Source organism: Vigna unguiculata, chromosome 5 (genome assembly GCF_037176805.1).
Source record: "Vigna unguiculata cultivar grain cowpea cultivar isolate G323 ecotype 2 chromosome 5, ASM3717680v1, whole genome shotgun sequence".
Classification (NCBI taxonomy): Eukaryota; Viridiplantae; Streptophyta; class Magnoliopsida; order Fabales; family Fabaceae; genus Vigna; species Vigna unguiculata.
In genome coordinates, this window is record NC_140796.1 from 5,671,272 (window position 1) to 5,729,744 (window position 58,473).

The 58,473-nt window shown below is 31.7% G+C and overlaps 4 protein-coding genes and 1 long non-coding RNA gene across 10 annotated transcripts; 3 read left to right on the forward strand and 2 right to left on the reverse strand.

Annotated features, from left to right (window-relative positions):
• The first annotated feature begins 4,196 nt into the window (after positions 1 to 4,196).
• LOC146886005 (uncharacterized) lies at positions 4,197 to 4,703 on the forward strand. Its single transcript, XM_085672865.1, has 2 exons — positions 4,197 to 4,289; positions 4,464 to 4,703. The coding sequence occupies exons 1-2, from the start codon at positions 4,197 to 4,199 to the stop codon at positions 4,701 to 4,703; spliced, it is 333 nt and encodes a 110-aa protein (XP_085528991.1).
• A 1,841-nt stretch (positions 4,704 to 6,544) lies between these two features.
• Positions 6,545 to 14,136, forward strand: SK20 (SKP1-like 20). 5 transcript variants are annotated; one of them, XR_003604899.2, is made up of 11 exons: positions 6,545 to 6,709; positions 7,824 to 8,117; positions 9,048 to 9,284; positions 9,415 to 9,606; positions 9,693 to 9,803; positions 9,997 to 10,075; positions 10,503 to 10,609; positions 10,704 to 10,861; positions 13,176 to 13,309; positions 13,626 to 13,693; positions 13,880 to 14,136. XR_003604899.2 is itself a non-coding variant. In XM_028073718.2 (10 exons), coding segments are annotated over exons 2-10 (1,056 nt in total). In that variant the 5' UTR covers positions 6,545 to 6,709; positions 7,824 to 8,081; the 3' UTR covers positions 13,882 to 14,136. The 5 variants fall into 5 exon arrangements, 1 of the variants encoding a protein (XP_027929519.1); XR_003604900.2 differs by lacking the exon at positions 6,545 to 6,709 and adding an exon at positions 6,719 to 6,874; XM_028073718.2 differs by lacking the exon at positions 13,626 to 13,693.
• A 222-nt stretch (positions 14,137 to 14,358) lies between these two features.
• Positions 14,359 to 21,162, reverse strand: LOC114185798 (signal peptide peptidase-like 4). The gene is made up of 14 exons (XM_028073717.2): positions 20,866 to 21,162; positions 19,610 to 19,768; positions 19,363 to 19,474; positions 19,011 to 19,130; positions 18,723 to 18,874; positions 18,229 to 18,411; positions 17,115 to 17,149; positions 16,570 to 16,732; positions 16,063 to 16,116; positions 15,830 to 15,922; positions 15,569 to 15,711; positions 15,372 to 15,442; positions 15,172 to 15,255; positions 14,359 to 14,988 (listed from the first exon to the last, which is right to left on the reverse strand). The coding sequence occupies exons 1-14, from the start codon at positions 21,001 to 21,003 to the stop codon at positions 14,876 to 14,878; spliced, it is 1,620 nt and encodes a 539-aa protein (XP_027929518.1). The 5' UTR covers positions 21,004 to 21,162; the 3' UTR covers positions 14,359 to 14,875.
• Positions 21,163 to 37,250: 16,088 nt separating this feature from the next.
• On the reverse strand, positions 37,251 to 43,452 carry LOC114184359 (U-box domain-containing protein kinase family protein). 2 transcript variants are annotated; one of them, XM_028071672.2, is made up of 9 exons: positions 42,444 to 43,452; positions 42,137 to 42,258; positions 41,941 to 42,062; positions 41,174 to 41,278; positions 40,089 to 40,533; positions 39,765 to 39,902; positions 38,786 to 39,313; positions 37,787 to 38,551; positions 37,251 to 37,659 (listed from the first exon to the last, which is right to left on the reverse strand). In XM_028071672.2, the coding sequence occupies exons 1-9, from the start codon at positions 42,685 to 42,687 to the stop codon at positions 37,477 to 37,479; spliced, it is 2,652 nt and encodes an 883-aa protein (XP_027927473.1). In that variant the 5' UTR covers positions 42,688 to 43,452; the 3' UTR covers positions 37,251 to 37,476. The 2 variants fall into 2 exon arrangements, with proteins under 2 accessions (XP_027927473.1, XP_027927472.1); XM_028071671.2 differs by having other exon boundaries at positions 39,765 to 39,905.
• A 3,788-nt stretch (positions 43,453 to 47,240) lies between these two features.
• On the forward strand, positions 47,241 to 49,169 carry LOC114183370 (uncharacterized). The gene is made up of 3 exons (XR_003604348.2): positions 47,241 to 47,374; positions 47,482 to 47,553; positions 48,918 to 49,169. It is a non-coding gene; the product is annotated as an uncharacterized LOC114183370 (long non-coding RNA).
• The last annotated feature ends 9,304 nt before the right edge of the window (positions 49,170 to 58,473 follow it).

Below are 58,473 nucleotides of genomic sequence, written 5' to 3' on the forward strand. Positions count from 1 at the left end.
ATATATATATATATATATATATATATATATATATATATATATATATATAGATAGATGAAGGGGAAGTTACGGTGGTGAGAAAGTGAGAAAGAGAGAAAGAAAGAAAGAAAGAAAGAAGAGAGAGAAAGAAAGAAGAAAGGAGAGAGAGAAAGAGAAAGAGAAATAAGAGAGATAAAGAGAAAACAGGGAAAGAAAGTTTAGAGCAAAGATTCAAAGAGATCCTAGTCTTCTACAACTATTATTAGTGTGCTCTTCAATCAATAAGGTAAGGGGGAGTGAGGTTAAGCTTTTATATATTATTCTTGATAAGCTCATGGATTTTATATTAATCCTTTATTTATTTTGACTCATATATTATTCTATTTACTTTCATTTAACTTATTTTCATTTATTATCCTATTATATTTATTTTATTTCATCTCCAATTATATACTGATCCTGTTTATTTATTTATTTTATTTTATCTCCAAATATGTATTGATCCTGTTTATTTATTTTATTTAATCTTTAGTTACGCACTGATCCTATTTATTTATTTTATTTTATTTATCTCCAGTTACGCACTGGTCCTATTTATTTATTTTATTTTATTTATCTTCAGTTACGCACTGGTCCTATTTATTTATTTTATTTTATTTTATTTATCTCCAGTTACGCACTGGTCCTATTTATTTATTTATTTTATTTTATTTATCTCCAGTTACGCACTGGTCCTATTTATTTATTTTATTTTATTTTTATCTCCAGTTATGCACTGGTCCTATTTAATTATTATATTTATTTATAACGTTCTAATCCTTGTCTAATTATTTATTTAAAGTTCTTGCTTTGATTCTTATTTTATTCTTATTTTATAATTAAAAATAAATAAATGTGAAGTGAAAGTAAATATTATTTTATTCGGTGAGCTTGGATAGAAGAAAATTGCATGTACATTTTATCGTTGTTTTATATTCTTTATGTATAGTTTATACAATGACATGAATTGATAGTCATCACATTTTATGAACTTCGAAAATATCCAAGAGTATGTCAGTTAAGTAAGAGTTAAGTCTGGTTTCAATAAGTTGAGATTAAACCAGTGTCAGAGTGGTTGTATTTGGGAAGTTACAGTTTGGTACACTGCGGGATGAAAGGCAGGGACCATGGTGGGGTCTAAGGAAGTTTTACCAAGTAGGTGAATATCTGGATAGTTCAGAATAGCGCACTGGACTAGGATATTCATAGGCCAAACTTGGGACTATCCGATACCTGCTCGGCATCGCCAAGGTTAGGTAGTGAGTATATATCTCTTTTGTGAGCCGATGAATGGCTAATATTCTCGAGAAAGAAATAATTATGATTGTACCAATATTTTATGAGAAATACTCAACTACCTAATCACTTCCCAAAGTAACTTTTGATGTTCATATTGGATCATCGGAAGTGGAATATGGATTCATATGTCTGGTAAAACAAGATCAAGTTTGGTGGTTATAGGTCCAAATCTAGGCCCCCGGTGTCTGCATTATTTGTTGAGTTTATTAAGATTGATATTTAAGGCTTATAAAGACCTCACTCCTTTTATATTTTTCTTTCATATGTACCTGTTGCATGAAGAGAAGATGAACCTGCTCAGTGAGAGTTATTCGGGATATTGTTGGTGGATCTTCTGAAGATTGACTCATGGATAATTTCTATTAATATCTTTAGGAGATGTTAAAAATATAGAAAATCTTCTATTCTGATGTAGGACTCTTAATATTTAACAAATATATATTTTTGTAATATTTCATGAACAATTACATATATGCAAACTACATATATGAATATGAAGTTATGTTATCATTAATGTTCTCTCAAGGATAATCTCTAAAAAAAAATTGATTCCATATCTTTTTATCAAATAATAATTATTTAGTATAGTAGTTGGGGCGTCACAGAGTTCTCCATTGATCTGGTACCGGGATCGGGTCCAGTGTCGATAGCTCCCTACCGATGGCTCCAACGGAGTTGGTGGACTTGAAGAAACAAATATAAGAGTTGTTAGAGAAATAGTTTATACGGCCTAATGCTTCATCATGGAGAACTCCCATGTTGTTGGTCAAGAAGAAAGATGGTGGTTCAAGACTATGTGTGGACTACCATCAGTTGAACAAGTTGACCATCAAGAAAAAGTACCCATTGTCGATAATCGATGATCTGATGGATCAGCTGCATGGGGCGTCAGTGTTCTCCAAGATTGATCTATAGTCGGGTATCACCAATTCTTAGTGAAGGCGGAGGATGTCCAGAAAACGGCCTTTAGATCCAAATACGGGCATTATGAGTATGTGGTTATGCCTTTCGGGGTAGTCAATGCTCCAACCTTGTTCATAGACTACATGAACAAGATCTTCAGGTCGTTTTTGGATAAGTTTGTTGTGGTCTTCATAGACGACATACTCATCTATTCCAAGACTCATGAGGAGCATGCCGAACATGTGAGGATAGTGCTTGGGATTTTGAGGGAGAAATAGTCATATGCCAAGCTGCGAAATGTGATTTCTGGATGAAGGAAGTACAATTTCTGGAGCATGTGATATCGGCTCAGGGCATAGCAATGGATCCATCTAAGGTGAAAGCTGTGATAGAATGGGAATGTCCTAAGTCAGTGATGGAGGTCAGAAGATTCGTGGGTTTGGCTGGCTACTATAGGAGATTCATAGAGGGATTCTCCAAGATAGTGGCGCCTCTAACCCAACTTGCCAAGAAGGATCAACCTTTCGCTTGGACTGACAGGTGTGAGGAAAGCTTTTAAGAGCTTAAGCGGAGGTTGACTAATGCCCCAGTTTTGGTCATTTTCGATGTTAGTAAGTCTCTCACAAAGGCTTGAGTTGTGTGTTCATGCAAGAGAGGAAGGTAGTAGCATATGCTTCAAGACAACTGAAAGTCCATGAGAAGAACTACCTCTCCCATGATGTAAAGCTGTCAGCAGTGGTGTTTACTTAAAAATCTGGAGGCATTATCTATGGTGCACAGTTATGTGTGTTCAATGACCATAAGAGCTTCAAGTATTTTTTTTACCAAAAGAAGCTGAAGATGAGACAAAGGAGATGGATTGACTTCTTGAAGGACTATGATTTCGAGCTTCTATACCACCCGAGAAAAGTAAATGTGGTAGCAGACTTTGAGTAGGAAGACAGTCCATGTGGCTCATCTTATGATTAAAGAATTGAATTTGATTGAAAGTTTCAGGGATATGAAGCTTCAAGTTGAGTTGGAACCAAAGTTCATTAGATGTAGTACCTTAATTATATCTAGTGACTTCCTGATCTTGATTAAGGAGAGGCAAGCAGAAGATGATAGTTTGTAGAAGGTGAAAGAGCTGCTTGGATCGGATCAGGCTAAGGAGTTTGCCTTGGGTGATGATGGCGTGTTGAGGTTCAAAGGCATAATTTGTGTGCCTAGTGATGCTGAGGTAAGAAGGTTGATTCTTAAGGAATGGCACAAAAGTCGTCTTAGTCTATATCCTGACATGACTAAGATGTACCAAGACCTCAAGAAATCCTTCTGGTGGCAAGGTATAAAGAAGGATGTTGCACAGTTCGTGTCCGCATGCTTGACTCTCCAAAAGGCGAAGGTAGAGCATCAGAGACCCGATGGAACGTTCCAACCGTTGGATATACCGGTATGGAAATGAGATAGCATAGCTATGAATTGTGTTACCCATTTACCATGAATCGAGATGGGTTGTGGTAGGCTGGTTGACCAAGAGTGCTCACTTCTTAGCAGTAAATCTAAGGTTGTCTATGGTCAAGTTGGCTCAGTTGTACGTCAAGGAGATTGTAAGGTTGCATGGAGTGTCTAGTAGCATATTGTTTGACAAAGACCCACGGTTTACTTCTAGGTTCTGGCAAATGCTACAAGAGGCTTTAGGGAGCAGGTTGAGGATGAATTATGCCTATCATCCTCAAACAGATGGGCAGTCAGAGCGAGTGATCCAGTCCTTGGAGGACTTGTTGAGAACGTGCATCTTGGATCATCTCGGCAGTTGGGATGAAGTGTTACCGCTAGTGGAGTTCACCTACAATAACAACTACCAGGCGAGTATAGGGATGACGCCTTATGAGGCTTTGTATGAAAGGAGATGTAGAACTCTCTTGTGTGGGTACTAGGATGGTGAGTCGATTTTAGTTGGGCCAGAATTGTTGAAACAAACCACAGAGAAAGTCTAGATGGTAAGGGATAGGATGCAGGCATCGCAGAGTAGGCAAAAAGCATATGCAGACCGAAGAAGGAGGCCCTTGGAGTGTGCGGCTGGGGATCATGTATTCTTGAGAGTGACCCGAACCACTAGTGTAGGAAGGGCTATCCGCCCAAGGAAGCTTTCTTCTAAGTTTTTGGGTCCGTATAAGATCTTGAGAAGGATAGGGCCTATGGCTTACGAGATTGTTTTACCTCCGTAGTTGGCTAATCTTCATCAAGTGTTTCACGTTTCCTAGTTGCGGAAGTACGTGTTTGACCCATCTGACATATTGGAGGCTCAAAATGTGCAAGTTAGGGAGGATCTAACAATGGAGGTTCAACTAGTTGGCTTGGAGGATCGCCGAGTCGAGGAACATAGGGAAAAGACCATCAGTCTTGTCAAAGTCACTTGGGATAAGAGGATGGGTGACTCTACGTGGGAGTTAGAGGAGGATATGAGGAAGGCATATCCGCATCTATTTTCTGGTAAGTCCTAATTTTCGTGGTTGAAATTTTTTGTTGTTGGGGAGATTGTGAGACCCTTTTAATTAATTTCTATTTTAAGAGGGGGTTTGGGCCTGGTCTATTCGAGGGCCCAGAGTCAGCCCACTTTGGAGACCCCCAAGACCCCCATTTCCAGTCCTAATGCCTTCACTTGTCTCATTTTCAAAAAAGTAGTTTCTCCCCCTCCTTTGTAGCATTTGAGAGCTTTGCTAGGGCACATAAAACCTTCCATTTTCGAGCTAGCTAAGTCCGTTCTTCCTCAAAGTAAGTGAACCTTAGGACTTTCTTGTCCTTTCTTCTCCTTTTCATGTTCGGGTACATAGGTTTGGGTTAGGGTTCATCCTCATGCCCTTTTTTTTTTTTTTGTATACACGTTTCAACTCATTGTTTGATTTCTGGAGTTGCGGTGTTCCTCGATTAAGTGTTTACCTTCGTTTTCTAGCGTTTTCTAGGTAAGGGAAGCTAGGGTTTATGTTTTTAATGTTAGTTTGCCGATTTTTGGTCTGTTTGTGTGGCTGTGATGGTTGAATGAAGTTGTGGGTCGAATAAAAATGTATGGTGTGTGTGTGTATGTTTGGTTGAATGAGAAGTTGCATGTGCGAACATGTGAGAACCTGTTGATCTTGCCCAAGCGGGTGACCCTCACCTAAGTAACAGTAGCAAGAACTCATGTCATGTGCTCGTTTATATTATAACTATGTGATGCTTAATTTTAGTAGATTTAGTTTATATAAATGGGATGTCACAAGTCTCCCATCAAATAAGCCTACAACACAAAAAACTCCGAAAAATCTTCTGGATCAGGCCTAGCCTATGAGTTTTTTTCTTAAACATGAAAAATATATTACTTTTTAAAATATATTATTAAAGTTTTCGTCCTCGACTTAGCACCGACACGTCTAGGAAGCTTACCTTTAGTTGGGACTGACTTGTGTCACCCTCCCCTGGGATCGCCTTTGTCGAGGTCAACTTAGACCGACCTTCAAGACTGACTCAACTCGACCTTTGATTGAAATCAACTTGAGTCAATTTTTGATCGAGACTAATTGAAATCAACTTGAGTTTGCCTTAGGCCAAGACTAACTTTGGGTAAGGGCCAACCTCTGATTGGACCCAACGGGCTGGTACAACTTAAAAATAGCTTTTGAGATATACAACTTAAAAAATAAATTATTAAGAAAAGTTATAGATTACTAAATAATTTTTAAAGTACGTAATTTAAGAGTTATTATTTTTTAATTCTTTTCGATTTAAAAAAAATATTTTTAACTTTCAAATTACATAATTAAAGAAAAATAATTTTTGTTTTCATAATGTACAATTCTAAGACTATTTTTTAAAAAAAATATTTTTTATTAACTTTCGAATGGAACAACTCAAAAGATAAAACAAATAGTATTTTATACAGTGATGAAAAGCAAAAACATAGGAGGGAATTACTTTTTACACCCTATCAAATTTCTTGTAGTACTCCATTATTCTGAATTTTATTTTCCCAAACATATTAAAACAAATCAGGATATTTTTTTTTGGTAAGACAATCAACTCTCTCCTATTACGGAAACAAAATTTCAGAAACTTTTGATGGGGTGGAGTGAGAAATTTGATAAGGTGCAGAAGCTTTTGCCGACTTATGAATTATGAAGGTGCAAAAAGAAGTGGTCAGCCATAATCTTTAGGTTAAAAACTACAAGGCCCACAACCCACTTCGAAACGAGGCGAAAAGGTTCTCAGCTTCAATACGGCGTCGTTCACTACTCTTTTTCATTCCACGATTTTTCTATCTTGACAATAACAATAAAATAAAAATAAAAACTCTTCATTTCCAATTACCCATGTCAAACCAAAATTTCTTTCTTATTTTTATTCATCCAAATCAAAATCTCTTTCTCTCTCTTGTTTCTCTCTCTTCCATTCTATCTATCCATTTCTGTCCATCGCCGACAACCGCCAATTCCCTCCATTTCAAAGCAAACCCCTTTCTTATCTCTCTTCTCAGGTACTCAATCCCCTCTTCCTCCACCTCTTCGTCTTCTTCTTCCTCCCTCGCTCTTTCTTGCTCTCTCTCTCTAACACATGGATTGCCTAGCTCTATTTGAATGCAAGAAAACTTTTCCCATTTTATCTTTGTCACATCTTAGTGCCTTTTCGACATTAGCACGTGGTAAATAATCGTGGGTCATCTTCAAAATGTGTTTTTTTTTTGTGACCCCACGTAACCTGTATATGTTTGCTGTTTTTGCTGTTGTTGTTGTTGGGTTATTTTTTGTTTTGCTAGCTGGGGATGATGTTGTAACAAAAGATGGTGTTAGTGATTTTGTTTTGCAATGGTAAAGTTTAGGTTATTGTTTTTTTTTTTCAGTCTTTAATGACTTCTACTGGAGAGGGGTGATTGTAGTGTTGTGGGAATGGGAATTCTTGATGAGATGGGGAAGTGCTTTTGGTTTACTGCTTGAGTGGTTGTTTTTATATGAGAATTAATGTAATATAATTGGTGCTTGTGAGGTTTTATGTGCTTTAAGTTCTTTCAAGGAAGTTCTAACTTGTGACTGTAAGTTTATGTAGAATTTTTAAAGAAGAACAAAATTTTGGTTAGATGAATTTAAGGGTAGCTTGCTAGGGTATTCTGCAATTCTTACATACGAGGTTTTTTTTTTTTTTTTTTGAGAATTGGTGCAAGAAGGTACATTAGGTGTTATTAATTTCTGGAAATGAATATCTGAAGAGGTTGTTTGACATGTGAAAGTACTATTAACTATTTTTAGCTATAAAACTAAGAAATTTACAAGGATATCTTATACACAAATATCACACAGCTTATAATGCAATGTTTGATCACTATTCAAAAAACCTATATGAAAATAGGACTGTTGTTTGATAAAATCATTATAAGTATTTGCATGTACATATTCGTGCAGCAAAAGCTATGGGTTTAAACTCTTTATGTAGATACATATTTGAATAGCAATAAATTCATTTTTAAAGAATTTAACATTTTGGCACTTTGTTACTGTCAACATATGTATGGTTGAATTTTAAGTAGTATATATTTGCTTACATTTCATTAATGGTATTTTCTGCTCGTAGTGACTTCTTGTTCTGGTTCTTTACAGTTGTAGCTCAAACTCTTGCTAAATTATTCTCCATTCTTCACTTTCTCAAGTTTACATCTGTTTTGCAAATACTTTTACGGACCACGCATATGAGTGATGTTGCTGGAGCTTCTTAATCCTTATTGCTGAATAACTATGACAACTGGATGATGCATTATCTGACTGTCTGGATTTGAAGTTTACATTTGTGATTCAGCTAATATTGTTTGCATCACAGAAACTTTCACCAATAGATTTTACTTTTCAAATTGGTTTAATATGTCAGAAATTGACATGACGGTTATTAAACCAGAGGTATGCTACGTTTCAATTTTTATTTAAAGTTGTATCACTTTGAGTTTTTTATCTTGTTTGTCTCATTTAGATTTGGTAGTCATGCATGCTGATTTTTTCTTTTAATCTTTATTCATAAAGAGTACATTCCGTTGTATACGTTTCAAAACCTTATTAGTATTAATCTTTTCCACTCTTAGAAATTGGAGTTTAACCTAATTCAAGTACACAAAATTGGCTTGAAATATAATGTTTGCACCAATATATGTATTATAATTTGGTTATATATCTAATTGATGTGGAATTTTTAACACACTCTCTCATATTGATGATTAAACCTCTTGAGTGTGGGAATGGATGAGGCCCAATTGTACGTGGCATAATAGGTCCAACAACTCTCAATAAGATAGATTTTTAGTGAATGTGAGCTCTCTAACTGTTACTATATTTTAAATTCTTAGTTTAAAAATATTTAGATAAGTTAAATCTTGTTGTGAGTCTTATCATCCTCTTACAATGTTTATTGTTTTTCCTCTCTGGAGTTGTTGAGATTTTAGAAACTGTAGATATTTAAGTGGTGTTACATGGGCTGAGGTTTTAGACAGGAATATGAATTATCTTTAGTTTTGGCTCTTAAATGGATGGGTTTAGAGAAATTGCTATTACTCTGGATTAGTTTTCCTGTATGTTAATCAGTCCTAGTATGGTTTAAAGTTCGCTTGTTAATTATTATAAAAAAAATTAAGTATCATTAAAATTAATGATTAATGAGTTGGTACTCCACTAGATTAGTTTCAGTTTGCTATAATTTATCAGCCATAACAAACTAAAAACATACAGATGATAAAATGAGTTATTCACTCTCTCGAGTATTTGGTTCTGCCAGAGAAGCAAAAAGCTTGTCTTTTTTTTTTTTCAGTCCCAGTTCCTGATAAATCCTTAGTTTCACAGAAAAAATTTCAGATGATGAAGCCTTATATCTGGCTTGAGACATCAGATGGTTCAATCCAGCAAGTGGAACAAGAAATTGCAATGTATTGCCCTTTGATTTGTAAAGAAATAATACAAAAAGGGATGGGATCTTCCAAGAATTGTGCAATATGTCTTCCTCAACGAGTCAGTCCTGCAACATTGAGCTTAATACTTGATTATTGTCGTTTTCATCAAGTACCAGGTCGCTCAAACAAGGTTCTAGTACCTGCTCTACCTCTCTCTTTAATGCTTGTATGTACATTGTTATTATCTTTGTAAAAAGATAATGTAGTGCTGAAGAACTATATGTGAAGATGATCTTACCTGGGGGTTGTTCTTTGTATAGGAAAGGAAGTCTTATGATGAAAAGTTTGTTAGGATGGACACAAAGCGGCTGTGTGAGTTGACATCTGCTGCAGACAGCCTTCAGTTGAAGCCATTGGTTGATCTTACAAGTCGTGCACTTGCCCGGATAATTGAAGGAAAATCTCCAGAGGAGATACGTGAAATATTTCATCTGCCTGATGATCTAACTGAGGTGTCTGGTGCTTGTGAGAACTCTGTATGCCAATTATGTCTTCTTTCATCTTTAATTCTCTCTTTTCACACGTGCTTTTGATCCAGGAAGAGAAGTTGGAGCCCTTGAAGAACACAACTGATGACCCAAGGATCAGGCTTTTGAACAGATTGTATGCGAAGAAGAGGAAAGAACTAAAAGAGCGTGAGAGGTTGAAGGTACACGTGTTGTTTCTTTATTTATCAAATTACCTACAGTATATGTTACATTGTATGATGTAGTCCTTATTCCTTAATTAGATTTTCCCAATTAAATTGAACTTTGCTGCAAAGATATGTTGTCTTGTATCTCTTCTCTATCCTAAATTTTAAATTGTTGAATTTAATGAGAATAATCTTTTGCATGTTTCAGAGTGTTGAAGTTGAAGAAGAGCATATAGATAAACGTTCCGTTGATGATCTCTTGTCTTTTATTAATGGAAATGATGAAGGTAAAACATTTTGTATCCCTGTTTTTTTCTTGCGTTTACTTCCTGTTCATCCCTAATTGAATTCTTTCTATTTTATATTATATTTGGGCCTCATGAAATTATTTTTGTGAAACCTTCATGATGGACATAGTGATTGGTGTGATGATTGAAATAAGAGGGAAGATATTAATGACAATGACCAATGAGAACTGTATAATGACTGTTGGTCCTACCATGACAATTGTATGGGATCGCTGAACCTACTATGCAATTATGTCTATATGTAGCATGGTTTTTGTTACTCATGTCTCTTGTCTTTTACTTGTTTTTATTTAGAATAGTTTCATAACTCTTTGGGTGGAATGTTCTGAGAGCTGTATCTTTTTTAATTTATTTTCTGGTTTAATTCCTTTGAAAGCCTAATTAATGATGAAGAATTTCGTCACAGATCCAAAGGGCATTAAAACTTCTAAGAATAAAAAGAAAAATAGAAGGAAAAAAGAGCAACATCAGAAGAACTCTTGTCTGAAGGAAGCTTCTGGAGTGAATAAGAAGGTTGTTACAAATATTCTGTTCTATTTTTTTTAATGAAAAAATTCAACTATTTATCATGTAAATTTAAGTGCTGCCTTCTTTTATCTCATGATAGGAAGTAAATGGTCAAAACATCAGACATACAAATTCTGAAGCTGATATAATTGCCGAGACTTCAATTTCACATACAGAAGATGTTTTCGCTCATAAGGAGTTTGATGATGGAGATATAGATGATGGGATTGATCCTGCACTTAAGGAAAAAATTGACAGGTGGGGCTACATTCGTAGTGCATGTTTGGAAATGCTTTTTTGGGAGAAATAATTTTTTTAAAGCTCTCCCAGGAAGTTGTGATTAGAAAAGAACAATTATTTCTTCAAATAGGCATGAACCAAATACACACTAATTATAATGTTTGCACTAAGTTGTTTCTAAAGTCTTTAGCATAGTTGCAGTAGCAGATCACAAGCTTTTCTCCTCATTAGTGATCTATAGCATTTCGGATTTTTTTTTTTTTGTGGAGTATAGCATATGCAGAGGACAAGGCATCAGAATGATTGAACTCTATCCATCATTCTACAAATTGTACTTTTTGAGTCATCTATTACTGGTTGAATATGGCATGAAGTGTTTGTGTTTATCAGAGGAAGATATGGCAATGCCAATTTGTTGGACTTTACAACTTTTTATTTATTTATTTCATCTTTTTTGTTGTTTTCTGTAGGAGAATGATAAATTTAGAAATATTTTGTATCCTATATCAACTAGCCTTTAATTTTTCATGACCATGAATATTGTAAAGCTATTAGATGGCTAATGCCATTGGATGTGCTAACTTGCTTAGGATGGCAAGTAATATTTCCCCCTTTTCTTAGCTAGTCTTTGGCAATATTATGATGATAGTTGAATGGCCACTTCAGTTCTGCTTCTACTGTTTCCTAAGTTTATTGCAAATTTTCTTATTGGTTTACAAGGAATCAAGCCTGTGGCTTCTGAATATCTTACTCTTACGAACTTCAGCTAACACTTAGTGCAGTGTTTCACATTTATTAATTTTTAGAAGAGAGAGAATTTCAGCGATGAATGCAAAGTTTTATAAAGTCTGAGAAGAGGGAAACAAGCACACCGAAAGACTCTTGGAATGAATATTGAGTATTCTGGCATTTGGTTGAACAATGGTGTATAAGGAAGCAAAGTAAACTGATGCAATGGGGAGGTTTATTGAGGAAGAAAACTGAGACAATAAATGCCTGATCCCATAATTTTAAGGGCAAAGAGGCATGAATGAAGGGGAAGACCCAATTTGACAATGTTCTTTCGTTTATTTATACTACACCATTTTGGTATTGTGTACAAGGGAAGAAGATAAGCCTATTTATAATGCCTGAGTCATTCAAAAGCTTGGTGAGTGGGCAAAACTCCTCTCGCCAATTAGTTTGAAGAGGTTTAGTTTGCAGTTAAATAATTTTTCAGCTATGAAATTAAATTGTTGAAAAGTGATGAAGCTTTCTGACTTGCTTTGAGTAGAAAGGAAGCATCTACAAAAGTAATGCAGTACAGAACATTGTTGGAGGATATTAGAGGAGCAGGTTGTAGAAAGGAAGGTAGTCGATGTCTTTTTTCAACATAGCAGGCTGAACAAAATTTGAGTGCTTTTATTGATGAGTGGAGTATTCCATTGCGGTTGTATAGGTATAGTTCTCATGACGTTGAGATTGGGACACCCAAATGTTACATTCCACATATAAAGAGAATGGATAGTTATAGCATAGTCAGCATTATTATTTACAACAAGAACAGAAATAGTTTTCGAAACTGTAATGGGAGGAACAGAAACTGAGGAGAGAAATTCTCGGAGAAGAGTGTGAAGTTTTATTTCAAAATGTGCTGATTATTGCTGAAGTGAATTCAGTTTCAGATATATATATATATATATATATATATATATATATAAATATATATACTGGTGACAACATCTTGAATTAGTTACAACTGGATTACTACCTTCACGAACTATAACTAACATTCATAGTCACACACAGCTGTTAAAATCTGCCTGCTCTTGTAAAATTAGTGAACATGTATAGGGTAGAACCCAATGGCTACCATTCTTGCGTTAGTTGTCTTCTATTGTTGTTTTAGGTATAAAAGGTAACATTTTGATGTAAAGAATGTTTATAAATGTGCTTTTAAGACAATGTCGTGCAAATCTTATGTGTTTGGTAACCATATATATATATATATATATGTGTATATATATATATATATATATATATATATATATACATATACATATATATATATATACTGGTGACAACATCTTGAATTAGTTACAAGTGGATTACTACCTTCACGAACTATAACTAACATTCATAGTCACACACAGCTGTTAAAATCTGCCTGCTCTTATAAAATTAGTGAACATGTATAGGGTAGAACCCAATGGCTACCATTCTTGCGTTAGTTGTCTTCTATTGTTGTTTTAGGTATAAAAGGTAACATTTTGATGTAAAGAATGTTATATAAACGTGCTTTTAAGACCATGTCGTGCAAATCTTATGTGTTTGGTAACCATTTTGAACACAGGGAAGTGGAAGATTTCGCCCGACGATTGAATTCTGACTGGCCAGAGAGGATGCAAGAACTTTTATCATCTGGACAAGAAAGGAAGACGATGCTTTTTAGTCCCAATGGAAATAGTTTTCTACGGCGAAATGCTTGTATGTTTTTTCACTGTTTATAAGTGATTGTACCTATCCATTCATTCTATGCTTGGTTGCTGATGTTAATTTTTTTCTAAAATGTTTCTCTCACTGAAAAACCTTATTTGTATACTAAATTTTCCTGCATTCATTCTCTTTTAAAATTAGCTTCTACAGTTTATCTGCTAAAGTTGCTTACATGTATTTGGTGTTCTACTTTTATTGTTTATACACATTTGTTTCTTTTTTGTTACGTATTTTATATAAGTTATCTGTTAGAATGCCTATTATGCAAAGTAAAAATTACATCTTACCATGTCCTATCAACTTGTAGAACCATGGTGCCCTATCATTGCCAAAGAAACTTCTAACCTTACAACAGAACTTGGCCAGATTAACTTGGTAATCTTTCAGTCTGTTGTTATCTTTGAGTAGTGTTGAATTTATTAAGTACGCAATATTAGTAATCAAGCACTTTCTTCACTTCGGTATTTTTGGTACTGCCTGTTCAAAATGACAATTTTCCATTTCATTTCACTCACTTTCACTGTTCAAAATGCAACTCAATAAAAATATTTCTATATACAGGATTGCGACTTGGATGCGTTGGAAATGAGTGCGTAAAAGATTGCAAGCCCACCCAGATGACTAATGGCTTTAACAATTTTGAGAGATACTGACACATGCTAGAAAATTGTTGCATGTCAGTTATTTTTATTTTACTGTTTAAATTGATTCTTTGTTGTTCATTATTGGTGTTCAGCTCTGGTGCTATTAGCTGCTGGGGGCGTTCTCTTGTAAACTTATAGGAAAGAAATAAAAAAAGGTTGAGGTTGTGTGGATTATATTCGCCGTGTTCATTTGGTTTTCGTCGGTTTCTTTTATCTAGTTCTTAATTAATGGCTCCTTTCTACCTTATGAATTTTTTAGTTTTAGCTGGAACAGAACATTTGTTACTTGTATCCCTCGATCTTGCATTAACAAGCCATTCAATAGTTTTCCTTTTGAACATGTTATCATAATCCTCTTCGGATGATGTATCAGTTGCTGGTGAAAACTGAGACTGATTCAGCACAGCAAGCATATTTTGATACATTATTAATTTCATACATGAAATAACAGAAACTAAGTTGTATTCTTCACAGTTCATAAGTTCCAAATTCATCATTTTCCAATCTTCTCTCCATTGGCTGAAGGTTGTCCATGCCTGTCATTTGGCTTGCCACTTAAATACATAATTTTAGCCAGATCCTAGTGGAAGTATAAATATAAAAAGGTCTACCAAAAAAAAAAGGACCCTAAGGAGGGCCAGAATCAGGAAACGAATCTCTTGAATCTCCTCATCCCAGTCCATCTTCTATTTCAGAAAAAGATCTATTCTTACAGTAGACAGTTTTGCACGGGGTCCTCCATCATCTAACAGTTGTGCAGGTATCTCCAGTCTCGAGGGCTGATTTTAAGTACATGCTATAATATATCATTGGCTGAAATTTGGTTATGACAAAGTTACAGATGTTACAGTCTTCTAAGATTTGCTATAAGTCTCCTGTAATCTAACACCTAGGATGCTAACTGTGCTGGCGATTACTGGTTTGTTGATTGATCCTCTTGGATGTGAGGGCAAGGTATTTTTGGTTCCCCCCTTGTCCATAAAACCTTGAGTTCACCTCTCTTCTTTCCTAAGGACAAAAAGGTTCCTGCAAATAAAGAAAAGGTTTCAAAAACTGATGTTAGTGTTCATGGATAAATCTCTATGGACAACATTTTGTGTAACTTGAGTATTTCAACAGCCAGTGGAATAGGTCCAGAAATTACTGTTTGCACAATAATCAGTGTTTTTAATTCAATGTCACTTTAGTTTGTCTAATAATTTTACTAACCAAGTGTAAACGGGACTATATAAAGCAAAGCAGGTTGACCATGTCCATCCATCAAGTTCAGAGCCATGTATGTGATAAGGAGACCTGCAGATACAAATTCAACGAAAATGGTGTGAAGACCAAACATATACTTGCATATTTTCAGTCCAAGAATTGTTCTATCTAATGAAAAAGTACCCCCAGATCAAACATGGCAATACCTAAACCATAAGCAGTCATTGCCCACAAGAAGTATCCATCTCGAAGGTTCTTCTTTGCTAACCAATCATACCTGTATACTCGATCATTAGAAAAATTAGGTTCATGAAGTAGGCACAAAACATTCTCTTCCTCCTTCCAAAACGGCTGTAAGGAACAAGATGAACAGAATTATTTAATGAATGAGTTCTTATTCAACCTTAGAGAAAATGCAACTAGAAGCCCTGGTAAGATGATATCCCCAAAACCAATGATGCTGTAGCCACCCCAAGGATCAAACAAACGTGGTATCTTGAGCAGCATGGGGATACCATCTTCTCCACTCTTATCACCTCGAGCTACCTGCAGAGAGGAGAAAACGTTGCATTAATTTAATGAGAAGAAAAGCATCATGTTTAATGAGATAAAGAAAAGCTTTATGGAGAAAGGTCCAAAGAAGATCTTGCATGAAAACACTCACCACTATCATGACACTCTCATGGAACCACCATTTAGAGACAAACACCCAGAAGATGTCATACAGGAAGGCGCAACTGAGAAGAACAGTTCCAACCTTACAAAGAAAAATGAATACATTAGTGTCTGAAATGGAGGCCCTTTTATCCATCCCCAAGCTTAATTTTCAAGATTTTAGAAAAGCAACCCAAGTAGGAGATTGTGCAAAACACAAGTGGAACGGAAGTAAATAATCACCTTGAGATTTGGTATCCGCACAATCTGAAGAACTGTAATAATCAATGTGATACCCTGAAAATTTAATGGAAGTTTGCAAGCTAGCCACTCAGAAAACTAAGTTCAGATTATTATAAACATAAATGGAAAAACTTGAACTGGAGCAAGAGAGAAATTGAAAGAGCGTGTACCCTACCCGAAAAAGAAAAATAATAGGAAAAATCTTTACAATAACAATTGGCCAAGAACAATATACAATCATTTGGCACTAACAATTGACATCCTAGTTTCTTGCATAGAAAGCAAAGGTTATGAATCTGATAATTTTATTTTTTTTGTTTTTCAGTTACCCAACACCGAATAATTTTCCCGAGAACTTTACTGATTAATAACTTAAGTCCAATGATGTTACATCGCACATTTCTATATTGGTCAAAACTACAAGTAGGAAAAATAATGAGCAGAAAAAAAGTATAAAAGAAGATTCCACCAAAAAGAACACATTAAAGGTATCAGAACTATTCTTACAAGAATATCTTGACCAATCCAAGCAAATGGTTCATGGCGATAAACACCCCAAAGCACAGCAAACACTATGCAGAAGGGAGTAACAGCAACTGTCAGATATGACACAGCACCAAAGAAGGGTACTTTCACAAATGTTTGTGCAGCATGTTGGAACCATCTGAAACTGTACACAATGTGATGTCAAATCGATATAATTACAGGGGAATCTAGTAGAATAAACAATCTAACTAACAGTATGAATATTGATTCCTGTAAAGCTGACAGTAAGGAGAAAAACCTTGACCATGCTGAAGTAATGTAAAATTTATTTTTCAGCAATATAACAGTCAGTTGCCAAATTTGGTGCATAGAGAATTCAGAGTTCAATGCTATATATATGACAGGCTTGCCACTGGCCACTTAGTCAAATATTCAACCCCCTAATTTGCTAACCTCCGACGATTTACAATAACAATCAAATTAGTTAATCATTCTTTAACTCATAAAATGTTAACCAATGAACACCAAAAATTCAAACAATAAGGAAACAAGGAAGAAACACATACCATGATAACAGAGCCACCAAGCAAGTTTGTAGTCCCTGAAAGCACAGAATAAAGATTCATTCAGCTGCTATATATCAACAACAACATCACGTTGCAAATTGCAATCCTATGACCTAGGAAGACAGATTATGATGCAAGATTCGAATATGATAAAATATGCACATGTGAATCCAGCAATTGAAAAATCGAAGAGCCAACATGGCTATAATATAATATAATATAATGTATAAACTTAATCTTAAGTGACCACTAAAATTTAATCATGAGAAAATCCATCTCTAAGAGTGAGCACAAGTAATTATAAACATGATCAAGTATAAAAAATTGTCTAAATATTGTGGTATACTGACCAATACTGGCATATAAGTTAATGAGTACAAAAATTATAAAAATGCAATTAAAAGTATTCAAAGTGTCCGCATAAAATTATAGAAGATAATCTTGAGATTGTGCCTTTGGATGTTGCATATTTTAGGAAGCTTTCAGATTTTTTTTCAGTTTGAACTAGTAAAACTTATTCTGTTTCATTAGCTGGTAGTGGATTAGCTATTTCCTATTGTTTAGCTAAGCTATCAGTGCAGTCACCAGAATCATGAAACGCAATCTTATGTTATATCTGAATGCATTTAAATTAAGTTGCATTAAGATAATAAAATACTGAAGTTAGCATTCTACGTTCCACTTTATTCTTTTATTAAGTTTTGCATCTTCTCTGTTTTCTTCTGTATTAGGTACTGCCTTTTCCCCTTAAAATCAACAGATAACAATCTCTGGATTAATGGAAAGGGATGAAATGGGGCAGAAGCAGAACAGAATTGAATGGGGTGTAGGAGACGGAACCATCTTCTTTTCTTTTTTCCCATATCCAACATTGGCATATCAACTTCTCTTCAAGTCAATAAAGAAACATCTTTAAAGAGGATAGGAGCAGAATACCACACAGAAGACTTTAAAATATGGACAAGGAATTGGGTTAGATGTGAAGGAAGCAAAATGTTGCTAAGTACACACAGGTGAAGATAACCACCCAAGATATGGCGCGAATCATACAGAAGATGAGAAAAATCAAGAGTCATAACCAATAAGAATTGAACTTTGAAAAATGATAACTGACCTCAACCCCACCAATGCAAAACAGAACCACCAGAACTTCAACAAACCATGATGCCATGAATTTGTAAAGCATAACCAAGAAACAAGAAGCAATCACAACAAATGATATTGCTGCTGCAGTACTGATTTCCACATAAGCACTATAACCAGCACTCTCTGTACTTATATATTCATCTGAAGCATCCTGCAATTTAAACATACTATATATATGTTAGTAATTGATTTAATGAATCTTTGTTTTACTTTGAGAAGGCTTCCTTTACAAAAAAATAAGTTAGTTTATTTTAAAAAGAGAATAAACTTTTGTTAAGGAAACCTCCATGCCAAGTCTGCAAGGAGCACAAGCGCTTCTTTGTTTTAATGAGCTAGTTTCCTTTCAGAACTTCGTTTGTGTGTCTTTGTTAATTTTTGTATTCCTTCTTTGGAACACCAAAATAATATTATCCTTGTATAAGGAAAAGTGAATAAAATTGGCATGAAAAGAAACTAGGTAACCTTTAGTAGCTTCTCCTGCTCAATGGCAGACTCTCTCGCAGTCCAGGCAGACCAGTAAGAAGCACAGAGAATACTACCAACAGCCATAAGCCACAAAAACACTTCTGCAACATCAACCATTGGACGATATGGAGAGTACAACTGCACAGACACTAAAGAATGGAGAATTGCAAAGACTAATCAGATCAAGAATCATACTATAAAGTAGTTAATTAAAACTTTTGTCTGGTAAAGGAAGACTATAACTCATTACAAAAGAATAGGCACATAAAAAAAATAGAAACATACCCACTGAGTTGTTTAGTAAGTGATTTTCCAAGTTTTCCCCAGCATCTTGTGGAAGCATGACAGTAGGTATTCCAATATCCACATCAGTTTCATTTGCTTCGCAAACCATCTTGAAAAGTTCTGCACAATAAGGACATAAATAGTTGCTTACAAAAGCAAGAGACACAGCATTGCAAAATGGTTGTTTATTCTAATAAGTAAAGACAAATAAACAAATAAGAAACAAAATTTTAGTATCGTCTGTGAAACTACGAACCACATGATCACATCACTTTTAATTGTAAATTAGGCATGAAGAAGAGAGAAGTGAAACAAACTATAAGTTCCAAACAGAAAAATTGCATGCAAACACCTGTACGGTAATTTATAATCAGCATGGCTGAAGCACCAGCCTGTTCAGCTATATTTGCCTTGGTTGTGAAACTACACTGTCCTCGGTGCACCAAAATGATCTCGCCAGTGAGCTAACAAATAGCAAGACACTTCGGATTACTAACTTACAAATATCTAAAAAAGTTAAAGCTTTATTATGTGAACATCTATGCTTCACAAGCATAGGAGTTGCATTTGGTTAGTTATAAAGCACGAAGTTAGAATACCTTATTCTTAGGTAGGCTACAACAATCAGGAGGGTCAGCAATTGCAATTCTAGTATGGTTAGCACGTTTTTCTTTTGATTCCAGTGTAGGGCCAAACCTTGCACCAACGCCAACATACTCACAGCTTTCCACACCATCGATCCAAGTTGGAACTTTAACCTAAGAAAAGAGCAATGGGTCAAAATTTTTATAGAAAATACTCATTCATACTTTGTGCCTACCTATCTTTGTAAGAAAATTGCAACATGCCACATGGTAGTTTGCTGAAACACAGAAAGACACAGGCCAAAGGTTTACAATTTTGCTTATGAGATTTTACAAAAGTCTTTATCATGGCTCTGGTCACCATCATCTTGCTCAAATTCCAATTTAGAAAGCATTCAGGAACTTGGCATTTCCTTCTTTTCACTAAAAAACAACCCCTCAATGGAAGAAGGCAGATCAAGGAGAAAAGAGATTCACGACTACAAAATTTCACGAGACAGATGTTTGTTACAAACTTCTGAAGAAGAATTGAACAAGAATTACTAGTCTTTTAGTGGTGTCCAGAACACAAGTTGAGCTGAGTCAACCTCAAGTGAGAAAGTTGAGAGAATTGGCACGATTGTTCACTTAGAAAGGGAAAAAATTGATGAAATCAAATATATAATATCAACTATGGCAAATAAAAATACCAAACTTCAATCAGAGAACAGATCTCTGCATTGCAATTGCCAGAAAAACATCACTGCAAATTAAATAAGGCAATTCTTTTTTTTTAAAACTAATGTAAATTAAACCGGTGACTAATGCATAGAACAAAAAAGAGAAAAAAGTATACTTTTACTTCCAGAACTTGATGCCACAAACAATCTAAAACATGATTAAACATCTTAAGTTTAATTTAAGAACAGAAGAAGAGAGTACTTTAACTGAGTATGCTCCACAGAGTGATTCACGTGGAGGAGAGGGGGAGGTGAAAGTATAAAAGAGAATGAAAAAATCTCATCTTTCCAGAATTAAGAAACTAAAATTTCAATTTTAATCAAATCCAACTCCCCCAATTTTGTTGTAAATGACTTAAGAAAACTAGAAAGAAGAGAATAATAACAATGTTCCTCTCCTTGTTCCACCACCTCTCCAGCACCCTAACAAACAGCAAAGCCAATTTTTCTTCAAAAAAAGAAAGACTGGCATTTTTACAATCAAATATGCATCAAATTCACATCAGACATAAACAAAAAAACTTCAAAATTTGTATTCATTATTTCAGCTACCAGGACAAAGTTGTTCTCACAGCCAGGTCTCTTGGGAGCAATATTATCATGGTGCACTATGTCCCCAGCAAAACTGAAAGTGACAAACATCATGAACACAGAACAACACAGAGCACGTGAAGCTCCAAGTGAAGCCATGGTGGTGTGAAGTACTGAGAAGCCAGATTCCAGATGCAAATTTGAGGGAAGAAATCAAAAGGGGTTTGGGTGTGAAGGGTAAAGATTTTATCTTTGGAAAGAAAGAAAGAAAGAGGAAGAAGGTACAATGGGAATTGGGGGTGGAGGCAGAGAGAGAAGAAAGACACAATTTTTTAACTTTTTTATTTATTTAATTTGATTAATTTAATTCATTAAGTTAAATTTTATTTAGTTATTGGGTGTTTGTGTCTGTCGAATGCAAGATGGGACATGAGGAAAACACCGCGTGGTAACCGTTGAACTAGAATTTCCACTACTTTACGTTTGTTGTTAGGTGGGTTGGCCACGAGCTTCTTCTGTGCGTGATGTGCACGCTGCATTCAGCTTTTTTATCATTTTTATTTTAAAATAAAACTCTTATTTAAAGAAAATAGAGAATGAATGAAAAAAAATCAGTTATTATTTAATAAAAGGTAAAATTATGTAAATTTTAGAATTTTATTAATTTTTTGTTATACTGAAAAGGATATCGTACATAATTTGACGAAAAGGGACAAACATTATTAATCAAAGTAAACTCTGTCTATATTATAAAAGTAAAGGAAAAATAATGTGAGGTTATCTATATCTTAAAGTCAATTATATGTGTTATTGTCAGCATTAAAAATTGATCATACGTACATGTTGGTACAAATGAGTAAACTACATTATCTGTTTATATATTTTTTATTATATTATCCTTAAATTTAAAAACTCTTTTAGAATATAATTTTTCGGATACATCATTCTTCAAAGTGAAAAAAAAAAATCAAGTTTTTAAAAGATTTTATTTCCTTTTATTTGGATGAAAGCATATTTATTTTATGTATAAAATAAGATGTTATTCCATAGTTATGTAAAAAGTGAAAGAAAAAAATGTTACTTTTATAATTGTTTCAGGGAGAGGGTTGAACCTTGATTTAAATAATTTTCAAGTCTTTTAAGTTTATTGTTTATGTTTCTTGTTGGTGTTCTTATCTGGCAATCGATCAATGAATACTTGTTAAAGGTGTTCCGATGTTAAAATCAGCTTATATCGGTGAAAGCAATAAAAGTTGTAATTAATGCGAGATAAAAGTCTCAACAACTATATTTTTTTATTTGTATTTATAGTTTTGTTATGAGCCTTTGATTAAGGTTGATCTAATCACGATTCAATCATCTTTAATCTGGATTATTGACCTATTTGTGCTTAATTGGGAGATCAATTGACTTCTAGGTAGATTGATCGGTTGAGCATAACCGATCAAACCAAGTTGCACTTATTTAGGTGAACGATACAAAGAGGATTAACATGTCTTCTACGTCAAGGACGTGTCTGTTCGATGGAGTCGAGCGGTCCAAATTGTAATTCTAAATCAAGCTAACAATGACTGAGAAACTGAATAAGGTGCAAATGGGCACATAATTTCCCATAATCAATTTGATGTCCTAGAACCAACAAGTTGATAACATCTATAGAAACCTTTTTCAAAGTATTCTCCTCCATCAGTTCTTGGTGACTTGGCCGATCGGCCATGGGCAATAGAGACTGATCATGTAACGATCGAGCCATACAATATAATAATTAATATGGTATTAAATTTGTGAGAGGGGAAAGTCGGCTAATACAAAGTTGTTTATATAGACTTCTATTAAGGATTTTGATTTTATATGTGCTCAACATTGTGGAACACAATACTAACATGGATGCTTCATAATTTGACTGGATCCTATCGCTCATCATATTTTTAACATAAAATTTTGAGTTATCAATCTTTTTGTGTTTTGATTTTCTTTAATAAGTGAAATACTACAATTATAAAAAATTTTAAGTACAAAAATTTTCTAAGAATATGTTTTAGGAAAATTTCTCTTAGCTAAGTGTTAGTTGTAAAGATATAGAAAATAGTATTTTAAAAATTATAGTGGATTAAAAATAATGAGACTTAATTATTTTAATATTAAAAGTTTTAGTATAAATAGTTTTGCTATAAATTTGTTTCTTTATTTTAAAACATATTATCTCTAGAAATCATTTTTTAGAGTTCTTCGACTTTTCTCTGGGTTATCTCTGTCTGTTCACTTGATAGAAAATCTGAGACCGCTATAGTGATCCTTGCGATGAGCTTTTCAAGTTGGATCAATTAGTTTCTTTGTTCACGTAAATTAGTTTTTTGTCCCTTTCTTCTTAGTCCAATATGTTTTGTTATTGCATTTAGTCCTTCTTTTGGTTGCATGTGTCGTGTAAGTAATCAATGAGTCTTTGTTGATCAGTGATCATAACGGTATGTTCTAATCATTCTTGTGATCTTTCTTTCTATGTGTAGATAGAATATCATTAGAGCCGTTTTGGTTTTTAGAGTTGTTTATGTTGATAACAGGTAAGGAAAGCTAATTACAATACTTTAAGTTATAGACATGTTGGAATTACTAATTGTATGATTGTACTATAGTTTGCCCGAATGATTGAACTGTGTGATGAGTTTTACTTGTTGAATTGGGGGTAAATCCTCAAATTGCATGATTTGGGTTGTATGATAAAATTTGGGAATATTGTATGTATGGTATTACAAATGTGATTATTTAAGCCTATGAGTGTGGTGTGATTTGTATCTGTATGTGGTATTGGCTGAAGTGGCAAAGTTGGAATAGCATAAATCTGCAAAATTATATTCTGCATAATTATGCAAACTTGTTAAACAAGGAATTGTGTCGGTGGGCGAGGCTAACGCTAGAGAGCCACTGACTTGGTAGTTATTGGACGAGGATATTCTCATTAAGCGACTACAAATTCAGAGAGTTCACTAACTTGGTTATTACTGGGTGCGACAACTCTTCATTGCCCAAATTATGAGTGATTTAATCTTTGTGAGTTCTAGTGCTTGTGCTGCTAAGTGAGAATCTAGTCATTGGACGAGTGGACTTTCAGACACTACTCACTATTTTGTATGTTTAATGTGATCTTATAAGTTGTTAAGAAAATTATTTATATATGTGATTTGTATGAAGATGGATTTGGTTTTATTAGTGTACGCATTGATGTGGGAGTCTAGATGTTGGAGGTTATTTGATGCTCTAATAACCATTATGGTTTAGGTAGAGTAAAATGAGGTATGTGATAAGAGGTGTAGGAAGTCATAGTCTATAAGTTTTACCTTCGCCAAAGATATTAATGGATTAATCTTGTATGTGGTAGGGTGAAACTCATTAGTAATGACTTTGCAAATTAGTAGAGGCCAACACAAGTGAAAGACTCCCCAAGATTCAACAAAAGACTCCCCAAGATTCAACATCAATGCTTGTATTTGGATAATCAAGTCTTGTTTAAGTCCTTATTTGTGATATGATTAATTGCACGAACGACTCGTATGAATTGTTAACTATATTACTGTTACATGAAGATCTCTTTTGCATATTAGCTTACCCTCTCTGGTGTTTGTGTTTTTTTTTTATGTTTATTTTCTTCTTTTGCAGTGACCACCTGACTGATGTGAGCAAATAAAGATACAAATATAGAAACACATCTACAATGTGAGAAGCCAACTATTATAGTTTTGGGATGATTTGGGAGCATAAGGGGTTAGATTTTGGTACAGGGTTTTGTTGGTTTAATATGGTTGTATAAATGTTATGATTTTCCAATTCTATCTTTTGGAGGAATGTATCAATATATTTTATATATTGAATTATCTATTTTGAATATTATTATAAAATGTCTTATTTTATTACTTTTAAGCTAATGTTATATTTATGAAAAATTTGAGCTCACAATCTCTTTTATCTTCTTTTAAAATTTACCATTAAGTCAACTTCACAATTTTTTTTTCAATATTGAAAATAACAATGAGATATTAATTATGTAAATTTCTTTAGTTAATATAAGAATATACCATTTTATCACACGTAAAAAAAATCTAAAAATGATACAATTGTCTAATATATTTGAGAATTTCAAAATAGTATGGCTTTTTTATGTAAAAAGATAACTGAAAACTTCATAATATTTTATTTAGATTGAAGGGTTATGATAAAATAAAAGGATAAAGAAAATAAGAAATAAAATTATTTAGATTGAAAGAAATACATTGAATATAAAAGAAATGGATGAAAAGTTTTCAGATAACTTTATTAATATAATTTATTAACATTTTGAATCTTAATATATTTATAAAAAAAATGAAAATAATTTGATTTAAAAGTTAATTTTAAATAAATTAGAATTAAAATAAATTTTAAATTAAAATAATTCATTGCTATAAAATTTTACAAATAAAAAATATATTTCAAAATAAAAATATATTAATTATCGTACTGTATATATTAAAAAAATATAAGTAATTATTATCTTTACTATATTCTATTATATACAAAGAATTGATAATATTTTTAATGAGTAGGAACATATCATAAAACTACAACTTAACCATACTCCAAGGAAATATATTTTTAAGTATATTATCATGTGATATTAGCTCACACTATAAAATTTATAGCTCAGCTTCTTAATTAAATGTTAACTTGTTAATGAAATCAATAATTGTATAACTGAAGCCCTTAATTTTATGATAGTTTAAACTTACTTATAAATTAATTCAGCTTTATGGAATAAAGTAGCACTTATTTTTTTTAACTTTCACAAAACAAATATGTTATCCAGGATAAAAAAATATTTTTTTTTTTAACTTGCACCTAATTATGTAATTATGATGTTTATGTTATTGTATACATATTTTTCTATCTTTAGTTCGCTCTTCAACCTTTTCTTTCTTAAACAAGATGCATTGTTAATTTGGTAAAAATATTATAATTTATTTAGTAGGAAGAGTAAAAAACATATATGATAAAAATAAGTTGGCACAGTAGAAATAAATGATTAATAAATATAGTAACAATTAAAGGTATTTAATTGAATAGAAAAAAAAAATTAAAAGTAAAATAGGTGTGGTGGGTGATGCGCGTGTACCAAAGTTGTAAGCAAAGTACATATGTTACCGGCTACCTTCTAAACAGGTTCCTTTGTTTCCGTATGAACCGTACAGATAAGAGTGTTGTACGATCCATGAAGTTTGTGACTATATCCACTGCATAATCTACCATCTTTACCCTTACTCCTGTCTCTCTCTCATTAGTCATAACTTTTATTTATTTGGATACAATAAAAATAAAACAAAAGAGAGAGACAAATTCATTTCTAAAAGAAAATTTAAATTTTATTCCTTCCATTTTGTATTCAGATTAAATTTCAATTTTGTTTATTTTTTCATTATTCTACTTCTATCCAAACAAACAGCAATGTATTGTGTATTTGAAAATATAGTTGTATAATTAGGTATAATTGTATATTTATTTTGTCTTCAGAATGTTTTAATATTTTCTCCAATATCATCTTGAAATCTGGAATAATAAGTTCTTATTAGTTAATGTTTCCTCAACATGTTTAGTCATAATAGATAAAAATGTTGAAAAATAAGTTATCACTTTTTGCTGTTTAAAAATATATGTTAATGATATTTTATATTTTAAAAATAGATGTTGAAAAATAAGCTAAGCACTATGGTCAATTTTGTGCATTTTGCATTTGCAATAAGTATAAAATTATTTTTTTTCCTGGTTAGCACTTTTGGTTTGGTTGAAAAGTGTTGTATTTTAGCTTTCAATATGTTGTTATGTGTCGTTGGTTACGTATATATTGTTTGAGAAAAACTTTCCCATTCAATATTTAAGTTAGAAATTTGAATGAAAGAAATGACTATTTCTTTCTCTTTTTGATGTTTTTTTTAAGTGGTGTGTTGAGTTGAATTAGAATCCTAGAGCAATTGAAGTTTTTAATTTTTTTAGTAAAACGTTTTCAAAATGAGTAAAATATTGTAACTTGAGCAATGAGATTTGGGTAACATATCTTACAACTCCTTATGTATTTGTTTAAGGATGAATCTTTACTTAAGCTATGTTCTTTTTAAATTCTAAATCATGTTTAGTTTAAAATTTAATGTAAAAGATCCGTGTGCTTTGAATTGTATTATTATGGAAATATGATATTATATATAAAAAACAACAATAAATAAAGTTGATTAATGTAATAATTATTGAAATATTGTTATAAGCTTCAACAAATAAAGTTGATTATTATATAAATAAATAAATATTGAAATCCTTATTTTATTATATTTAAGAAACTATTGTAACACACAAAAATTGTAAAACTTCAAATTAGCAAGATCACATTCCTGATCAATGTATTACATAAGCAACAATTACATAAATGTATATTTACGATCTTGATGAAACTTTTTAATAAAAATTTGTGAATATATAAAACTCGAAGGGAAGGATCTATACAATATAAAGACTATAATATACCTATGTAACAACTATTCGCTAACAAATTATGAACTTTCACATCCTCTGAACTATATCATCCTCTATTCACGTATAGTATATGATTATCATAAACGAATAAACAATCACCAAACACAAAAAATAAGATAAATTAGTGTAATTATAATAGATTTTACGTCAACCTTAAGCAAAATCAATAAAGAATATAATCTAGGTGTCTAGTTATATTTTCGCTTGAGAAAAATATAAAGAATCTACCCCCTTACAACAACATCAACCCAATCCCAAATTCCAACACCAATTCAAAATTTCATATTCATCAACACATTAATTTAAAATGCAAAACCAACTAATTAATATCCAAATACTCTTATTTAAAAACTCAAAATATCATAAATAATAGTCATCTCAAACATAACAAATAATTTATTAGAGTTTTTTCCACTTCAACTTATATTATTATACACACCAAAAAATATTTAAATATATTTTATTAACATAAATATGTGCATAAATATTTTGTGTAAATTTATACATGAAATACAGTAAAATATTAATTATTTTAGTTTTGAAAAAATGACCATTCTTATACTTATATTATAGGGAAAAACATAAAAAAAATGTAATTAAAATTAATTGTTTTTTAAGAAATTCGGCTGGTAGATTTACTCAGAAAAAGAATACTCACATATATACAAAATGGTGGATGAAAAAGAGACATATATAAAGGATTTAGACGTGAGCACAGGCTAAAATTTGAAGGTTCCCTTCGGCATAAGACACCACCCCAACAATGTAGGGTCCTCACATGACCTTACCTCATGTTATGCCAAACCATGTCCATTCACACATCTCACACGTATCAAACTTATTCATCGTACTCGTCACACGTGTGCACATTCACACCTGTGGGACCCATTCTGCATTTTGGCCCAATTAAGCATCACTCATGACTCACCAGAGATAGATACCAGCCCATTTACTTTCTGCTTTTAAAAAAAAAAAATGAAAATGAAAACATTCACAGTTGTTTTTCATTTTACTAATTTCATTTAATTTATAAAATTGTTAAACTGTGTTAATTAGTTACTTGTATATGTAATCTCTATAAAGACCTCTTTCATAAATCATTTACTTTCATACTATTCTCAAGATACAACTAACATGAAAAACTATGATTTAATGAATGTATTCCATAGGAAAATTTAATTAGTCAGTTTTTTTCGTAAAATTTTATTTTTTTATTATTTTTTTGGTAAACATATAGTTTTTAATAAAAAAATTGAGTTTCATATCATTCATACGAACTACTTTCGGTAGATACTTTAATTATAAAATTTGAAACTTTATAAATTTTTTTGTTTATCTTTTGAAGTTCTAAAGTTGTTTTTTTTTTTCAACAGAAAGGTCTAAAGTTGATAATGGAATTTAAAATTAACTATCAAATATGCCAACCACTATAGAGACTCATTCATATCAAAATTGACTATACTTAATCATGGTACCTCCACAATTAATTATAAGTGTATTTTATTATTACAACAGTTAATTAAAAAATAAAATATGAAAAATGAAAATGTTAATAACTAGTATTTGTTATTCATTTCTTTTATTTTTCCTTCTATACCAACCGAATGATAAACATATATGCTAAAGGTAAAAGACAATTTAAGATTCACTAACATAGATCGCTCAATATTAAAAAATATTCATATTTTATGCTTTTTTTGTTTTGAAATATTTTTGTAAAAAATATTTACAAATTTTATTGTGAAAAAAGTTTGTAAGAAATTGTTACTATTTTTTTTTTTTTATAAAATACTTTGTATAAAACATTTTTCGTAATAAATTTTATAAAAAATACTTGTAAATTTTATAATTTTGTAGAAAATAATTATTTACGAAAAAATTACCTGTCAATTAAAATTCTTAGAGAAATAATAAAAAAAAGTTTTTTTTGCAAATTTTTTAACAAATTTAAAAAATAAATAATGTAATATAAAAAATTTTAGTACCGACTCTCTCACGTGGTTGTAAAATATGAATAAAATATTTAATTATAATTCTTACGATTTTTTTGTGGAAATATTAAACTTTTACAGTGGAAACTGATTTTAAGTTATTTGCATATTATCAGGAGACAAGGTTTATCGTAAAGTGGATTCTGCAACATAACTACTGGTTCCCTTCTTCAGTGTTGGATGTCATCATTGTACATTGTACATTGTTCTTTTCTCTTATTTTTTCACTTGATCAATAATATTCAATTCCTATCAATAACACAAAATATATATGTAATTACATTTTTAATTTACTTCTAAAATTCAAACTTTAAATCCACCACATTAAGCTGTCATTATCACTATCTGCATAATTCGATATATATATTCACTCCAATCATTCTTCTATCAACAAAAACATAATTGCATGATTCAAGTTGGGGAGATATTTTCTTAATCATTAAGTTCAAAAAGATAAAATTATCAACACAAGAATATGCCACTCTTTCTTAACTATTTATCACTGTTTTTGTCTCTAGTGTTTTTAATGAGTTTTCATAATATTGTGGAATCCTTGAATTTCTCCAAAGATAAAAACTTTACAGTATTATTTTATAGATTTTCTGTCTGAAACCCACTGATTAAATTAATGCAGACTGGAGCCTATAATGGGTATTAAAAGTGTTTTGTGTGGGAACACTTTTATTGATTAAATTTTATTTTGTATCATTTCATTTGTACTTTAGGTGTAAAGTCTATTTTTAAGGATTTCCTAATGCTTGAATAAATTATGTTTAGTGGAACTGAAAGATTAAATTAAGGTAGGTAAGTAAGCAAATTAAGCACCATCCATAAAAAAAAAAATAGAATAAGTAGTTCATGTGTAACACTCCTCCGCAACTATATAACTAAAATATGAATACAAGTATACATTATTAGGAGAGACAATACATATCATTTTAAAACTTCTAATATTATAAACATTATATATTCTCAAAAATATTTTCTCAAAGTAACTAAGAACTTAATAAATGTTTTCTCAAAATTCTTCCAATATGTACATGAATTACTCTATTATCAAATTCGTCGATGAACTTATTCTTAAGCTTATATCAAGAAATATATCATAGCAAATTTACTATTTCAATCAATCCTCATATGATTTTTATTCCATTCAATTTCATGTATTCCATACAACCAAACAACCATTACATTGATTGTAGAAAGAATAATAATAATAATACTACACACTTAAATTGAAGCTTGTGTCTATCCAATATTTCCTTGAAAATCACTTCCAACAATCCAAATAAGTTTTAGAAACTCAACCTCATATAACGTCTTCTCTTAGTCCATTATCTTATAATAAAAGAAGAAAAGAATTTAAAAGTATCCACAAAGTTGAATTTATCAAAACTACAATCTAAAATAATCTACACTTCACTGACTTTTTAAAACTTTAACATGATAAATATTTGATGGTCAAATATTAAAAAAAAAATACAAAAGGAGAAATGTTTTCTAGATCTACATCTAATTTCATTTTCTTTTCATTTCAAAATTTATTATTGAAATATTCCAAGCCTTTTATCATATGTATTGAGGATATAAAAGTTTTTATATTAGGGTTAATTTTTTTATAGTATTAATATATCACAATTGTCATTAATTATCTTAAAAAATATGTTGTTTTCATCTTTAGTAGGGATGGCAACGAGGTCATCTCTAATAAGCGACGGGACATGTTTTGATATCTCATACCCATCTTTAGATAAAAAATATATTCTTATATTCAAATTTAACGGGTATCAAATTTTTGTTTCATCCTCATCCTCATTAGGTAACGGGCACATACCCATACCCGTAATAACTTTCTTATTGTTTCAATCTCAATTAATTGATTTTTATAAAATAATAAAAAATTATGGTAAGAAAAGCATGATATTTTAAAATATTCAATATTAAAATGAGGGTTGTTTCTTTAATATCAAATATTTTAAAAAAAATTATAATTGTATACATTTCAAATTAGAATACCCAATAAAATTTCATGAAAACCAAAACATTTATTAACGTTTGCAAATTTAATATAAAAGAAAAACAAATATTCAAATTAAAATTTATTTTAAATGTTAGTTTATTTCAATTTTTTAAATTCTAATGAAATATAATTTTTTTACACTAATAATTATAATTATAATGCATCACTTGATCAAAATCACACAAAGAACAAAGATTAAACAAATAATAATAGAATTTTAACATAGATATGCCGAATAGAACCAAATTTAAAATGGGGTCAACTCATCTGAACACAGCCAAATTTCTTCTGGGAATGAATTGGACGAATACGATCAAATTTCGTTCATGACTGACTCGGCCGAATATGACCAAATTTGGGTTAGGGACGACTCGGCCGAAATACAACCAATTTTGGACTAGGGTCGACTCAGCCAAATTTAGGTAGGGATTGACTCGACTGAATTCCATCGAATTTAGGCGGGACCAACTCAACCAAATACAGCCAAATTTCATCGGAAGCTGACTCTACCAAATTTAGGCCGACTCATCTCAACCTTCAGTTTGGACTAGTCCATCCCGTCCTTCAGTCCAACCTAACTAAAAAAATTAGAATGAAAATTGGGATTAAATATTTTGGATTTTCCATATTTGAAATTCTAGATTCAAATAATGAATATTGAATCCAAAAAATATATAAAATGTAGATCATATTGAATCTAGATTGGAAAAAAAAGATTTTAAATGGATTTGATATTTTTTAAAATGGATTTTAAATTGATTAAATTGGAGCAAAAGTGGATCGGGTCAAGAATATTGGATTTTTGCCCACCCTTCAAATGTTTGTCTTAGAAATCATTTGAGATACCACTAAATAAAATTGCACAAAAGAAAACAAATGTATAATTAATGGTATGAAAATAAATGCAAAATTAATTGTACAATAAGTGAAAAATATCTTAGAGATCTGAGAAAATTTTCAAATATCAACTGAGTTCATGGTTGAGAAATAACAAAAATTGTTTGAGTGAAATAAAATAGCGTTTCAAATGAAACAATAATAGAATAAAGAAGATAAATCTTTTATATTGCCTAGTAAATAAATTTTTGTTATTGAACACTTAAATTGATAGTGTTAAACATTCTTAACTAAAAAAAGTATATAATAAATAAAAATATTAAAAAAAATATTACAAATATTTAAATTGAGACAAAAAATATTTAATTGAGATACATAATTTAAACATGTTGCATAATAATTTAAATGGGGACGAGGATATAATGAAAATGAGTATTATGGTGGGTATAAGGATGAAGATGGACGAATGTGTACATCTTCATCCCCATAACCAATTAAAAAATAGGTTATTTTTCATACCCATATTCAATCAATGCTTGAATTCCTCCTCAAAACAAGGACGAATTTGAAAAATATCCATAAATTTGATATCCCTAAATCTCTAATTAATTAACAGCGTAGTATATTGATAACATATAAAAATTAAACTAAAAATATTGTACGGTTGAAATTGTGAAAGTGACGTACATATATAAAACTGGAAACATAATTTACATGACTTAGATATGACAAAATTACTATAAAGTATATAAAAGAAAACATTTAAGCTTATTTATATATTATATTATGGTTTCAGTTTATATATATATATATATATATATATATATATATATATATATATATATATATATATAGTGGCGGCGGAACTTGAATAAAAAAATGTAGGGATTTAAATTAGATTTGTTATATATAATTTTTTTTGGAAGAAAAATTTTTCATTTTTTCTCTTCATTTTCTCTCCTTAAAACAAACACACATAATAGTATAATTCAAAAAAATATTACTATCATTCGCTATTATATCATGCTATTATATCATGATACCAAACTATGAATACCATTTTAGATAAGTTATTCGTATCTCATCAATTTGATTTGGTGGTATTGTCAAATTGATGTCGTTTTTTCCAGATCACATTCTAATGAATTTTTAAATTCATTATATGTAACCCTGAGAACTTTAGAGATTTTTTTTTATTATCTTAAATTTTTGGTTCTTATTAAATTTCTCAAGTTTAGTTAACGTAAATGCATTTTTTTTCATCTTTATCACAAACCTTCCTCTTTGAAAAAAATTAATCAATTTTTTTACTTTTTATCATAATCTTTCTAATATAAGTTTATCACCTCTCGCCTATTTAGAAAAAATAAAATTTATATTCACAAATCACAATTATCGCAATGCAAAACATAACAAAACTCATACTACTTTAATTAAATAAGCAATACTGTATAAATTTAAAACTTAAAAAAAAAAAAACAATTACCATAGGTAGCAAAAAACACAAAATCCCTAAATTTCATAATTAAGGGTTATAATAATTTAGAAAAAATTATAATTAGAGTTCATACCAATTTCATAAAAGAATCCCTAAAATCATAATTAAGATTTATATTAATTTGGGATAAACTTAATTTGGAAGAAACATCCTAAAAAGAATAATAAACTAACATACATAAATCATAATAAGATACTAACCTTGATTTGTAAGAGATCATGCAAGAATGGATACATCAATCTCAATCTATGTGTTTCCAACCTCTATTTCCCAATCTATCTCTTTGTATTCATCTCTCTTCACACACTTTCATGATAATTTACATGGTGGAAAGATAGTAAAAGAAAACCCTAATCTCTTTTATAAATTAATGTCTCCATTGAAATTTTTTATTTTATCTTTTATTATAATTTTCCATAATATAAATTTAATATAAATAATATATAATATAATTTTTAAAAATATAAAAATCTATATAAAAAAAATTCAAAAAAAATGGTGGAACCGTGACTCGCCTGTCATCACCTAGTTTCACCCTTTTATATATACATACATACATATATATATATATATATATATATATATATATATATATATATATATATTAATTTTTAAAATTTTTTGAGGTGGCTTAAGAAGCTCATAAACGTCAATCTATCTGTTCTTAAGGAGTTGATGATATGATAATGTTACAAATGGTGGAGGTCAATAGTTATCAAAATTTTTGCTTTCTAACTATTTAATGGGAAAGAGACACTTGGGATGAGGGTATTACTTTAACTCTTCCTAAAATATTTTTGAAATAATTTCACCCGCATAACGTTAATTTATTACCTAGTCATTAAATTTCTATCATTCAAGTTTTGTTCACAATTTATCATTATACTTTTTAATTTCTATGTTTCGCGAAATAATTAATTGTTTAATTACATGCTGGTGTGTTAGAACAAATAAACTATAACAAAGAGAAGTTCATTTTTAATTTTTCAAAATCCGTAATACATCATTAGACACTTAATATAAAATGCGCAAAATTTGAATAAGATAATAGAACTGTACATGATATTTTTATTTACCTCATTATCACACTATATATTAATAAATTTGGACAACATGAAAAAATGTTAATTTTTTATTGAATGTTGCTTTTACTTATATATACGATTTATATGTTAAACATATAAATAATATTTTGATGATATTTATGTATATTAAGTTTTACAAAGCTATAAACACATTTTTTTTTTTCTGAAGAAGAGATGCAGCTTTTTAGGGATATTCTGTTTGAATTCTTCACGACTGTATTAGAATGTTTGAATCCAACAACATATATAATTATTTTGTTGAAAAGAAGATTCAATGAACTAATATTTTAATCCCCACTATGAATATTATATTATATATATTGAAAACTCGGGTGGTTGATATAACTACCATACCTTTATTCAGCTGTGTGATCCCAACGAACTATTGGAACCATAACTTATGTGTCAATTTATAAAGGTTTTCCCAAATAGAAAATTGGAATCCGGAATATAAAGTTGAAAAAAAAAATAGTGACTTAGTGGGGGGTTTTCTTTTTCTACTGTTTTTTTCTAATTCAATTTATAACTTAAAAGAAAAAAAAAATCCAAAGAAAAAATATTTGATAGAAATGAAAAATAAGCCTCCATTTTCCCCTTCAAAATTCAGAACCTATATGTTAGCCTTATTCTTCCATCTTTATTGTGTTTTGTGCAAAATCATTGGTTGTTCTTTTTATAAAGTCACAAACTTTAACAACAATAACGAGAATCAAGTTGAATTTATCCATATACATCCTTATATGTTTTTCTTCACTTTAGTAAGAACTAGTATGCATGATCATGCCTTTTCAAGTTACAATGAATGAGAAAGAAACAAAAAAAAAAAAGTGTAATTGGTTGAATAAAATCTTTTGTTGAAATTCCAACTTTTGGTCTCTTTTGGAATGCATTAAAAAAGGACACAGTGTGTTAATAGTCAATGCATGAATCCCATATGCTTGAAAAGTGAACCCACGCCTCTAACTAGTTACATAACTTCATCTCATGGATATAATAATTGTCTTATAATAATACTTCATAATAATTTTAAAGTGAAAACCCTAAATTCAAGCAACTATGCATAAATCATATATTAATTATGGCGGTTAGATGTGTTTACAAATGTATTAAAAAAAAATGCTGTTTTGGTCAATAGTTTATATTTGAGGATGTTGATAAATATATTGAAAGTGTTGACTAGAATTTCTAGTAAGTGATTAAAGTCAAATAATTGGTTGGCCCATGGCCAATCATTTCAAATCCAACCCTAGCCCATTTTGACCGAAATATGCACATTTCACAAACTTGTGCCAAAACCTAAAACATGATTGATTTTGAGTGCTACCACGTATATCAATTAATTACATGGAAAAATAATTATTATCAATGTTAGCTAAAAGAAATTATTTTGTAGACTTTGACAAAATAATATCAACCCAATAACATTAACCATTGCTAGATGTTTAATATCAAAATAATGTTATTTAGTAGTAATTGAAATATCCTATTTAAACAAAAAATAAATAAATTCAGATTACTTTATTTTAAAAAATAATTTAAAAGATGAAAACATTTAAAAAATTCAGTGCATTTAATTTTTTTGAAAATGATGAAAATTCCTAACCATTCAATTGACAGTGAGACTGGAGACCAAACGTATCTCTCTGGAAAAAAAATCTTGTTGGACTGATATGGTAGGACCAGTGTTGGTATCTCTCGTTTAACGCAACCAAAGACACACAACTCAAATATGAGACCACTACGTACGATAAAACAACTTGAAACAATATATTCATATGCTCGATTGTTTTCAAAAGTCCGATTAAGTGCACAACTAATGCAGAAAAAGAGAAAAACAGACATTTAAAATGGTTTTATGCGTAGCAGTCAAGTGTAAACTTTTACATAAAATTGTGTCCCTTTAACATGTAGTTAAATGTTTGATTTTCAATAATAACATTTTGTATAGAAAAGTCAATCTCTTGAAATAAATTACAGTATATGATGCCCGTTTGAAATTGGTTCTGCACATGATTATTGTAAGTTGATATGTTATTCTCAAGGATCAAGTGTCTGTCTTTCTACAAGAGTTTAACTATAGTTCACCTTGAAACTAAAGTTAAAACGAACTTTTAGTAAGGTTATGAACTAATTTAATAACATAAATCAGATCCATTTAAGTTCCTTTTTCAAACATTTCCTTTACAACCTTTTTAATCTCTTTTCACTGTGTTATTATTTGCATCCACACATGAAGGGATAACCAACCACATCATGACCATTTGAGATTCTCATTTAAGTTATAGCTTTGTTGCTGCTATTATGTTTGGACATCATGACCATTTGAGATTCTCATTTAAGTTATCACTCTGTTGCTGGTATTAAGTTTGGACAAATCTGTACATGGATCAAAATTTCCTTATATAAAACTAACCAAAAAATAAAAATAATCACACAAAGAACAGTTCTGATATATATCTTATATAATGTCTACTTTACAACTATCGTAAGATAACCAAGTTGTTATCTAACCTATACAAGAGGATAGGTATGAAGTGTGATTGAAGAACCTGATGCAAGCTAACAAAATGAAATGGTAACTTTCTTTCTAGATATGTCTATAAACAGTAGATATACAGTTCAATTAAAATGGGAGAAAAATAATGCACTTGATCAGTGGTTTTGAAGCCAGTCATGGATTGCAGAGCGAAGAGCACGATTGGGAACAAGATTGTGATGTGCAAGCTTACCATTAGTCATTGGTGAGTTGTCATTACCACCATCAAGCCATCCTCGTATAGCCTCAGCTTCATAAGTAAAACCATCTGCAGCTACATGTGGATCTCGCATTACTTCCTGCAAAGTAGGAACACATACAGAGAAGTTTTTCTTAGATAGCACTTTTATATTCAAAGATGCATCACTCTACCGATTGGAAACTATATTGTAAGAGAAGAAAACAAAGGTAAAAAGAGCAAGTTACCTGGAAGATTGGGCAGATAAAATATGATGGAGGTTGTGAAAGACCTTCAGAACTTAGTCCAAAGGAGTTTGTGCCTCCAGAAGAAACCCTCATTGCATCAAGTATCCTCCAGACATCAGAATAAAGATCTGGACGGCTCTTTCGGTTCATATCACAACATCTCAAAGCCAAGCGAGCCAATTGTTCAGCCTGCACAAATGGCCAGTCTCCAGCCAAAGGATCCAAAAGGGATTTCAACTTTCCAGTATCTAATCCATATTTCACTTCCTTTGTTATTCCCAAGGCTGGTCTCCCTGTCAACAATCTCAACAATATGATTCCAAATGAATAAACATCTGACTTCGGAGTAAGTTCCCCTGAGGCAAGAAATTCAGGATCCATGTAGACAAATGTTCCCTTTGGGTCAGTTTTCCAAAACTGTGTAGAATTGCTACTGGAACTCTCACAGTTCGATAGTATACGACATATTCCAAAGTCACTAAGCTTGCTAATGAGGTTTGCATCAAGGAGAATGTTGGATGGTTTCAAGTCACCATGCACTACGCTGTGAGGTTTACTGGAATGGAGAAAGATGAGGGCAGAGCATAGTTCAGAAGCAACACGGATTCGAGTTTGCCACGATAATGGAGGGGTATTATCCTTGCAGGCAAGGCGGTCTTCAAGGCTTCCATTGGGTAAATACTCATAGACAAGAGCCCATGCATCTGGGCAGGCTCCAATGAGTGTGATAAGATTGGGATGCCTTAGCTTGCTCAACACATCAACCTGATACAAAACAGAAAGTGAGGTTAAAGAAATATTCATTTTACAAAAATCTAGCTTATAAACCCTTCATTCATACCCTTGGAGACAAGATTGATAATATATTATTATACCAAGAACCAATAAACAGAAGTTCCAAAAATATGCAAAACATGGGAGTTTGGATTTTAGGAGAAACAAGAAAATCTGTTACTTTTTTGCTGCTAACTCCTCACAGTTTTTTTCAAACCACCTCACCTCCTGTTGAAACTCCAAGGGTCCTTGCATGCTGTCAGAGTGCAATCTTTTTATAGCCACCTCAGTGTAACTCAAGACACCTTTAAATATACTTCCATATCCACCTTCACCTATTTTTAAGGTTGGATTGAAGTTATTTGTTGCTTCTTTAATCTCTGAAAAAGAGAATTCTGAGAACAATTGAGGGACATGGGAGCTTGAGGCCTCTCCTTGCTTTTTCCTCAATTCTTCAGCCTCTCTTAATGCATTATCACGCTGAATCTGCAATTCCTCTCGTTCATTCTTGTAGCTCTGTAACAGATCAACAGCAGATACAATCTTCTGCTCCAGCTCCTTTATAATAAGTTCAGATGATGCAATCTGACTCTCCAGAGATGCCTTCTGATCAAGGGCGAGGCGGAGTTCTTCCTTAACTTTGTCTCTCAGTCTCTTGGCATTCTCAAGTTCTTCTTTTTCTTTCCTAAGTTCTTCCTCTGCCAATTTCCTCAGCTTCAACTCCTCCGTATATAAGCTTTCAGAAGCTTTAGCCTGTCAATTGGGCAGTGCAAACGTTGATAAGGATTAGAGGTGGTATCAACATTGGCCTCTCACTAGATAATACAACTTAAAATGTTTCCTATTGTTAGGAACCCAGATTAAAAAATTGAAGAAAAGGGAGATTGTATTTTTTGATCACATAGCATATGGGAACAGGGGGGATAACTCTCCTCCAAGGCTTTCCCCTTTCACAAACAAGAGAAGCTCAATTTACAGATGAAACAAATTTGAATGAATATCCTCCCCCTTCAGTTTTATTTATTGTTCAGTCACTACTTCAACTAACACTCTTTTGCCCAATGTCCCAGCACCTATTCATTCAAATGATCATTAGATTAAAGTTGCTTTGTACGTGTTCCTTTCTTGTTTAACTAGTGACTCATAAACATGATCATCTGCGTATTGAAGAAGTAAAATAAGAACTCAACAACCAAATAAATACCTTGCGTATAGCTTCAAAGGCTTCTTTTTCAGCATTCCTACGCCTTACAGTTTCTTTATACGCAGTTAGGGAAGCATCCTCAGCTTCGGTCATAGCTTGTTGAAGCTGGTCGTAGATAGTATCATCTATTCCACCATCCTGCTAGTGTTCAATCAATTTTTTCAAAACTATCAGCAAAAAGCTTGGGAATTAAAACTCTTTTCCTCATTTACAATTTAGAAGGTAAAAATGCATCACCAATTGCAAACTTTACAATACAAAATATATGCACATGCTCTGTAATAGGCAGTTATTGCTGAAGTAGAAAATAACATTTGTTTATACCAGTGTACTAGGGGGAGATGAATGATGAAGATCCTCTATAACCAGCTGACTCAAAGTCAACTCTAATGCATTCTCACTGCTTTCAGTAATCAATCCTGGGTTCAAAGCTATATCAACTGCACTGTCAGAGCATGTTGACAAGCCAGAAGGACTCATCCTTGACAGCCTCTCTGATTCATCAGAACTTACTTCTGTACCCGTCCTGTCACGTGGAGTTGAAAACCCTACAGTTTCTTCTGGAGAAGAAACAGCCGGAAAGCTTGCTACATGTCCATCACCGGCAGACCTCACTCTGCGTAGAAGCTCTAGCGCATGATTGGTTAGATTTCCTCGACGATCTTGCCCCAGTGTAGCAGACTGTGATCTGAAAGTTCTCACAGAGTTTGGCACTTGCTGCACCAAAGGAGATGCAACCTCTACAGTACCTTCATTCAAACTGTGATCCCTGTGTTGATATGTTACATCAGTAAATCAGTACCAGAAATGATCTATCCCAAGTGTAATGACACTATTGCAGGGATAATTTTAGCACAATAATACCATACAAGTATACAAGTTAGTTAAATGAAGAGTGGAAGAAAGAATTAGAACTTAACAACTCAAAAGAATAAGCCGGTGACAGTGACAATGGCGGCAATGAGTTCCGATGGCAATTAAAGTGTTGGATCTAAGTCCTGAATGCAATGAAGGACTGAATAGACGAATAAAGTCAGCTGCAATGGTGACCTATAGGGTTTGAATGTGGAAGCAGGGTCCCTAGGATACAAAGCTCTTATACCATCTTGAAAAAGGAGATTAAGAACTGGATATTATTTATTATCTTCTGATAATGAGTACAAGTACAAATCCGTATATGAAGATTCATGCTAACATTTACAGGCTACATGATTACCGTTAAAAATAAAAGAAATTAAACTAGGAAATAAATACAAAATAGAAACTGAAATAATGAAATGAGAAAAAAAAATGTGCATAAACATAGTATTCCCAGGACTACAGACCTTCCTTCTTAATTACTATTATCTTTCATAAGACACTACATACATGAATATCAAACACATTAATCTTTTTTGGATTTTGCATACCTTGTGTGTATAAGGTGCCCTTTGCAGATAAACTGTATGTGACAAGAAGCTGGAGCTTGTTTACACACATAGATGGCTTTCTTAGATCTAAGGTCCATCATTCTCCTGCAATGTCATGCGAATAAACTCATCAAAACATAATATTTATTTCATAAAAACAAATTGATATAAAAATTGGGAAATTATCAAAAAGATATAATTAGTTGATTGTCAGAACAAACAAAACAGAGCATAGTGTCTGCAAAATTACACGTGCATTTGAATTGGTAATAAAGCCACTGAACTAGACAATTAAAGTGGAGAGGTATAGATCCAACTAAAAAGCCATTGAACTAGACAAAATAAAATTGGACATACATACTTCTCCATAAGCATTTCTAGCAAAAAAAAAAAGAAATGAATAAGCTTCTCCATAAGCTAATTTGTAGAAGCTCTCATGTATATATTCTCTAAATTCTTATTTCAAACTTGTGCATAAGTTAATTTTAGTTTATGAAGAAGTTCATTTCATTTTTTTCTTTTGATTTTTCACTTCTAAAAGTGCTTCTGGAGAAGCTTATCCAAACAATCATGATTCACTCAAAAAATCCAACCCAGAAAGTATGGCTGTTTGCATGCTGTCCACAAGTATAGCAATGTATTTATCCTATATTTACAAAAATAACCAGCATACCATCTTCAATACTTTTTACATTATCATCATCAAATTTTGGGTAAAAATGAACAGAACATTAATGTGGTTGGGGAGGGGGTTATTGGTTTCTTACCTATTATAGTACTTATCTGATGCTGCTCCCATTACAAGCTTTCGGATGCCATGCTGAGATACAAGCTCTATGATTCCTTTTTCAATGCTATCCATTTCAATATGCAGTTTTTCTGCTCGCACCTGTATCAGGAAAGTTATCAGTGCATATTAAATAACTTTCAAACTACACATGCTTATAGAATTACAATAGTTACCCCCATCCGTCGACAGATTTGAAGATATTCATCCAGAGTCTTATGCATGCCCTGCTTTTGTTCTTCCCAGTATGCTTGAACCTGCTCCTCTTTTAGTGCACTTGTGGGAAATTTACCTCCCACTGTAATCAAGAACATGGATGTCTTAGACCACGATCATGTATGAATGAAAATATATCAGGACAGAGAGAATTTACAACAGTTACCATACATTAAACCCAAAATTGTTTCCTGATAATAACTACTCCAATATAAACCAATACAACAAATTCAAGGAATCAAAGAACAAAAACAAACATATACATACGTAGGGGGATCATTGTTGCAGGAACATGAACATAAAGAATGCAAATCCTCTTTCCTCCGGAGTGTTGAATTGCCCATATCAGATTTGATCTGCTCTCCTTCACTTCTTTTGCTACGGCAACATAGATTGGCTGATCAACAACACCTGGATTAGGCTCCTCCAAAATTTCCCCACTAGCATCAGAAGGTGACCTCACAGAACCCATCCTTTGTGATGTTGCAGGCACAGGACTCACCACAGCCATCCTAGGAGATGCAGTACTACAGTTGAACCACTAAAAAATAAATAAAGAACTCAACTTTCTGTCTCTTTCTCCCAAAATATCTCTCTGTCAACAATTCGTTATTGTCTCTGAATAATTCACAAATGCCCCCACCCCAACTACCAAACCCAAAAATTAATCATCAACAACTCTCTCTCTCTCTCTCTCTCTCTCTCTCTCTCTCTCTCTCTCTCTCTCTCTCTCTCTCTCCCCCAAGAAAAAGTTCAACTTCCTCCCAACAATTGGTAATTATCTCTATATTTCTCACCACCACTAACAAACCCAAAAATCAATCATAAGAATCTCTTGAACCCAGGAACATATCGAAATTTTCTCAGTGCAATTTGCAAATAGGATGCTCAGGAAAACTTTCACCCTAATAACAAAGAGACAGAAAACAAAAACACAACAAAACAAAAATTAACCGTAACCCCGTGTCTCTATCCCCAACACAATTCACAGATTCTCACAGAAACTCATTGTTGTGGGAAAAGCAAGCCGCGAAAATGATATAAAGGAGAAGGCTTTGATGGTGTTGTTGAGAATTTGCAATAATATGACAGGAGGGTCTCTCTCACTCCTCACCTTGAGAACGTATGAGTAGCATGAAAAGAGTAACCTTGAGTTACCCTTCTCAAAATCATTGTGGTATAGGGTACAAACTCAATAAGCTCTCCAAGTTAATAAAGAAAGTTCTCAACCACAGATGGAAAGAGAATGTGCAGTGTTGACTTTGAATTGTGAAGTAAAGAAATTATAAGAAAATGCCACACATACCACCAATTTATTAGGTGCAACTGTAGGAAACTGAAAATTGAAAAGAAAATAAGAGAGAGAGATAGAAAAATCTAGATGTTATATAATCTTTCATAGAAAGCTAAATTAGATGAATTTCACGCAACACACAAGTATGAGATCAATATAATAATATGATTAAAAGATAGGAATGTGTTATAATGAGTTTGAATAACAATGCATATTTATACTATGAGATATTGTTTGAGTTCGTACTAATTTTATAGAGAATGTATGAATTCACCAACAATCATATTTATATATGTTATTGTTTTAATAGTTTATCTTCATTTTATAATATATTATACTTTTTGTTTAATATTATTATAATATTTTGTAATTATAGTTTCTTGTTTTTTAGTTGGTATTAAATAAAACAAAATATATATTTTCAATATTAAAGTCTATTGAACCTGTACAATTATAAGTTTGTAAATAAAAAATGAGATAAAATATATAGTTAAATTTTTCTATGTTAAATTTTATTGTTGGGATGTAATAATGAATTTAAGAAGACGAGTCAATTTGTAGTCTCAATTTTTGGATTGGAAATACTCTCAATGAGTTGGATTTAAGTTTTATTGATGTTGTATCTGTGTATTGAATTCTCTCTTTCATAGATTCATAAGTGGTATTAGTCATTGGCTAATTTGTACAAGGGTTAGGGTTAGGAATGTAAAAAAATTCGTACCACAAATATCTATGGAAAAAACCCCTAATAAATAGAAAATGAATATTGTAAATAGATACCCGCGGATAATAGGTACATGTATTTTTTATACATCCATGTTAACGGGATGGTACGGGTATCATAGTATCCATACATGTGGATACTCGTACCCGCTATACTATACTTTAAATAAATAAAAAAAGATTAAAATATTAACACATTCATTTTGAATGAGTTATTTTTTATCAACTGGTTTTAAAAATATATTCATTTTTTTGTAAAATTGTCCTTCAACATTATTTAAAAGGATTATTTGAACTTTGTTTGAAATTTATTAATGTTATGTACTATATTTTATTTGAATTTATGGTTAAAATATGTTGTTAAATATTTTATTTTATTTTATTGTAAATACCTACGGATATCCGTGGATATTAAAAAATATGCAGGTACCGCATAACAGGTATAGACAAATATTTATCTAGTGGATAGGCGAGTTGGGCACAGTCCACTCTTCCTCTGAATCACTATGTCCACTGGAAAGATAATAAGCAGAGGAGGATGACATACCTGGAGTAGTGCAGACGGGATACACTCGGCTGAAGGTTGGCTCACTTCTTAGGTGGATCCTTTGCTCCAACACCAAGACCCCACCCCTATTTATAATAGACCACCTGTATAGGGGCGAGCATCCTTTACACCATAGGATTCAGCTCCATCTAACGGTTGTCGGTACACTTCCTTTAAATCCCCCACCCACTACATCCCATCATTATGACAATCAGCCTCGAATGACGAGCTGACAATGCTTTTGCCTTCCCCACACACAACCATTAAGGCAAATCGCACAAGTGGTTGAGAATACCTCAACCTAATTTCCCAAGATGACGCATCATAGCCTCTTGTGAAACTTCATTCACTACGAGCCTAGGGGGGCTAGTGTAGGTGTAGGCCAGTGACATCTCGGCCCAACCACGAAGCACAGATGGTCGGGATCATCCCAGCCCAGGCAGGGTCCGGTCACATCTCGGGCCAATCGCTTGGGTGTCCGCTTTTCAGGTTTAACAAAACACAAAGCACCAAAGGGACATGGGCAAGGCAAGAAGGCCGGGTATATCTCAGACCATTTGGTCGTGTATATCCCGGCCCAATAATGTGATTAATGGAAAATTGGACTGTTTTGTAGAGGTGCAGAGGAGCAGCGCGTAATTCATCAAATAAGGAAAGAACTAATCCTTGACAAGGTACAGACCGAACAAATCTCAGCCAAAAAGGAAATAGTTGATCCTTGACAAGGTACAGACGAACAAATTTCAACCATAAAGGAAAGAGTTGATCCTTGACAAGGTACAGACGAACAATCTCAGTCAAAAAAGAAAGAGTTGATCCTTGACAAGACATAGACGAATAATCTCAGTCAATAAGGAATGATTCGACGCGTACAATCTTAGTCAGAAAGGAAAGAGTTGGTTCTCGAGGACCCACAAATAATAACATGTCTGCTAAGAGATTAATATAAATAATGGTCTAGTGACTACAAATATGTATGCTTTTCTCACTTGACTGCATATGCCTCATACCGAATCACTATTTGACTTGAACGTCATAGTGCTTGCAGGTACCCCCATCCTCGGAATTCACACAACAAGCAGATTCAGGAGGAGTCCAGAAAGTAGCAGAGGAAGGATCGACATAGAGGATTCTTGAGATCGTCTAATTCTGTACTAAAACAGTATCGATCAAGGTACGGTATATGTGGTAAATTGAAGGCAAAACTCACTTAATCCAATTTAAAGTAGGTTAAAAGTAGGGTATTGAATACCATGTTTTGGATTGCAAAATTAGTACAGAGGAGGTTAATATTTTTATTTTAAAATTATATTAAAAAACATTTACCATAACACATTATACAGTTTTAGAGCATGATAAACATTTTTTTTGAATTATTTTTTTCTAAAAGTGATTTGAAAAGAAGGATAGCACTAGAAAATAAGGTGATTCAAAATAGCCTCGTGTTGAAGCCCAGTAAGTAGCCCGCCAAAGTCTTTTCTTTGCTAAGTGGGCCATTGTATACTCTAACAATAAAATAAAGACTCTTGCTATTTTATAAATGCACCCATTTTTTCTTTTTCTTTTATTTAAAATGACATGTTTATCTTTCTTTTCTCTTTTTTTCTTGTTTAATTTCCCACAAAAGTTAAAGAAATAAAATATATTTCGAAAAGTATATTGAAGATAAAGGACATTTTATAATTTAGTTTTAAGAACATACTATTGTTTTCTTAAGAAAGTATTTTTTTTAAATGAAAAAAAAACGTTTTGAGGACTATTTCTTACAATATGAAAAAAAAAAACGTATCCAAAGTATTTCATTAAAAACTATTATCTCTTTTATGTCTGAAATGTATTGTATAAAGCATATTTTATTCATATTATGAAAAATACTTTCTAAAATACATTTTATTTTCTTAATATTCTAAATATTTCTGTAACATGAAACGATGTTACAAGAAAGTAAAAATAATTATAAGCAGGCTATTATTTTAAATAAAAGAAACTATTGTGGGGGTGCATATAGCGAAATGAGAGGTGTAAACAGTAAGAACCTAAATTAAATATCATACAGGGCCTGTACAAATCAAACGTGCCAATGAATAATGATCCATGTTTGGTGGAAAATGTCGGTAAATGAAACACTTGAATTGTAAAACACGTTTCAAAATAAATTGGCAGAAAATTTTAAATTGAAATTTTAGTCTTCATTTGTTTCTTTCGCGATTTAAGTTAGCATGTTTTAAAAGTCATAACTTTGGTCAAATTCACGATTTTACACAGACTTTAAAAATAATGTGTGAGTTTATAATTTTTCAAATTTTTGATAACTTTATCTTTTTTGTAATTTTAAAATCTATATAATTAAATTATCTTTTTAAGTCATAAAAATTATAAAAAATGTAAATGTTATGCTATAACACTTAACCTGGAAGGCCCCCTTTTATTTTCTGCCCCAGAGTTGGTGGGCTGCCCTTGTAAGTGGGCCTAAGGATTGGCCCAGCATATAAGATCTTGCTATGTTGCCCTAATCTCACCTCACTTTCACTCTTTCAGAGACCAGCCGTCATCCCTCACTACCTCACTGAACGCTCTGCTAGGGTTTGCCCTAAGGTCCACCTCGTTCAAGCTCAAACCCAGTTTCGGCTCCACGTAAGTGTCCTTTTTCCAGATCTTATGGCTTCCATCGTTTTCCCTCCACTCTTTCCACGGTTAACGTTTAGTAATAATGCGCCCTTGTTCCTACCTTCTGTTTTCAGCTCGTTAGTTCACTCGTAGAGCTGCAGTATCCATCGTCGTGCCATCAAGGCTTCTGTTGACCCTCTTTCCAGGTACAGGAAGTTAGGGTTTCAGTCTTTTGGTGTTGTCTTGGCTGTTCTTGAGTGAATTACTGATTGCATGGATAAATCCTTCGTTTTGGTGTGATTAACTGCTTTGTATGCTTGGTTGGTTCGATTTACATGGCTGTTGCAGTGAAGAACAGTGGCGAGACCTGTTAATCTCGCCCAAGCGAGTCAATCTCGCCTAGGCGAGATGAAACAGGGAGCTCGCCTAGGACTATTGCACGAAAGGTCGCCCAGGCGACCTGCTCGAACTTTGAGCGAGGGAACACCTCGCCCAGGCGAGAGGGGTCTCGCCTAAGCGAGATCCCGTGATGTTCCCTGAGTGCTCCATCGAACCCTCGCCTAGGCGAAGGGGGGGGGGGGGCTCGCCTGAGCGAGCACGTCTCGCCTGAGCGAAACCCTTCAGCCTGAGCGAGGGGTTGGGCGAGGCAGTACGCTGTTTGGGTGCTTGTTTATTTTTGGATGATTGATTTTGATTTGGGTGTGAATTGTATGATGAGGAACATGTATATAATGGAGTATTATGCGTGCTTGGCATGAATCACGAATTGTGTATGACAGGTTGGGTATGTTATTGGCATGTGAAATGTATGAGAGGTTTGGAACTAAAGGAAAACGTTATTGATATGAGATGAGGCCCTAGATTCATGGGGTGGTGATGATCAGATGTATGGATCCAAAATGTGATGTGTATGAGGAATAAATCTCAGGGAAGGGTATGGAATTGCAAACATGATCTTTGATGCTCTCCTACTGCTGTTTTATGAATGTTGGTCCGTGTCAGCGTGTAATTCCTTGGGGTCTCTAGGCGAGACCTCCGGGGTTACGCTTCAGTGGTCGGGACGTAATCCCATGGCCCCTGTTAGTGGGTGTCCATGGTGGTGCCCCATCTGTATAACCAAGTAAGGATTCAAGGTAAGGACTATATCCTGACACTCTAAGGGGCTAGTTAGTCTCACTTAGAGCGGACTGATTCTTGTGGTGAGAGTAGCAGGAGGCCCGAAATTCATTAAGGGCTAACCTTGTGGTGAGGAAGATTTGATTCATCGTAACATTTGTAACACATAGCTCAGGGATGAGCAGCTCAGGTTCGAGCAGAGGTATCCACCACAAGTGCAAGCATCCGCTGAATCCGACTAAGTTATACGTATCTGAATGAGTCGAGTCGAGTCGTAGTGTGTTGAATGAAGAGTCATAACATGTTTGGTTGTTATATGGATATGAGATGATGAAAATATATTTAACTGTATGATGAATATGTGTTGGCTCTAGCTTACCCGTTTTGTTGCATGGTTGTGTTGTATGTGGCTGTTCTTCCTTGCGATGATCATCAACTTGGTTGATGGGAGCAGATGGGCGAGGTTCTCGTGGTCAACAAGGGAACGGCGATTCCGCTACCTAGCCATCTGGGCTGTACCTTATACTTCTTTCTGTCATGTTTCTTTAGGGCTATGGCCCTTGTACTCGTGGTTATTAGATTGTAAACTTCTAGTTGAACAGTTTTCTGCTTTTGTTGGCATCGTGGTGTGCCTAGTTTTGTAGGGGTGATGTTGGAAACCCCAGGACTGCGTGGTTATACTATCTTATGTGTGGCATTTCCTTTAATTGCGTTTATAAATTAAATGGGACGTTACATAACCATTTATTTAATGAAAATGATAAACGAATATAAAATTAAATTTAACTGTTTAATAGGGAAGATAGATAAATAATCTACAAAAAAAAAGTTAATTTATATTTGAATGGTATAAGGAGAATTCTTCAAAGTCTTATTAAGCATCACTGTAAATTTTGTTATTTCAGAACTGACACCCGAAATACATAAATCATCTTATTATCTAAGAAATTTATTTCATGTTGTTAGAAGTCCCACATCGACTAGAGATAAGACCAATTCACAATATATAAGTGGATCTAATTTTCATCTTACAAGTCATTTTTGTGGGATTGAGTTAGACTTAAAGCATATTTCCAATACATGTTAAATCATTCAAATTGAGTATTGTTTTAAAATTTTATATATATGTGTGTGTGTGTGCATATGCATGTTATTTTACATATCTTCACAATATCATAATAGTTGGTCACAAACAAAATATTTGTTCACATGTGATAACATTCATGATGGTCTATGAAACAAACCAATAGCAGCAAGAATTTTTGAGCAAATGATTCACAACTTTGGACTCGATCATCTTAATGATATAAGTTTATACGAAGGAAGAGGGATTGTATTAAAGAATACAAAATGATATACTTTTTTCCCTTTCCTAAGTTTTTATTCCTAAGGATTTTTCCTAATCGTTCATTGATTTGATAAGAGTTACTCATATGATTAATATTTATATGATTCATTACTTTTTATGTAAATATTTATTTTGTATTAACTATTTTTGATTTGTGTTCTTTTGTATTATTTATGAATTACATGTTGTGTCTGTACATAAAACTCTTCCTATCAAAATAACACACACAAAAAATTGTTCATCATTCTCTAATTCTCTAATTTTCCTTTTCTTCTTCTCTTTAATTCCTAAATTAAATACAATGTTTATAATCACCTTTACGTAACGACAGTGAACACTTATTTTCTCAATTCAAAAAATTGAAATTTACCTTTCATTTCGATTCCGATCAGAATTTGAAGTCACACGAAATTCAAAGTTTTTGCTTATCCAATCAAAACCAACAATTGCATATAATTGGTTCATGAAGCAAAACCATACCATGCGTGCCAGGAACGTGATGCTTTTCCAAGTTCAAAGCATTCAAAACTTGGAAAACTTTTCGATCTAATGTAAACATAAAATGCGGCTTTCCTATTCATGTTAATCAAAGTTTTCGATTCAACTTCAATGCACACCGGAAAAAGAAAAATTTGGAATTGAACCTCCAAAAACACATATTTAATCCGATTAATAAAACATAAAAGGAAAAATTAATATTTATACACAAATCATACAACGCAAACTTTTATGGTGCATCAAAAGAGTAACTCATGCACCCAATTTGATAAAAATTAATTAAAAATTAAAATCCTTAAATTTCATAATTAAGTTTCTATAATTGAGAAATACATAATTATATTATTAAAAGAGTTTAAAATGTATTTTGATATATTGTAAAGTTCTATTAATAAATGTTTTTATTTCTTTTTTTACTTCCTTTAATAACGTTCTTGATGATATAAAATTATCTGATGCAGAGTTTTTTCATGTCAAAATCACTTATCTTTCATCATAACATCACTCTTTTTTCATTGTTTTACGGAAACAATATAAAGTGTGAAAAGTGAGAGAATTAATTTAATAAATTTAAAATAATTTTCAAACTTTAACACAATTATATTCTAATAATCATCACATTAAAATCTTTATATTAAAATTATATTTTAAATTACATGAACCAAATACTAAATTGATATAATTTAACATCCTCCTAATTTATTCATGTAATTATTTGAAAATCCAATACTAAACTTGACTTGTGTGAATATGCATCTCCACAATCAATCATTAAAAGTATTATCTCTTTTATGTTTGAATGTATTGTCTAAAGCATATTTTATTAATATTATGAAAAATACTTCCTAAAATATATTTTATTTTCTTAGTATTATAAAAATTTCTGCAACATGAAACGGAAAGTAAAGAAAAGGATAAGCATGTTACTTTAAATATAAGATGTAAAAGTGGGGTGCATTTAGCGAAAAGAGATGTGTAAACAGCAAGAACCTAAAACAGTAAACGCGCTAATGAATAATGATCCATGTTTGGAGGAAAATGTTGGTTAAAGAAACTCTTGAACAGGTAAAAAATGTTTGAAAAAATTGGCAGAATATGTTAAATTAAAATTTTAGTCTTCATTTATCTCTTCTCGCGATTTAAGTTATCATGTTTTAAAAAATCCACAACTTTGGTCAAATTCACGATTTTACATAGACTTTATTTTTATTTTTCATCCAAATTAACTCTAGACATAACATATTTATTTAAGATGTCATAAAGAAATACTTTAATTAAAAATACACATATAAAAATAATGATTAAACAAAAATTGTGAATTCCTTAAAATAAACAAATTAAAAAATCAAAAAAAAAAAAAAAGAAGAAGCCGAAATCACGTATCAAGTCAAGAATTAAAAGGAACAAGTGTAATTTAGCTAAAAAAATGTATTAGGAACCGAAAAATTAACCATTATAATTCCCTTTCAACCTTCCACCACAATTGATAAGTTTTGAGGATATTTGGTAGAAAGTGAAGAGAGAGTAACATATAATGCACATTTGTTGTTGATGTAATTTATTAATTCTTAGGAAAAAATGGGTTTGGTTTGATGAGTTGCATGTGATGCATGTCACCTAATTAAGATTGCTCCTTATAAATGATGTGATAATAATAATTTTCACTTTTTATGTACTTAGTTGTTATTAATTGATATATTAAATTGGTTTGGTTAAAGACTTTTATCAAAATGCATATATTATTATTATTATTATTATTATTATTATAAAGTCCCTTTTCTTGTTGTTAATATAAGATGAAATTCTGAAATGAATGAGATGCTATGTGTCGGCAAAGAAATTCTGAAATGAACATATAACACTAATACGTTTTGTTCTTGTTAAGGTCTAATCATTATTATCTTAGAAACTAATAATAATAATTGAAGAGGAAATGATAAATAATTATGAAAAAAGGGTATAGTTATGAGCACTAGGTGACATTAGGAAAATTGTAATTAAAGTCCCTTTTGAATTTCTTAATCAAATGGTGAACATCAAAGTGATGTTTTGTACACGAAATTTCAAAAGCAAATTGACCAACTCCGATAATAGGATAACATAAACCAAGAAGGAATCCACACATTTTATACTCGTCCAAATTCTATTGAATGATTAGTCCTTGTAACGTTGTTTATTGCACAATGCTCTTTAACACTGCTTTATTTATAAAGCTATTTTGTCCTGTTGTGTAATTATATATAATATGGTTGATTCTATCCTATCAAATATGAGGTGGGGCAGATAGCAATATGTAATATAGTAATATTAACATACATGATTATGTGTCTTTGTAGTCTTTGAGAAATAAAATTATTCTTTAATGGCCATAGCCTTAGGTGTTTTTAATTTGTAGAGACTCTGGTGGCATATCTAACCTAGGAGTATTATAGTTTATATTTTTTAAGGATTTTTTTATATGAACATATAGATGTTATATCATAAAAGTGTTAAATTTAATATTTTAATTTTTTTAAAGATTCTGAATATTGAAAATGAGTTTGAGATACATTTGATACGAGTAATATTCTCATCAGTGCAATAAGCCGATTATTTTCATTATTCTGACTCAGTTTTATAACTGAGACGTATTTGGTTGAGGTCAAAAGAGGGTGTCTTTTGGTCTCGGTTATTACCCGAGATCATAGAAACACTTTTTTATCTCGGTTGTAGAGAGACCGGAACTATAGAAACATTTTTCTGCCTTTGAAAACTGAAGCCATAGGTAAAAAACATTTTTAATTAATTAAAAAATTTTGCAGAGGCTTTGACTTCGATTATGGTAAGTGCTATTTTTTTTATAAGATGTATAATTGATCTCTTTCATATTTCTATTTGTGTATACATTAATCTTGTTATAAGATTTGTTACTTATTTTGGAATCTCCAAAAAAAAAAAATTGACAATGAGAATATTTTAATTCATTAATTAAAGTTCTTTTTTATTTTGTTATTGAAGTATAGGTCCAAATTAATGTCTAACTTTTCGTAGAGATGTACAACTCTCAAGTTATATACTTCAAGTTTTGTTAATTAGAGGCGATTTTATAATTTTTCAAGTTTTGTTAACTTTATCTTTTGGTAATTATGAAATCTGTATAATTAAGTTAACTTTTTGAGCCATAAAAATTATAAAAAATGAAAATATTATAACACTTAACTATTTCTTTAACTGAATATGTTATTCATTTTTATTTTATCATTTATCATTTTTTATTTATTTTCCTTTTCACATATCTTTCATATTATATTTTATTTTTATACCCAAAAAGTTAAAATTCGCAATTAAAATGAAACACAAAAAAAAGCATGAGACTATTCGAATTTTATATCTTCATATTTGGAGCAATATCATGTGAATAGGTATCAGATATCTCTCTCATATTTGTATTTACACAAAAATTATATTTACAGTATCACAAGTTATCTACCTTTAAAAAGATGAATACACTTCTATAGATATATTACTTTTATATAAATTTTCCAAAATAACAACAAATCTTTCAATATCATCATTTGGCTTGTTTTACTTATACTTTGTAGCTTCTGATGTTTTCACAAACAAATCAACTTTGCTCTTTCATAACGTATCTTCCTCTTTCATAAATTTTGTTGTTGTTTTGTAAAACAAAATGTAATTCATATGAATAATTCGTAAGCAAACAAAAACACAAATATTAAAATTATATATATATATATATATATATATATTAATCCAAAATTTTAAAACGTATATACGACTTTCTTATATTAATATTTTATTTAATATAAAATTTTAAAATTATTTAAAATTCTTATAACTTAATTTTCTTAATTTATTATTAAGTAGACATAGAATCAATTTATAGAATATAAATGAAAACAATTTTTAACCTAAATTAATTTTGTGAAAATTACTTAAATTTAGGTTTATTTAGTAATTTGCTTCTTATATTTAGACCTTTGGTTTTGGGTTCTTATATTTACTTTTTACTCATTTAAGATCTTAATTTTATAAAATAAGTCAATATGCTTACATTTAAATCATTTAAATCTTATATTTAATGTTGGTCTTTAAATTGACACTAATTAATGTAACACCCCTCTTATCAAGAGGGTCATGTCAGGTCTACAGCCCAATACACCTCAACCCCTCGTCCCAAGTGTTCCTCCACTTCGCAAGGCAGGTTGTTGTTAGTGGGTATCGAACCCCCAACCTGACCTTTAACACCCTCTCAACAAGAGAGATGTCACCAGGTTGGGAGTTCGATACTCACTGACAACAACCTGCCATGCGAAGTGGGGGGACACTTGGGGCGAGGGGTTGGGATGTATTGGGCTGCAGACCTGACATGGCCCTCTTGCTAAGAGGGGTGTTACATCTCTCTTGTTGAGAGGGTGTTAAAGGTCAGGTTGGGGGTTCGATACCCACTGACAACAACCTGCCTTGCGAAGTGGGGGGACACTTGGGGCGAGGGATTGGGGTGTATTGGGCTGCAGACCTGACATTACCCTCTTGATAAGAGGGGTGTTACAATTAACATCGTTTGAAAGTGTTAAATGTTCAAATTTAGGTTTTTCATATGTTAAAATACAGGTCATTTTTTATCTTAGAATCTTCCTGATTTTGACTTATGAAAGTAAAAGATGATCTAAATTTTTACACGTGACAAACTCAAATTTTGAAACGTCACACCTCTAATCGATTTCAAATAACGTTACCATCGTAAATAAATTAGTAGTTTTCATGCAATAACAATTCATTAGAGAAAACTACTTTAGGATCTTAAGATTTATGATTCTCACACATTCACATACATAAATCATAATAAGATATATTAATCTTGATTCATGAGAGATCCAATAAAAATGCATTTCTTTGTCTTTGTTTCTCCTTTGACACTCTCTCTCTTGATGACTTATTGTGAGAGAACCTTATCGGTTATAGAGAGAACCCTAACTACTATTTTATAAGCCAACGTCAATCAAGTTTGGCTAAACTTTATTTTATTTTATTACAACATCCCATAATAACTAATCAGTTATTATATTTTATTAAATCACAATAGGACCTATCATAATATTTCAGATGAGTCATAAAATATAATTAATTAGTCAATTAATTATAACAAACACAAATTTAAAAGAATGAGTTGAAGTTTTTTTTTTCTACAAAACAAGAAACTCAATTTAAAAAAAAAAACTCAATTGATTAAACCCTATTCATAATATTATTCTTTATAATATTGTTGTTTTGTTTCATTGTAGGAAGTGATTTTGCATCAGCTGAATAACTTGTTTAGCAACATTTCTTATTCATGAAACTGAGTACGACAAGAAACCATTACAAAAGTGTTCTAAAGAGGTTTCTCATCTTCCCAAACTTCATATCTAAATCTTATTTTATTAGAGATGCCATGAATTGGTCCCCTCTCTCAGAATAGTGTCTGAAACTTTTCTTTTACTTTTTTTATTTTTGCAGATAGCATATGGTTTGAGAACCCTTTTAAAGACATAGCAGGTAGAAAAGGGGCATCCAATGCCTAAAAGGAAGTGGTTGCAATTAGGTCACCCACTATTTTATTAATAAATAAACTTTCTTCTACTATTTGTTAAACAATGTGAAGTTAACTCAATAACAAGTTTCACTCAACTGATAATTTTTTTTTATTCATATTTAGAGTAGAACAATGTAAGACTAAAATGATTATTAAACATGGTTGCATAACATTTTTATATCGTATTTAAAAAGTTAAATTATACCTATGTTTTTATAATGTTTTTATGTCTCCATGTTTATATTCTTTACGTGGCACTTTGTACTGATGTTATAATACTTTGTTAATAACACGTGTTGACATTATTATTTTTAATTATAAATAATGAAAAATTGCATAACAAGATTTTAGCCTTTTTTTAATACGAAATAAGATTATAACTTTCTAATTGTAACACCATATCTTATATGATATCTGTTTACATTATTAACAGCCCCATCTTATTAATAGAATATATAACTAAAAAAATAATTACACACTTAATCACCACTTTTAATGCTTAATTCATTCATCTATTAAAAATTATAATTATATTAATGTAATATATATATATATATATATATATTATTTATTAATTGTATATTTTTATTATATCTAAATTTCAACTAATTGGAATAACACATTTTTTATAGACCCACCAATCCAAAAAACAATTAAAAAAGCACATTTGGAAAAGTGGACATTTTAAACCAAGATATGAATCAGAGAGATGATATAATTCTTGCAAAAATGATTTTTTGATAAATATTTTGTTTGGCTTAATAGAGTAATCTTTTATTTTTTTTATGAAAGTTTCAAAAATAAAACAATAAAATTTTAGGATTTTTTTTATCAAAAATAATTATTTTTATCAAAGTTTATCAAATAAAATTTTGTTAAACTATCATTTTATATTAGAATAATATTTTGATATTCTCTGCATCATGAGAGTGAGTGAATAAGTTAGAGTAAGAAAAAGGACTAGAGTGTAGTTTTGAAGGTATCTCACATCTCTTTCTTACTTCATAATATATAATAAGTTGCACCTAATTAGGTTTAGTAATGATGTATTAGATGTAGCATTAGATTCCATGCTTGTGGTCCCAAAGATTTGACCCTCACACCTTTTCTCATAACCCAAAGCACAAAAACTATTCATGCTTCCAAATGATTCCATAACTCTCATACAACATCTACATGTAAAAACAAAATTTTAAGTCACATATTGTTTTATTGTTTCTTAACACTATAAATATTCAATCAGCTTTTTGTTTTTGACTAACTTTCAACCATGAATGCATCCCATAAAATACAATTACAAAGGAATCAAAATTGTACAACCTTTTTTTTTATGCAAATATTATTTAATTATGAATTATTGTATATATTTTTTTTCTTAACACATTTTTCCATCTAAGTTAACTAGAGATTAATTTTTTACGTTTGAGTAAAAATTAAAAGAAAACAAAAATCTTAAAAATGATGTGGAGGAAAATAAATCCACACAACTTAAATTAAAAAGATGACAAAATGACTTTATATTCATTAATTATGAAAAGCATGGTTAACATTAATTGAAGTGTGCATGCTATTTTGTCTTGTGGAGGCATGAATGGGACAATAAATCACCGTTGAAGTTTGTAGGGGAAAAAGGAGATGTGGGCCCAACTGGGTATTTGTAGGCCCAATTTCTCCTCACATGTTGCATACACCCAAAATTAACCTTCATGCCTCACACCCATAAAAACCACGTTAAGAGATGCTTCTCCTGGAGAAGCATATAAGTTTGTGGTAGTTGTGAGTTTAGTTTGGTGTTGGAGTGATTTTAGTGTGGTGGTGGTTGTAGTGTTGGTAGTGGTGGTGGTGGTAGTGGTAGTAGTGATTGTAGGATGTTAATGGTGGTTTTAATTTGGTGGAGGTGGTGATGGTAATGGTAATGGTGGTGAATGTTTATAAAATTAGAATGTGAGACTAAATTGAACAAATTTAACTAAAATAGAAAATAAATTAACAAATTTAATTAAAATATGAATTTATTTGAACAATATATAATTAGTAATAATATGAACAATATGTTGTGAAACAGAGGATATTTCAAAAGGGAAAAAGTGTCTAGAAACACGATCTTTGCATTTATCACAACAGTTTTGAACCAGTCAATGATGTGTTGTAAGTCTATTTTAGAGACCATGTTTTGATTCCTAATACCATCTAGGTTAATCCGTAATTGTGTTGCAAGCCTTGGTGCTTCAGTTTTGACTATTTCACAATCAGTTTTGATTTAGTCTTTAATTCACCATTTGCAAGCTCCTTTCCCATCTATAAATAGATGTCATTTGCCTCCTCCAAGACATACCACTTGAGCTTTCATTCTCTTCTCCTATATATTTTGTTCTCTTAGTTCTTCCTTCCTCTTATTATTTTGGGTCTAATTACTTACTTGTTTTAGAGTATCTTGCTAGTTCTGAGATTCTCGGAAGATCCGATAAGTTCCTGTTGTATCTTGGGAGACTTGCGGAACACACTGTGAATAAGTCTTTAAGGGTAATGATTTTACACGCTTCAGAAAGTACCCTTTTGGTTCGTGATGTATCAGATATTTACAACACA

What these genes read in the sequence shown, in the direction of transcription:
- LOC146886005 (XM_085672865.1), top strand. Translation starts at nt 4,197, where the DNA reads ATGGTAAGGGATAGGATGCAGGCATCGCAGAGTAGGCAAAAAGCATAT. An exon ending in AGTGTGCGGCTGGGGATCAT is followed by an intron (nt 4,290 to 4,463) that starts GTATTCTTGAGA and finishes CACGTTTCCTAG; the next exon opens with TTGCGGAAGTACGTGTTTGA.
- SK20 (XM_028073718.2), top strand. Translation starts at nt 8,082, where the DNA reads ATGTCAGAAATTGACATGACGGTTATTAAACCAGAG. An exon ending in TGCCTGATGATCTAACTGAG is followed by an intron (nt 9,607 to 9,692) that starts GTGTCTGGTGCT and finishes CTTTTGATCCAG; the next exon opens with GAAGAGAAGTTGGAGCCCTT. An exon ending in CTTCTGGAGTGAATAAGAAG is followed by an intron (nt 10,610 to 10,703) that starts GTTGTTACAAAT and finishes ATCTCATGATAG; the next exon opens with GAAGTAAATGGTCAAAACAT.
- LOC114185798 (XM_028073717.2), bottom strand. Translation starts at nt 21,003, where the DNA reads ATGGCTTCACTTGGAGCTTCACGTGCTCTGTGTTGTTCTGTGTTCATG. An exon ending in GGATTGGTCAAGATATTCTT is followed by an intron (nt 16,117 to 16,569) that starts GTAAGAATAGTT and finishes TTAAATTTTCAG; the next exon opens with GGTATCACATTGATTATTAC. An exon ending in ATGAGAGTGTCATGATAGTG is followed by an intron (nt 15,712 to 15,829) that starts GTGAGTGTTTTC and finishes TCCTCTCTGCAG; the next exon opens with GTAGCTCGAGGTGATAAGAG.
- LOC114184359 (XM_028071671.2), bottom strand. Translation starts at nt 42,687, where the DNA reads ATGGCTGTGGTGAGTCCTGTGCCTGCAACATCACAAAGGATGGGTTCT. An exon ending in TCAGATAAGTACTATAATAG is followed by an intron (nt 41,279 to 41,940) that starts GTAAGAAACCAA and finishes ATGACATTGCAG; the next exon opens with GAGAATGATGGACCTTAGAT. An exon ending in GGGCACCTTATACACACAAG is followed by an intron (nt 40,534 to 41,173) that starts GTATGCAAAATC and finishes ATATCAACACAG; the next exon opens with GGATCACAGTTTGAATGAAG.